The sequence below is a fragment of the Lepisosteus oculatus genome, chromosome 8 (genome assembly GCF_040954835.1).
Source record: "Lepisosteus oculatus isolate fLepOcu1 chromosome 8, fLepOcu1.hap2, whole genome shotgun sequence".
NCBI lineage: Eukaryota > Metazoa > Chordata > Actinopteri > Semionotiformes > Lepisosteidae > Lepisosteus > Lepisosteus oculatus.
In genome coordinates this window covers 371,898-443,986 of record NC_090703.1, presented here as the reverse complement: position 1 = coordinate 443,986, position 72,089 = coordinate 371,898, and the positions used below count along the sequence as shown (strand labels likewise).

Genomic DNA, 72,089 nt, shown 5'->3' with positions numbered 1-72,089 from the left:
AAACATGTAAGTGCCCAGAGCTGTCTTACTAGTGTAAAATTGCCAATACATAGGGTTTAACAATACTGTTGCAGACTCCTACAGTAGGTATCATTTCTATGACTGATATATAAATAAATGTTTCCATAAACACTATCATAGCATTGCTTTTTTCAATAATAAATAAGCATATTGCTGTGCATCGTCCTTATCATGAAGCTTTGCTCTTGTACAAAATATTTCTTTACAAAATACAAATGAAATATTCACACTTACACGCAGTTATAGTAGTAGAATTCAATAAAATCATAAATGGTTTTGTAATGCCAAATTTTGTAAAGCATAGTGGAACCAAAAAATGAGGGGCTAACAAAAACAAAACATTAAATTATTTCAAATACTGTTATCAATTAATTCTTATGAATATTATTTAAAGTTAAATAGAAGAGGTATACAATTGTTGCATCCATTGTTGAAGTGTAACTACAGTATGAAAAACCCTCAGTAAGTGGTGATTTGACAGTGGGCTGCACGTCAGACATATAAAACATTTTATGTCTCATTGAAGAGTAAGACGATAAATAGTAAAAATATTTTGGTTTTAACTATGATACCAGGAAATTGAATGAGACTACCAACTCAAAGCCTCCAAAAATATGATCTTGTTTAATTCTGTGCTTCATGTCTAATTCCTTATAGGCTCTGCGCAGACTGATGTGATTGTCTTTGTATGGCAGGTTCTCTGTGCTCCCTGCTCCTCCTCTCCTCCACCAGTGGCCCTGAGGCCTCGTCGCCATGCGCCCCGCCCGGCTTGCTCTGTGACAGGAGCTGCAGCTTCTCATCAGTAAGTTCCTCATCTTCTCATCATGGCATTGTTCGGGCTGCTGGCTAGAGCTGGCTACTGGCTGATCTAGTTGCTGTTTTCGTTACTTACAGTACATTTCCAATGCATTCACTCATGTAGAATAAACGTTTCTGGTCTACATTTATACATACAGTATATATCGCCTGTAGCGTGGCTCATTCTGCAGGGGCTCTGATCTGCAAACAGTGAGAGATTGGCTTCAAATCCTTTTTTAAGCACTTTGAGATGCTACTTTTAAATGCACAACATAAAATAATGTATTATTAATAATAATTTTGGAACAGAAATAGACATAGACAACTACTTCCATGACATTGAAGGAGCTTCCTGAAATGGGAGAGATTGCTTAAAAGCATCAACACCTCATTACCCCTAAGGCTACTTATGCAATCTTTGTTGGCATAACCAAACAAATGCAATAAAAGAGGGAAATTATGACGAACATTAAACTGCTCAGTTACAACCTAGCATTCCACTATTAAAGGTTGAAACCACAGCCAGCTCTGGCAGTATAGCAATTGGGCTAATGCTTTTAGTTGGGTTAATTTTGCTGCCCTTTACCTAAAAGGAAGCAACATGTGGATGAGGTCAACCGTCCTGTTTTCAGGATAGAACTCCTTCCTGGCAGAGAGCCTATATTGCACAGTCCTGCAATAGAGAATCTTCAGAGAACATCATGTCCATTGACTATCCAAGTCACAACAGATACATTATTTTGTGATTCTCCATTTCTGTATTGCAATGTGAGGTTTTACTCAATCTTTCACGAAAAGGTTCCCTGTTTAGATTGATGATCATGGGCATTGACCCCCTTCGTAGGGTCTTGGTAAATGTAGTAGGGTATCTTTCTTTGACCAAATCCATTTCCAAAACATATTCTGTGTGTGTTTCACACTTCAGACCTTGAAAGACACAGAGGTTAAACATGGAATCCTCTGCAATACTCGTATACCACCATTCATGTTTCTCTTTAGGAAGCATGACAGAGTTTCCAAAATCAAAAGGAGGAAGTGCCTTCTGTGTTGCCCACTGCATTAGACACTGTTTCAACATGTATTTAGAAATGGTATTGTAGGTCTTGCTTAACAAACATGTTAGAGCTCTTTGAATGAGCAACACCAGTATGTCATGATGTTTTTAGTAACCATGTCAGATTGGATTCTGAATAAATCTGGAGGGAACTGTAAGTAAATTCAGTATACTGATTAACATTTGATTTGAGGTACTGGTAAAATCTCAGGATTTTAGTAGTGTGTGTGGCAACCATTACAATTAGTACAAACTGTGCATCTGTCTTGTACGCTTTACAGTACATTGCAGATGCTGTCTTGCAGGATTATATCCCATTCTTTTTGTTGAGCATGCATAATCATGAGGCTATTCACAGGTCTCTGAGCCCTAGATGCCACATGTCATCCCACAAAGTTCAGTGGATATCAGGTCAAAGAGTGGATTGAAAAATCATAAACCATCTCCTTAATCACTGTGATACAACAAGAGCAAGATAATATTCATACCCATGATTCATATCGGCTACAAACTGATACAGTATGACAAAGGATATTCTGTGTACTATATACAGTTTATATATATAGTAACACAAGCAAGTATTATACTCAGTTGACTATGATTTTACAATATAGAAAGTATACTTTAGAAGAGACTATAACAACAGACATTTTCCTAGTTTCATTGAAGGTACAACTGCAAACCAAAGCATTTGCCTCAGGTGTGCATAAAAGTATAAGTATCAAAATATCATATGTATTTGCTTCAACAACACGACTGGGTAGCTTGATCCATCCTCCCTTTGGATTAAGAAGTACCTCCTGTTCTTAATTTTAAATGCAATAGTTTTTAGTAGTGCTCTCTAGTTTGTGTTTCACTCTATTGTGAAGAAATCTGCTGTTTTGACCAAATGGAAGTACTTTATATAGTACATTGTACACTGTACGAAAAATGTTGACTTATTCTGAACTATTGAAAATGTAATTCTAATAAAATCTCTTTTATAGCTACACAAAAATCTGAATACAAGTCATGTACAGTAGCTTAAGCAATATATACAGTATATACAGTAGTTCAGGTGGGTAGCTGTGTCAGCATGCGTAGTCTGCATAGGAACAAGTAATAGGTTTATTCCATGCTGAAAAGAGAAGAGAGAGAACAATATTTTGGCTGTAAAGCCCTTTTCAGGTATCTATACAGTATATATATATATGTGTTCAGGTGGGTAAGCTGCGTCAGTATGCGTAGGCTGCAAAGGAACAAGTAATAGGTTTATTCCATGCTGAAAAAAAGAAGAAAGAGAACACAACATTTCGGCCGTGAACGTTGTGTTCTCTTTCTTCTTTTTTTCAGCATGGAATAAACCTATTACTTGTATATATATATATGTATATTTATGTTCTATTTTTTTTCTATAACAAAAATTGTTGCTATTTTATTTTAAAAATTTTCATAAAGTCATAAAAAAGATAAGTATTTGTATCTTTTCTCTATGAGTCTAGTAAAGCTTCAGAAGACTCTGAATAGGATTGCTACCAATGAGTGAGAACTGCAAGAGGATAAAAACAGAATATCAGAATACTGTTTGGCATTGTTCTGTTGTAAGGTTTAATGAGGTTTAATCAGTAAGTGTTGACTCTTGAACAAACAATTGTATGAAACACAACCTGAATGCTAAGTTGCACCTCAGGTTCAACTTGCACCACCTTCAATTCAGAAATTAAAATGTGTTCCTACAATGCTACAGTGAGCTCTAACTTGGTTGCTTTATTATTAAAGTTAAAGCTTTTGTGGAACTGCTTGAGCTATTTTGGTAGATCATGATTTCTATATTGAGCATATATTTTGTCACAGGGCACAAGGTCTGGTGCCTGACCAGGAGTATTTGTTGAATCTAGGGTTTTAACCACCCATTGCTGCTATTATGTAGCAACTTCTGCAAAGCAGGCATACTGTATTCTTATAAGTCACAACAATTCCAGCAGTGGAGTCTAAACAGATTTTTGTCCAATGTTCAGTAGCGATGGTCTTGAAGCTTTTGCAGTATCTATTTTTATGTGAGATGATTGTATGATCTCTGATGCTGTATGTAGTCAGGATTTATTTTTTGTAAAAAAAAGAAAAATATGTTTTGGGGAGTAACCATTAGTGTAACGGTTACTCTCTATGTATTAGTATTAATACATGCTTATACTGTGCCTTTTGTACACTTGTTGCCTAATATCACACCATCATATCACTTCAATAACAGTTTATCCAATTCAGTGTCATGGCGGCCTGGAGCCTAATCCAGGAAAGCATTGGACACCAGGTGGGAAACACCTTGGATGGTCTATCCATTCACACACAGACACACACACTCATGTCTGGGAGCAGGTGTTTGGACTGTGGGGAGAAACGGGAATACCTGGAGAAAATCTGCATGTACACGGGGAGAACATGCAAACCCTGTTATCAAATACGAATGAACAAATGTAGAGATTTATGATTTTATACATGTAACATGTGCGATAAGCTTTATATTAAGAATACTGTTACACAATTGTTACCTGTGAAAGAAGTACACTTTGTATGCATGCACAAGACAGAAAAAAATCCCTCATAACAAACTAGGAAAACAAAACATTACATTGGCTTCTTTCGTTTTCACTTAGATAAATATCAAAGTAAAGATCAGATCTTTTATTTCTTTTTTATTTCTCACAGATTTACTTCAAGTATTTAATTGCTTAATACTATAAAATGTATTTTGTTTAGCCTGGCAAAGAAATTCTTAAGGCAGCCAATATTAAATTTGGTTAATTGTAAAATAGATTCTTGAGAAACTTTACACCACATTTAATGTTTCTCTGCTGTGACCTAGAAATTTAAGCACAATGACTCACTTTATAGCGAAAGTCATGTTCTATAAATATGATTATACATATCTGTTGTGACTTTATGTTCTGATATTTTAAGACTGATTGAACAAATTAGATGTAGAGGAAGTTTAGATATATATGTCCCAATGTTACAAATGTAGCCAGTGTATGACTCATTCAAGGACAGTTAAATTATTTTGGCATTATTTAAAAAAAAAACTATTCCTAGATGGAAGTATTTCTTTGTAAGAATTTCAGTCATTGCATGGAGAGATACAAATACAAATCTTACAATATTCTGAGCAGAATGTTTTCCAAAAAAGTAGTGAGCTGAAGTAATTATATTGGATGGTGAGCCACAAAATTCCAAAGATCAGCACAAGCCAGTGTGAGTATATATTTTAAAATTAATTAGAGGTTAATTAAAGCTTAGACAAGGACAAGTATCAGGCTGATAAAAAAGGTTTTGTTTGCCTTGTGTATGTGGTAGCAGAAGCAGAGGATTTAAACATGATGGATGTGACTGCCTGTGAAAATAGAGGAACAGTGTTTATAAAAAGTGGCCTGACACACCTCTGATCCTACAGTCCCAAAGTGTGTATCTTGTGTATCAAATACAATCATAAACACAGAAAAGTGCAGGCATATGTAACTGCAGCTACTGTATCTGAATATGAATAAAACATGTTTTTAGAAATATATCGGCATAATGCAAAGACAGCACTTTATGTTGTAAATGGAATACAAGGAGAAAAAAAAGTCAAATTACTTTAATAGAAAGAAAGAACAGCAAGTGACTGTGGTAAATGAATTTATTTAATGTGAAATGTAATGTGCTGGGAACAAATGTTTAAATATTTGTTTTAAAAGAAGTTGAAACAATGGTGAATAGCTCTACATGCTCACAGATCTTGGTTCCTGAGTTTGACTCCTGACTAGGGGTACATTGTGTGTTTAGTTTGCGTGCAAGACCAGCTGTTGGTCTGTAATTCTAATCATTTTGTTCTTTCTGTGTGGTAGAATAAAGGGAAATTGTTAAGCTGAAATGGTAATGCACTTGGACTGAAAACCCCCTCCTCAGCACAAATAAACATCCTACAATCACCTTTAAAGATATTACAGTATGTCACCGAAAGGACAGTATCAAAATGGACTTAACTGAATAAATGAAGAAAATACATGTACAAGTTTTGTAGTACAGCATTCAAGTAAATTTATTATAAACATTTTCTCTGTTGTGCTGCTTTCTGTATATACTGTATGCTCATTTTAACCGTAATCTTCCTCTTTCTGTGAATAATTCATAGGAAGGAAAGGCTCATTTGCACTTTATTATATTAGAAAAACTATTAGTGCAGACTAAGGTTTACAGGTTTTATATATGGTTTTAGGAAAACTGGTGTACATTAACATCATACAACTGGCTTTGGTCAGCCAGGTTCAAATGTCCTGCAAGGTGTAATACATTTTATTTTGGCTGGACAGACACAGTGGCCTCCTTTCATTTGTAACCTTTTTCTGTTCTTAATCACGTCTTTGATTACGTAACAACTGTGGCATTGCTACTAGCGCACATCCATCAGGTTGACTGCTGTGAATTGTTGTGGTTCATTGTCAGAGCACCATTTCCACCATTTTAGCTGATTGTTATTGAGAAATTGTTAACTGACTGACAGATTGATTTGGTTGGTGTTTTAATCTATAGTAACTTACATTTATATCCATTCATAAAGCTGGGCATTTCTCTAAAGTAATCTAAGTGAAATGCCATGTTAGGCATATCAAACAGGGATCCAACTAAGAAACCCACATTTGAGTCCAGAGCCCAAACAGCATTGCACGCGATGCACTTAGAAGACCAGTCTACAAGAGTGATTCAGCATTTACTGAAGTAATTAAATTATGATAAGTTGTCCAGAAATTAGATTTTAAAAGTTCTAAAAAGGTCCTACGGACGGCATTCATTGCCTATACCAAGACCAAAAGTCAGATTTTTTTATTGCTGCGATTGTTTGGGTTTTAAAATTGTCTTATTCCTTTCTTAAGCTGTACATTAAGGTTAAGTGCTTTCCAGCACCATACCTAAGACCAATGTTAAATTCAAGAGCATCAGTGTCACATTGAACATCATGCAAGTACCTATTTAATACTCCACTGTCATAATTATTTATAAGTGCAGTACTGTGATAACACACTAATTACTGTACATTAATAGTGCATTTTTTGTCTTTAAAATTAATAAAAAAATTTACATGGTGTACTAATAAATTGTTTTTGTAGCACAACAGAACACTAGTTTTGGCTATTTGTTCTGATCAGTATCTATAAGTACAAACCATGACTAGTATAACATATTTTGTTATATCTTTTCTGCATGTTGAATAAGGAAGTCAAGGAAATAAGACACGTTCATGCAAATTCTACCAGATTTCAGTCATCTGCATTTTTACCCATCAGTTTTCAATTAAATTTGAAATATTTCTTTCACCAACAGGCTAGTCTGAGAAGGAAGCTGCAGACGTTCACTGTGACAATGGTTAACACTGCAGTCAGTGATGAAGAAAAAGGAGCTCAAGAGAAGGAGAGCAAGGAGGAATCCATACTGGCCATGCTTGGTATAATTGGAACCATCCTTAATTTAATTGTAATCATTTTTGTGTACATCTACACAACACTATGAACTGGACAAAGTCAAGACATTACCAAGAGGACTGATGCTTAGATGGATACTAAATGGATACTAGGTTTTGTCTTCTTGCTTTATTAAAATTTACCAGGACTGTGTAATTACACCATAAAACATTACCTTGCCTATGGGCACAGTGGTGAGAAGCACAAAAGAGTTTTGAGACTTCATTTCTCAAAATGAAGAACTGGCCCCTTCAAAGCTTATTGCATTGTTCCTAAAAACACATAGCTCAATGGCTACAATACATTCTATTTCAGATGGAAAATATGTACCATCTTTTCAGTTATCAGTTTTGTTAATAATAAAGGATTCTGAGGTATAAAAATATATTTTTACACAAGAATATCAAATGATATTAATTGACTGAGAACGAAAGTTATAATGCCTTGACTCTTCTTGAAGTAAATCCCTGTATGAATATTATACTGTATATACTGTACTAAGCAAAATCTATGGACTAAATGGTACCCAAGAGGCACACATTAAATTATTTGAAGGAGTTTGATAAAATGTGCAATGAAATGATATGGTCTAAAATTGATTCAGGTGGAGAAATCAAACCATACTGTAAATACTAAAATTGTTCAGTGTTAAATGTTCTCTTTTTTAAAAGAAAATATCTAAATTCCACTTAAAAATATATAAAGATAATTTATGATATTTAAAATAACTGGGATCATTATAATGGTAAAGAGGAAATTTTTAACACTTTCTTTTTGGTGTTTTGTGTTACCGAAGACACACATTGAAACACAAATGGAAAGGATTTCAAGTATTTTGACTTTAATAAAAAATGTGAGGTTTATTTCTTAAATGATGGGACCCTCTTAATTTAAACAGAACATTTTGAAAACCACTGCGATAAAATTCTTCATTACGCAATTTAGGGAACTGCCAGTTGGAACTGATCATTATTCTGCCTTAAAATAGAAACTAACTGTATATCTTATCTGGAAGAAGACTTAGAAGACCAAACTTAAAAACCACAAAATAGTGTAACGCAGGATGGTATTTCCAACAGTTTTCCTTGAAATTTGTTCAAAGTTGGATAGTTTTTTAAATGTTTCATGTCTTTGTGTGAAATAGTCCACAAATTCTGAATTTATAGACTGAAAGAAGACACATTGAAAAAACAAAATTGTTAAAAAAATAAAATTCACAAGCTTTTGAATTAGGATCTGACACCTCAGCAGTGGTTCCTTCACAGAATAATCACTGAATAATCATATAATTCAGACCATGTATTAGCTTTTTAAATACTTCCACCAAATACTTTGAGGCAAGACAAGTTCTGAACAGGATTCACTGAAAATCATGACCAACATAAATAGTGCCAACATAATTAAACAGCTGACAGAATATTTTCAAAAATTCAGTAAATTATTGATCATCTTGGCTGTTTGGATTATGCAAACCAAATTGGTCATTTGAATATTAGTGTTATTTTCCCATGTTCTATAAATATGCTTAGTATTTAAAATGTGATCAATGTGGCAAAATACACCATTTTTGTTAAAGCCGAATTGGCCACAGTTTTGGGCCAGGTTTACATTTTGTCTTGTCTTAAAGTGTCCTTGAATAATTAGGCCTAGTGACTTAAATGCTCTTGTATGCAGATGTTGGGGTTTATTCCCATAATCCTTAGGCAGGCTGGTGACGTAATCTACTGTACTGGTGATAATCTACTGAGGACATTAAAGAGTTTTTAATTTTGCATGATTTAAATGCTTATTTGTGTTTATTTCCAACTATGGGAGGACAGTCATGATGGTCTTCAGAGTTTTCTAGAGAGATTAAGGGAAAAAAGGTAATCTGTAACATATAGACAATGTACTATTTACAGATGGCTAAATTAATTTATAGTTACATGCATATAGGCACATCTGATTCAGCGGAAGCCTTTTATTCTTCAGTAAAGTGCCTATGACATTGCTTCAGGTCTTCATGTTTTATGAGAGATAAATGGTTTGAAAATTACAGTTTTCTTTTCTATAATTCTATAGAAATCTGTAGGTCATTTATACAGGTCATTTTCATAATGGCACACCCATTAGTTACATAACATAGTGCTGAGAATGTACTTCTAAATATGGATTTGTTTTTTGTACTTGCTTTTTGTGTTTGGTTTCTGCATCTGAATTCAGGTTAAAAAATCAATCAATTAGAAATTGCAGGTCCACACATGAAATGCACTATTTAAAAAAAAAAACTGAGCTGAGTGCCTAAGGTCTCCAATCCTTTACTTACAGTAGTTTAACAATTTCTGTGGAAGGAATTCTGACCTTCACATGGGATTTTGCAGCACAAACTGAATTTTTGTACTCTTTTAGGTTACCATTTAGCATTATGTTGTTTAGATTGTGTCCCTGTGTGTCGGAACAAGAGCCTGCTGCTTCATTATTTTTATTTTGCAACTGTTTGCAGTTGCAAATTGCCAGTGTTTGAGAAATATCCAATGCTTCTTCCTGAAATGCACTTGATCAAGGTGGTTTAATTATGCTTAAATTGCAATATGATAATCTACTGTAAACATTAAAGCCTGCTTTTGCTAAAAAAGAAAAGAAAGAAAAATTAAAATAAAGGAGTAATTTTTTCAATAGCAAATCGGTCACTCAATATTTCTATGAGTCCAGTTTGCTGCTAAAAAAACTATAGATTTCTTCCGGGTACTGATCAGATCCAATATATTCACATTGTCATCAGTTTTTCTGCATATACTGTATATATTTAACTGATGGATCATTCTTTTTAAGCACAATTTAATCAAGTCAAAAGGCTATACGACATTATGTATAACAATTGTGATATGAATAGGAACATCATCACCTACTGTTTACCATCAAGAAACATTGCAAATAATACAGTAAATTGTTCTACTTTATTTCTTTGTCATAAGAACTCTCTATGTACAGAGCTGTTGAGAGCTTTAAAGAGTATCTGAATAATGAAACCAGCTTTTTAGTTGTCATTTTTTAAGTAATATGGAAGGACACAGAAACTGCAGTAATGTTAATACAGTTACTATATTACTAATTACAGTAATACTTTAGAATAAGGCTTGCAAATGCCTATGAATGCACGTAAAATATTCTATTAATACTCTAGTATACATGAGTAAAGTTTTCATAGAATGAATGAGAAATGACTATTGTTAATAAACATACAGTTAATCATTAGTAAATATTAGGTACTACAAGGAATATAAAACTGTTATTTTCTTTAAATGTGTTATAGGTTCCATAGAATTTATTAAAGGAAACTGTAGCCATTAATCTGAAAATGTATTGTAAGTGATTTTAGTAGTAGTGAGTAAATCTGTAATACAAGTAGTAGAACTATTAATGAACAGAGGAGTTACTGTCAATATACTTATATAGTAAGATCTAACTATTTAGTTGTATTTATATACTGGTACTTAAAAGTATCTTTTGTCAAGCAGCCAGTGTTTTATATAACAATAATAATAATGCAATCAAGTGCTTTGGTGTAATAGAAACATCATAGTTACCCATTGTTGCAGCTTGATAGCTTTACCTCAATTTACAAGTGTGAACTGATAACCTCTGTTCTGGTAAATTGCTCTCCAACGATTACAAAATTTGGAGACTGGAATTATATTCAACTTCTCAAATGCGCTCTAAACAAAATCAATAAGGAAAAAAATGAGGGCATTGTTCAGTTTTAGGACATTGATTATAGTTTAGTTTGATCTACAAATCACTAAATGGCTGTGAGTTAGAATGAGTAGTCAAAATACTTCATTAGGCCTATTTTTACATATGGTTATAGTGGTGGGATCCAGGCATCACAAAAAGTGGCTCATAGAAAGAAACACTTATCTTCCCGAGGAAAATGAATGATGTTGTAAAGGCTAGCTTATAAACCCATTTAAATGTTCATCGGGAAGCAGGAAGTGTCCAGCAGGAAGCAGTGATAAACCAAAAACATTTTCTGAATTTTGAGATTGAAACTACCCAAGACATTAATAAGTTTACATTTCTTCTGGAAAAGCACATTGTCACCTGAGAACTGGTGGTTACGAAGAAGGGATTTCTAATGAAAGGTAGTTAATTAAAATATTTAATTCCAAGGGTGCAACACAATGGCACAATCTGGGAGGGATTCTATGTTCAGAGTGTTTTTGACTACCTTACTGCAGTGAGAGCTGCATGTTTTTGCACATCCATTAATTCTATGATTGAAAACATATGATCTACAAGTCACTAAATTGCACAAAAGTCGACAGTTGAGATAATCCACACCTGCTACTTAGAGAAGTGAAAGGACTTTGCTACACTTTGTGTAAACTACTCAAACTTTACAGACAACCTAAGCAAATGAACTAACACAGACATATCAGGCTTGAGGAAATAATTATTGTGTCAGAGAAAAAATAGAAGATAAGCATATTACAAATATTTTCACAAGGAGGTGCAAAGAAGCCTCAGCCTCAGCTCCCACCATTTCATCTAATAAGACAGTTTATCTGCTAAAGTCTAAATCAATCTGAAGGGCAGAGAAGGAAATCTGAAAGTTCGGGGTACAAAGAGATTCCAACACACAATCTCTAATGTACCTATTTTTACTCAAGCTCTTTTGTTCATATTATTTAGGTCATATATGTGTCAAAACAATTTTACATCCAAATGAGAATCTCTGTGGATTTGTAGATGAAATAAGCCCCTTATAAAAATAAAAAAGCTGAACTGCACATTTTATAAATGTATTGGATTAGGCAATGAACCAAGTAAACAATGTTGTTTGAAAACTCACAGCTGCTTAAATTCACAAAAAGCCCAGAAGCCAATGCTGAGGTATTGTTTCACCTTTATAAAGAAGGCACAGTGACTGCAGATTGCCTTTAGGTTTATACTTTAATGTTATCTTAAACATGTATCCAGTTTAGTACAGCCATATTTAACTTTTTATGATAAAATGTTTAGGACTATTTCTGAAGCATTTTATTTCCAGTTTATCCTGAGCTTTCTTGATTAGCTTAGTGACTCGTAGTTTGTTTCAGCTTAAGATACTGTAGGCTCTGTGCCTAGGTTTCTTGCTGTGCAGCATTCAGAGTCACTTCATAGTAAGGAATGCCTAGAGTCTGAAAAGCATAAGCAAGATAACACATGAGAGGTAAAGGTAAGATGAAGCTATTGGCAGTAATAGATGATCTTAGGGGAATGTCACATGGAATCTATAGTACTGTACCACTGTTACATCATATATTCAGATCTAATTAATTGGGTTTGCAATTTTTTGCAATTTATCAATTTTATTTTAAACATACATCAAGTTTGGACACAGAAACTGTGTGTCACGATTAAAGCTCCCCCTCCTTAAGGGCGCTCCAGCCCTTTCACTTTAGACTTTATTCTGTGCACCTGCTCCCTATTCCCAGCCCACCTTAAAAGCCAGGCGCTGACGCTCAACCGGGCTCTGCATCTGGTTTCCGTGCCGTGCGAGTCCGGGATCTGGAAGCGCCTGGTCCCGTTAAGGTTTTAATCCCCGTTCCCGTTCCCGTTCCCATTCCCTGTCCGCCGGTTCCGACCCGGTTTCTGGTTTTATTCCTTGTCTTGATGGATCTCCTGGTTTTGGACTTACCATGTGTTTTGGATACTCTCTAAGGATTATTCTTTTGGATTGTTTGCCTCGGCCACACCTTCCCCATGACCAGTGCACTTTGGACACGCCCCCCTGTTTTCAGCCCCGTATTCCTGCATGACGTTTTCCTAGTATGTCCCCCACTTCTTCGGAATGTGTCGTCCGCATAGGGTCCGGAAAGAACTGTTCGTAACACTGTGTCTAATTGGATATTGTCTAATTTAGATTCACTATTCAATTTGTGTTCAAAAGTGTCTCCCTTATGAAGGTACTATGATTTTAAATGATGTTTACATATGACTGATCATACAGTATACTCTCTACAGTCTCTCCTGAAGTTCTAAGAGTCAATATGGATGAACAGTGATTGTTTAATAGCTTCTAAAATATTTAACACTTTGTGCTGTGTTCATTATCTGAACATCCCTCTAGCTCAAACAGATTAATAACAGGAAGTCAAATTTAAGCATGCCTGTGGCTTGAATCTTAGTATAAATATCATTTAAGTAGCTGTGTGTCATAAAATTTTATATATAAAGTAAATCTTTCATTATTCTCATAATTCCTTTCCCCACATCTTGAGATATAGTGCCAAGAAAAGAAAAAACTTGGTGAAATGTGTCTTTGTTCTCATATATTTTTTACCAAAACAAAATTAGGTCTCCATGAAAGTCTTCATGAAATATGATAACCTGATTAAATTGTGTTACACAAAGACATAAGAAATAAATAAAAAAATAAGCTTACACTTCTATACACTGTATATAGCGCTTTTCCGGACACTCCACTCAAAGCACTTTACAGATAATGGGGACTCCCCTCCACCACCACCAGTATGCAGCATCCACCTGGATGATGCAACGGCAGCCATAGTGCACCAGAACGCTCACCACACATCAGCTATCAGTGGGGAGGAGAGCAGAGTAATGAAGCCAATTCATAGACGGTGATTATGAGGAGGCCATGACTGGTGAAGACCAGGGTGAAATTTGACCAGGACGCCAGGGTAACACCCATACACTTTTTGAAAAATGCCCTGGGATTAAAGAGAATCAGGACCTTGGTTTTATGTCTCAGCTGAAGGACGGCACCTTTTTTATTTATAGTACAATGTCCCCATCACTATACTGGGGCATTAGGACCCACACAGACCACAGGGTGAGCGCCCACTGCTGGCTCCACTAACACCTCTTCCACCAGCAACCTTAGTTTTTCCCAGGAAGTTTCCAATTCCGGTACTGACCAGGCTCACACCTGCTGAGCTTTAGTGAGCTGCCGTTGTGAGTTGCAGGGTGATATGGTTGCTGAGTTTTTAGCATATATTGGGATAATTTAATTAAAATGTGTTTGGATAAGTAATATTTTTAATGATCACACATCAGTTGTTTGATTAATCACTTTATGTGTATGCTTAGATTCAGTATCTGGTGGCACCTCTTTTGCAGCAATGACTTCAACTAAACATTTCCTGTAACTGTTTAGCACTCTTCTGCATCGGCTTTTAGGATCTTTAGCCAATTCTTTTGCTTCAAGTTGGGGACATTTGAGGGTTTTGCTCTTAGCTTGCTTCAGGTCAAGCCATAACAATTCAATTAGGTTTATGTCCAGACTTTGATTTGCTAAATGTGACACAGCCATTCTGTTGTAGATCTGCTTCTGTATTTAGAATGTATTTCTGCCTAACCCACTTTAAGCTCATCTTCAGTATTTAGTTTTTGCCATAAAAAGGTGGTATTTGGTTTTTGCCACACAACACTTCTCACCGTGGCTAAAAAGTTCTACTTTTTACTCATCTGTCAAGATAGCATTTGTCACCACAGCCGAAATGTTGTGTTTCTTTCCTTCTCTTTTCAGCATGAATAAACCTTTACTTGTTGCTAGTTTCTCTTTGTTTGAAATTCAGATGGGCTGAAATGTTCTTTTTGGAGAGCAAAGTTTTTTCCCAGGCTATCCTTCCATGGAAACCATTCCTGTACAATCTTGATGTTTTAGACATGAATGCTAACATTAGCCACATTGAGAGAGGCTGCAGATCCTTAGATGTTATTATAATTTTTTGGATGAACTTGTATGTTGCTCTTGGGAGGTCTTGTGAGGACGACCAGTCCTGGCTAGGGCCACAGCTTTTTGAATATTTTATATATGTAGACTATCTATGTGACAATGGATGGATGATGCCCAAAGTGTTAAGAAATGGTTTTGTAACACTTTCCAGACTGATGAGCATCTACTGCTCCTTTTCATCTGAAAACCTGTATAGTTAATACCAAATTTTCAGTCATTATACAGAACAACGCTGTACATATTACATCTGAGATCTAATCTACATATACAGTATACAGTATCATGTTCAGGTGGGTAGCTGCGTCAGCATGCGTAGGCTGCAAAGGAACAAGTAATAGGTTTATTCCATGCTGAAAAAAAGAAGAGAGAAGACACCTGAAGAAGGCTCCACGGCCGAAACGTTGTGTTTTTTCTCTCTTCTTTTTTCAGTATGGAATAAACCTATTACTTGTTCCTATACAGTATCATGATAAATGCATAAACTTCCAGAACACAAGTATAACTTAAATCTACACTTTAAGCTGAAGAAAAGAGTTATAATTTAATGACCATTGCTGAGAACAAAATCCTCTCCCCCCTACAGGATTGTAATTTGTCTTTAAGCCAAGATCCTCAATATAAGAAACTCAATATCCACCTTCACGATTAAGCATTTAGTAGAGCATTCCACTGGGTTAATAGTTTCCATTTCTTTTATCTCCTCCAGCAAAGATTCATTGGGTGAATATTAAAATACCACTTCAAGGTTCTACATCATTTTACACCATCCAGGGTAGCTTGTGTATGCAGCCTTCATGGTTAACAGTGTCTTCACCAATACCTCATCTGTTATTTTTTAGGAAAATACATATTTTCCAGGTTTAGAAGCAAAATATTTAGGCATTTGTGTACATGTACAGTATGTATTGATTTGACTAAAATGAGTATTAAGTGAGTCAATGTTGTTATTTTCAGTTTCTAAAAGAAGGGAATATCATTTCCTGTTTTTTTTCTTATTTTTTCTCTAACATGACAAAATTACACATGCAATAGAAATGTAATTGTAGGGCCATAACGTTCTTCACAGATGGTATATCAGTAATTATCCACAGTGTGCTCTTTTAAACTCTAGATGCCTATTTCAAAGAATCTGGTATGATTAAAAAGCAGACTCCAGTAAAATAAAAACTACATTTTTTTCAGAAAGCATTATAACACAAATAGGACTGTCAAGTATGAAATGAACTCTCAGAGGTAATGCATTTATTGGAAAAGCAAATCCCAATCTTAATCTAAAATATTTTTTAAAAATGTTCTTTGATCAACCAACACCAGTATTTAATTAACAGTTTATGAACATTTAATGAATACACATTTGTAGAATTTCCTGAGGTCTTCAAAGCAACAACACCTGAAGAACTGAATAAAGTTCTTAAATTAATTCCATAATAGCATAAAAGCTAACAATGAGATGATTGAGGATATTAAGAGTTGAAAAGGAAAACCTGCAGAGACACTGACTCCTTAGGACCAGGATTGCCCCTGACCTAGACTCTAAAATGGTTAGAAAACTAGTTACTGTAAGTTTTCAGATGATACCTAATTAGGAAGATTAGCAGATACTGTGGAAGATGCACAGGAAATTCAAAATATTTTAGATAGAATTCAGCACTGGGTAAACACCTGGAAGACAACATACAGTATAATGTAAACAAATACAGAGCTCAATGCCATTCAAATAGCAAAAACATGAACAGCTACAAACAAATGATATGTGTCAATATGAACACTCAGGTTTGCAAACTTTTTCAGTCTACAATTCTAGCTTTAGGATAAACTAAAATTTAAATCAAAATCCCTGGCTTTATAGGAATGTTTACATTATTAATGGAGTTTTTAGCTGATGATCGAGGCTGTCCCTCAACCAAGCATGTAAAGACAGATGTCTCTCTAAGAAGATACCCAATAAATACCCTTAAAAGCATCTAACTCTTAAATGTCATTATTCTTTATTCTTATTCTTATGAACACTTCTTTATAATAGAATGCCGATTAGCTTAAAACTAATGTCTCTTTCTGTTTAGATGCCTGAATATTTGATAATGGTTTGTTAAATTATATTACATATTTTGTACATGCTATCCTAATGTTTTTTTCTTTACCTTAATAAATGCAGATGTAATGTTATGAAGTTCTGACAAACATCTTGGAGCTTAATGATGATATTTCAGAATGATGAACAGTGCCTGGATATTGTACACTTTAGGATCATATTTTAATTTCCATAATGTAATTTTACCATATGCCATCTATAGCAGACAATATTAATTTGTAAAAGATTGTGATGCTGTTATGAAATCAAGGGCATACCTGCAGAGTTTTTAGAAAAGTTGTCATCTGTTGAATGCAAATATTCACCAAAAGTTCACCAACTTATGTTCCCGATTTCTTATATCAGGTAAAAAAACAAATGTGCAGAAACCCTGTTGTGTCAATTAAAATTATTGCAAATTGAATATAATATTTAAAAAATAAATTACAGACATTTTATTAAGGCATTCAAAACATTTGCATTTTTTGCACCATAATAACAGAACTCTCTGATAAATTAAATAACAAGTCTGTTTAATCGGTATTTGAACTGTACAATGTTTTAAATCCCTTTTAACACAGAATTGGAGTACTGTTTTGAATATGGTTTTCTATAGTTCTTTTCTTTCTACAGTGTCTATTTGTTAAACTGATTATTTTTAGCAACTCAGTTGGGGAAAAAACAAACATCAATATTGAAAATGTTGGCCAAACAATTAAATAGCAAGACTTAATAAAAATATATTTCTGTTTAAATAAAGGGTGAATTCCACCATGTTCAATCTTGATCTATCTAGATGAAGTTTGTAATGTGGAATACATTATTCTAAAAGGCCTTTATTGAGAAACACAACTGTTTTGCATTATTTATACTCTAGGTATATAAAGGTTAACCATCCTATTGTCCTTAAACAGTTCAATTATGCCAAATCTTCCCAAAGATGTGACATTTGAGTTTCAGCTGATTGCCAAACAACAATACTATTTGTACTCCTAATATAAAATAAATATGATAATTACTATGTGGATGCTGTTCAGCTATCAAGTTTACTCAGCTTTTCAGAAGACTGAAAAAAATCATGTTGGCTGAGGCATATGTTTCTGTGAAAGTTTAATGCAAGTTTGTCATTCATTATTTAAAATATGTATAATTCATATTAATTTCAAGTTAAAGTTAAACTAACTCTGTAAGAAAAGTGATACAGACTTTTACAGGACAAGCCAATTAGTTCCTCCACAAATAAATCACATTCATATTTTATGCAGTACTTAGCAAGCCCAAGATTGTACTTTATTTCAGGGAAAAAAAACACATTCACATGAACACACATACATATGTATACACAAACAAACATGAATACACACTGAAGAGAATTTTTGTAAAAATGTTAGGAAGTCCTCTTATGGCTGGGAATGAGTTCCACTTTGTCTTTGACACATACCTACTTCAGCATGAACATACTGTATAGGAGCAAATCTGAGCAACTATGAAAGTACTTTTTTTTGTCATCAAGTATATCAATCTTAGTAAATCAAAATCATTTTCCACTGCAAACATAAAACCATAACCATACTAAGCAAGGGTTTTATACACATAATTTATTTCCAAAACACAATCATGCATTCCTGCATCCATTGTGTTTTAAAAAGTATACTAGAGAACTACAAGCATCAACAATAAGTTAAGGTACTATAGATCCTACAATTTTTACATAGTTTTGCATGCAATGACTACAGATCCATATTAATTCTGTCATCTCATTCATTTGCTGAATTTAACACAGCAGGAGCAAAGAAAGTGTGCAATTTTAAATGAAAATTTAATGTTTTTATAAAATAATATTTTTCCTGTTGGACCTGTCTGACACAGTACATAAATGTTTATACACAAAGATGTACTGTATACCGAGACTATTGCAAAAAATCAATAGTGGTAAAAAATGACTACTTAATTTTCTGATACTCCCTCACTCTATTAAGATGCATCGCAATAGAATATTAGAAAAGATAAAACTTTTTTCAACAACCTTTCAATGACAGCCACTCCCTGTTATTAATATAGTGTATATTGTATTATGATACAATATTTTAATACATTCAGTCTATCATGATAGTTGCAGCAAAGTTTACTCTTTAGAAAATTGTTTTCAGCCTTATGTTGAATACAACTACAGTTTAAGTGTTTGGGTTCATTATAAAAAATGAATATTCTTAGGCTACATTTCATTAGGTTGCTCTTTTGTAGACCTCTCTAACTCCGATTTCTCCCCATCCTCTTCTTCTCTGTTTGAGATTGACAGATTGCATTATAGATATTGTGGCTCTTTTAATGGATCCGACATGCTTACAAAAAGCTTTTGTTTTCTGTTTTAGGCCTCAAAGACTTTTGACCTGGATTTCTTTACTTCACCAACTAAATTGTTAGTGGGGCTTTCATAAGTCTTTTTTCATATCTCTTCTAGCTTAACATGTGCCATGTTATATTTATAGCTTAGTTATATTTTTACTACATGCATGTTCTTGTCTATTAAACAAACAAAATCACCTGCCAGGTGTTTTCTCAGTCTTTAATTTCATTTTAATATTTTTAAATTTCAATTGTTCCCTCTGCAGGGTTTGCAAATCCTCTAATTTGGTATCATCTGCAGAATTCAATAGTTTACTATTCGGGAATCTATATCATTTTTATATATTAAGAAGAGCTGTGGTCCTAGTACAAATCCCTGAGGTACTCCACATAAAGTATCTGTACTGTTTTCTATTTACTAAACAATTCTGAATCCAAACAGTGTCTCACTGAATGTCTTCCATTTGCCATTTGAGAATCAATCGTTTATGAGGAACTTTATCAAAATCTAAATACTGTAGCGAATATGCCCCTGCACATCTTTACACGTGTTCTCCCTTGTGTGGGTTCTCAGGGCCTGGAACGGGGACAGCACAAGGGACTTTGTTACATTATAGTTAGTAACCACTGCCAGATTTAATCAAAGACAAGATTATAATGGCTTATCTAAATCACAGTTACTGCATGGTAAACAATTTTTAGTTTACAGTAATCTAAATCTTAATATAATATTATTGGTGTAAACAAATAATGTGAATGCAAAATACTGTTATAACAAACACAGAGGACATAGCAATGTAGTATAAATCTGTTTCACATATCTGATGTTGTTTGGGTCAGTCCTTTCAAGAGCACTTTCTTTTTAAGTGCAGGTCAGAGATGTATTCTTTGCTTACATACAGTACATTTTAACATACAGTTTCTGTTTACCCTAAAGGAGCTTTATAATCTTCACTTGATCATACCAGCTTGTTTTCATTTGCATTTTATATGAAGATATCTGGATTCTGTAAGACTATAACCTACTGTGCCAAAAAAACAGTGGAAATTTCAGGATGCTGCCTGAGGCCTAGAGGGAAAAGATTTAAAAGCTTGAGACAAATCTGGCATCAGACTCCAATCTCTTGTGTAGAAATGACAGGATATCTTAACTTGAACGTCTGCCCGACTCATGTTGCTTCCTCCTGTCACAATAATTATAAGATTCTGCCAATTAAAAATAATGTCAGCTTAGCTGTGCCCTAGAAAGCATTAGCACTGATACCATGCATTCAGAATTCCGATAACGAGCTTCTGTTCCACAACATTTAGTCCCTCCAGCCTGTTTCCAATCCCATGTCCTTTAGTCTTAATTACAACTCATTGCTGTTAAAGGTTTAATTATCTTTAATATGCTTTTTTAAAATAAAAAAAATCAATCAAGCCAAGAGCACAAGTTGTCTCAAAAATGCCCTGTAGTCTGTCCTCTAATTTGTCAACAGGACACTTAACAACGGTTTCCAAGGTTTATCTACTTTTAGTTCACCTTAGGGTAATCATAAAATTAACTTAAATTAAGAATATAAATTCATAATCAACAGATTTAAGTATATTTCAAACTTCACAAAAAAGCACATCATTTCAATATTGGTAAATTGATATTCTGCTACAAATATATGTCTTCCTAAGAATATAAATGCACAGTACATATAGACAGCATGAGTGAATATGAGACTTTATGCAAAGATTTGATATCTGACTATTTTAAAAGAGTGGAATTTGTTCAAATAAACCCTAAACATTGTAACAACACTTAAATTGAATCAAAGAGAGAATGTGTTCTCAATTTAATTCTGTGTTCAACACTTTGAGAAAGTGTCCTGATTTAAATTAACTCTCCTTCAGGTGTGTTACGTGAAAAGTAAATTGAGCTCAACAGAAGAGGAAACAAATGATTGTAGGAAAGTCTATTTTATTGTCATACTCACCTGTTGCTGATCTTCATAAGTGCTGTTAAGTCAGAAATAAGGGTAGGGAAGTTGAAAACAGTCCTTGTCAAATATTTTATTTCTTGTTAATTTACCAAAACAAAATCAATCTGTAGTTTTGGAAATTGTCAATATTCAGTGAAAATAAAATGTCACTGTGAAATTCAAAACTGGGAATTTTTTTATAGAAAAAAAAACAATTTAGAAAGGATATTTAAAATTCTCTTCAATTACATTACTTTTTGGTTTTAAAACCCTAGAGATACCATAAAAAGTGTGAAACCTGAGAACATTTATTTTAATTAGATGCCTGTGTGTTTAGGAGTACTTATATTTAACATGAATTAAATTAACATAAATTGGCTTAACTGAATCACTTCACAGGAAACCTTTTTTTATTTTTCAACAAAGCTGCTTCTTGACTGACTAGAATTTTTTAATTAACTTTTTTTTATATATTATATTGATTTATATTCAATTTTTCCAATATATTATTCTTATGCCACAAACCTTTTCTATTGCTTGTACAGACAAATAAATATATGTCACGCATGGCAGCAGCTCTCAGTCCACAGTTTTCCCAGGACATGGCATCATTCTCATGAGTGATCGCTTTTGAACATGTTCAGGTCATTTGTCAGTAAGCCCCACAGCCTATTAATTATCGTATTTGTCCACTTAATTGTCCAGTTTGATTTTCCCTACTTAATACCATTTATGCCACTTGATTAGTGCTCTGACATTTGAGCTTCCTCAGGAAGTGCTGCACTCCACTCCACTCTGCTCTGTTCTGAGAGACATGTTGAGTGAAGACCTAGAGAACTGGAGACCCAGAACCTGGCATGTGGATTCTGCCTGAAGTCCTGAAAACTAGCATTGGTCTGGTGGCATCATCCCACTACCACCTGCCTGCAGACTTCACAATTCAATCCCTGTCTCCACCATAACCCAACTACAAGTCCATTCCTCTTCAGGTGTCCCCAGCAGGTCCAAAATACCTTCAGCCTCGGCTTTCTCTGACAGCAGCTGAGGATCACCGAGTCCCTGTTCGATTCCTGTTCGATTCCTGCCTGGCTGTAACTGCAGCTGTCTGCTTCACCTACTTAGGCTGTAACAATATTTTAGTTAGTTGGTCCATGTATATTCTGTGTATATAAAAAAGAAGTTAACATGTTTACAAGGTCATATTTTATACTTAAAAGGGAACAAATTTTTATATTTTTATATTTTACGGTAAAAACAATCAGCATTGATTAGTACCACAAACCAATTTAGATTACAAAATAAATTACATTTCTTTTAGCAGGAATATGAGCAATGCCAAATTCTGCAATTTAGACTGAAGCAACAAAACGTACAGTGATACGTTACATTTTAAGCAAGTAGGCTTGTGAATACATCTCTTTTAATCTCATAGAAATATTGCTCTCGACTTTGAGATGGTTTTGCTGACAAATAGTACTTCATTGTTAATAATAATAATCGCTTACACTTATATAGAGCTTTTCTGGACAATCCACTCAAACTGCTTTACAGGTAATGGGGACTCCCCTCCACCACCACCAATGTGCAGCCCCACCTGGATGATGCAACGGCAGTTATAGTGCACCAGACCGCTCACCACCCATCAGCTCTCAGTGGGGAGGATAACAGAGTAATGAAGCCAATTCATAGATGGGGATTATTAGGAGGGCATTATTGGTAAGGGCCAATGGGAAATTTGGTCAGGACACCAGGGTTACACCCCTACACTTTTTGAGAAACGTTCTGTGATTTTTAATGACCGCAGAGAGTCAGGACCTCGGTTTTATGTCTCATCTAAAGGAAGGCTCCTTTTTACAGTATAGTGTCCCTGTCACTATACGGGGGCATTAGGACCCACATAGACCGCAGGGTGAGTGCCCCCCGCTGGCCCCACTAACACCTCTTCCAGCAGCAACCTTAGTCTGTCAGGACCGCCAACTTGCCCAGATCAGCCCACAAGAGAGCTAACCAGTGCCAGCAGTGGGGCGATAATTACAAGCAGCAGTATTTAAGCAATTCTAACCCGCTTCTTGCTGCTCGGTATTGAGTCTTTTGATTGAGAGCTCTACCTCGCATTTACTGTGAACCTCATTTATTGGATACGGAACTCCCTTTCACCTCTCGACCTTGACCTCACCTTCTGTTTTGGATTGTTTACTTCTCTCAGTACTTCCTGGATTTTGATCCACCTTTCGCCTTTCGACTATGATCTCGCCTGACGTTCTGGTTTTTTCGCCTGTCTCAAAATCGACTTGCTCCTGCGTCTGCACAGGATCTGCATAGCTTCTCATTGGAGATTCCTTACATAGTCTTTCCCAGGAGGTCTTGCATCCAGGTACTGACCAGACTCACACCTGCTTAGCTTCAGTGTGTTGCCAGTTGTGAGTTGCAGGGTGATACGGCTGCTGGCATAGTTAGTGGTTAGGTTAGTGGTGTAAACGCTTTTTAAATCTGACCTCAGTAGATTTCAGATTTTTCTGAATAATTATTCATATATTAGAAAGCGTGAAATCTGAAAGCATTTTGAAAACAAAGCCACAGAAAGGTAAATGCTAAAATGACTTTCAGGGTTATATGAATTTCACAAAGCCCACTTAAATTTGTATTATATGTGCTTATATGTGCTTATAAGGTCACAGAAAAGATCAAGGACATGGCAATTGAGATTGGGTGTTCTCTCTGCTTCATGGCACACTATCTTGCTGTAGTGTTTCACCCTGACATCAGCTTCAGGGATGTTTATGAGAGCCTGTTTATAATATTTAGATGCTGATGTCTGTTGTATTGGAATAAACTGAATATAATAAAATAAACTGTCTTGAAGTCATAGTTTTAACCAACACTATATATTTCAATATATAACACATATTCACAACAAAAGGAAAATTTTTCATTGTTACATTATACTGTATATTTTTAGAACTTCATGTTTCAAATTAAATCTCATGGAAGTCATGCTATTAAGTTATTTAAGCTTGAAACATTTTCCAATTAGTATCAGTGTTTTCTGGAAGTTAAGGGGCTAAGGGGCATCTGGTCTCTCAAATCTTTATACCCAGAAGGTAAATTTGTGATGCTGAAAATTATTCCACTTTGGTATTTATTTATTTCAATGAGACAATAAGATGAATACTATACTTTTGTCATGGGTTGTCGAACTGTGTTCAAAATCTAACTCTCTCCCCATCGGTTCAAATTTTCGAGACCTGACGTGCTCAAGATCATCATGTGCTCCTGTGATATTGAACAATGGTCTTTCTGTTATTCAGGTTAAAGTTCAGCTTTGCACACATCAGCTGTGTAATTATCATAACCGGCTTTCCTTATTAAGATGTATAATCTAATCAATTGACAGCACAACGCACGTTATTTGAATCTTCTTCCTACTGAACATATAGTATAGTAAAATGAAAAGCACCTGCTTGACTCCCCAGAGTCTGGTAGTAGTATTCTGATATTAGTGTGCTGCTATGTAAGATAAAAGTATTCCCATCCCTTATATAGAATGGAGAATAAGGAATGCAAAGGTCTGGGAGAATCATCGTCCAAAGTACATCTATCCTTATAAAAAAAGCTATTTAATTTAACGTATTAGATTTAAGAAAAGTATGATTAAAAATATCAGCTCACTTGATTTAAATACATAACCCAGAAAGCACCAAATTGGTGTACAGTACATTAAAAATGATTTAGTCATATTCGGACATTAATATGTAAAAGGTTATTTGTTTGTATGTTCTCATACTGTACATTGCAACACGTTTTTTTCACTTGATAACAAATAGAAGTTATGACATTCCAACATAATCTGTCAGATTACATTAATCATAGATTTATTTTACAAAACCAAATATTATAGTCACAAGAAGGATCTGGAATATTATTCCCACAGAAAAAGAAACGATTCACTCTTAAAACATTTATGAAGAACACAATTTGAAATTCATACAGAATATAGTGGATCTCTATGTATAGTTTCATTAATATTTCTGAATGACTGGAAGGAAAATCACAATTGGAGAAAGGTTTACCTTAATTATTCAAATATATCCATCTCCTTCCCCAAAGGAAAATCTTGCATTGTCTTAAAAAGAAATTTGAGATACAGCTCTTTACATTCAGTGTCTATCCCACAGCATAATGAGAGAGACACTTTAGTCTGTACTAGACAGTGTTGCTACAGTTTTGCTTCAAACATTTACCAACAAGGAGACAATGTTGATGAATGCTTAATTTCAAACATCATGTTTTGCTGCTCAACAAAACAATCTGTCTTTATTTTTATTCTGATTACGGTTATCTCTAACCCATCATTTTTTCCATTTAGTAAACATAAAGACGGTATTTTTGTGACTTGACGTCTTGTGATAACATAACAGTTTAATTGCTTAATAAGACTCAGAACAATTACTGATTTATTGTCCAAAGTGATAAACATTGTTTTTGTTTAGTCAAGTGTAATTATGATATGCAATTAATTTACTATTTTTATGCAAGCCTTCACACTTTTTAAGGAATTACACAACACATTTAAAACAGAAACACTTTTTCTGACTATAGCTTAAAATTATAATTAAATTCAAACTGCCTTTAGAAAAGAAGATTCATATTAACATTACATGAAATACAACATCATAATAAACACCCTCACATTACACGTTTACTGCAGAAACAGTGTCATTGTCTTACAAAGGTTTACCATTGCTGCATGAAAACAAACTCAGAATTATAATTCCACTCTGGCAGGAAAGTTCTCTGGGAAAGTGCTTGTTCTTGTTCTTGCTAATGCACAATCAGGAGCTATGACATTTGTCATAATGTTGCCAATTTAGGGCTACCTGATGGATGTTCTCAGGTGTATATATTGTGATTAAATTCTTTAGTTACTATAAACTATAGTTACTGAAGGGTTCAACAATCTCTCAGCTGATCCATCTCACTTTGTCGATCCTTGTTATACTTGGTTGACTGGGACAACTGTTGAATCTGGTATTAGTGAATTGATGTACTGTACATTGAACTCTTTCCATCGCTAGAATTGACTAGCATGTTCTTTCGCTTGCAAGAAGCTATGACATTGCTGCAGTGTGATCAAAACTAGAAAATGGGTGAGACTTCCATGTTCATCGCTTATTTTTGATCATGTGCAAAGTCACAAAAGTGCACTTTGTATCAGGAATACAGTATGCTGTCACTTCCTCTCAGGAGCTAACAAACAAAAGAAGGAACGGAATGAGACTATAATCAAATAGGTTAATTGAGTTGTATAATCTACATTTCAAAAGTATTATGTTAAGATTTGTCACTTATTTCACTGGTGAAAGTGCTGTATTTTGGATAAACACTGTACTTAAGTACAGTACTTAAGAAATTAAATCCTTTTTAAACAGTATCTTTCTGATTAAATAAAAAGAACTCTGTAGGAAAGAAATAAAAAAAAACTTTGCTAATCTCTCTGAGACCATTCATATTTACAGCATTGACTAGATTAATTAATTTAATCCAATTTGCTCATAAAGCAAATTATATACTGGAATTTTCTAGAGACATCCATACAGAGCAATTAGCAAAGGTTGTTTAAAAGTCACTTTTAAAGACTTCCATTAAGATGTATAGATGGTTTTTAATTTCCTGATTATGATATTTTAACTAAGGGATGCAAATCCAGAAGGACACATCAGGCAACATGTATTCATTCACCAAGGGAAGAGTGTGCTAAATTGGAAAAAATGACCTTGACAGAATTAATTTTTGCCATGCCTTCAGAAATAAAGTCTAGAATGTTTACACAATTACAGGAAAGCTCTTTTAATATGAATGACAACTTGACAATGATTAATTATGTTAATATTTACTTGGAGCTGTGTGGTACATTATAGTGTGATTAAAGAGTTTCTCCTCTTCCACTGGTCTTGTTTGCATTTAATTCCCCGAATGTGAATTTGACAGTTGCTATAAATCAGGCATCTTCTCAAGAAAATTAAGAACAATAATTAGATTTAGATTTTGATATAGTTAGCTAAATTTTCAAGATCATAGATGATCCTCCATTCTTGAAGCTGAAAAAGTATTTAACAAGAGAACACCATGGTTGATTTGTTATGGCTGTCACTATTACAGTATGGTAGAAAAAAAGCTAAATAAAATATTACTTTAGTGTATTTATTACAGAAATTACTTGTTGTTGACAATATCTCTAAATTTAATTATAAACAACTAATGAAATATTTAACACTCTCAATACAATGTTACTAATTCAGAAATAAAAATCATTGACTAGTGGTTCCCATGGACTTTTTATGCAGCCCACTGTGGTATTATGTACAGTATATGTTACACATACGGTTCTTAGAACACATCCTATATATGGGCATATATTAAATAACATGGTTATGACATTTAGGAACTTGAAATATAATGACTTTTAAATGTTTAATCATTTTTAAAACCTAAAGTTTGGGGTTTTTTGCCAAATCCCACCTTCATTACAGTATAATTAGTTAGAGACTTACTGAATATAAACGATACACCAAAACAGTAATTAATGTGCCATTTTGTTATTATTTTTTATCAACAGATCATTAATAGTAACAGTCAAAATACAATGAAAGTTGTGTACATTTTCTTTATTGCCTGATAATTTTTCGTTCTGTAGTAATTCCCTCTAAATTGAATTGAATTAATGTTTAAGCAACTGGAAAGGACAGATCTCAGTATGTGGAGCAGTGCGGTGGCTCTGTGGCTAAGGATCGGTGCCTGTGGCTGGAAGGCTGCAGGTTTGTATCCCTCAGCCGGCAGAGGAATCGTACTCCGTTGAGCCCCTGAGCAAGGCTCAGCAACTGCTCCAGGTGTGCCTTATAAATGGCTGACCTTGCGCTCTGACCCCAAGCATCTCTCCCTGTCTCTGTGTCTCATGGAGAGCAAGTTGGGGTATGTGAAAAGACAAATTCCTAATACAAGAAATTGTATATGGCCAATAAGGTGATCTTAATGAACGATGCCAGTGGTAGTGCCAGACCCTGCAAAGCTTTCACAGTTTTCCTTTAAAGCTTGTAGTCATTACACTTTGAACTAGTAATTAATATTTGTCCTATACACCACCTACTCCAAACATTCAAAGCAAAAAAGAAAGTTATAAAAATGGAAAAGTCATGATTGCATTTGTATTCATACGTTTTCCTGTGGAGAACCTAAATTTAGATGTACAGCATTACCTTAACAAAACACACAACTAGTTAATTGGCCTCAATGTGCAATGACTCTTGATTTCAAAATAAATACATCTAAATAAATACACATCTAGGGAAGGTACATCAGTCTGGCTGCAAATTTCAAGCAAAGATTCAACAATGATAACAAGGGTATGAAACAGCAAAGATCTTTCAAAACAACTAAGGAATAGTTATATAAAGAAAAAGACCAAAAGAAGAGTTTAAAAACATTTCTAAGATATTTAATATCATTTTGGGTATGGTCAGGTCATTTATTAACAAGTGTAACATATCCAGATTCTGAAAGACCATGCTGTCCATGAAATTTTCCATTCTTATTTAGAATCTTAGAGAATGTGATTGGAAACCAACTACTTGATTTCTTTATGTCAAATACTATTTATGAAGGTGTTCAGCCTTGTTTTCACTATGCTCATTCTGTAGCACTGAAATGCTTCTGTTTTGGACACACATAATGTTACAATTCTTTCAGATACCTTATCTGGTCTCCAGCTGTATTCTTTCCTGGTTCAATTTGATTCCACTAAGAATATTCATATTTATCACTAGGCTACATCATGGGAAAACATAATATAAACTTTCAACTGTGTCAACAGCATGACAAACCAGAGCTATAAAAAGTCCATAATCCCACTTTAGAGATTTAAAAAAACATGACAAGCCATTAGCTTATGTTTAATTCAGGTAAAACTGAGGATTCACAATGAGGAAAAACTAACCTTTAACTGTCTAAATTAAACATAAATGGCTGTAGTCTAAGCCCCAATAACTCAAAATACTTAGATGAACAGTTTGGTGAAGAACGTGTTTGATTCACATGTAAACAATGTCTCGAGTAGCTTTTCTGTATCTTAGAAACATCTCAAATAAAAGATTTCTTTCAACACAGAAACATCTCAAATAAATATATCTCTCGAATACCATAGTTGTCTATTTCTGACATATTTGCATTAAATAGTTTCCTAAATTGACCAAAACCAGTATGTCTTCGAATTCTACACAAATGGACAATTTACAGTAAGAGTGACTAATTGTATAATACCTGCTGAATTATGGCAACCCAAGACCAGTAATGCCCACCTCTGCCCAATGGATTTGATCTCAGAAAACATAAATCCTAAATAAATCCTAAATTTGAAGGATGGCTAAAAAGTGTTTTCTGTAGGAGAAGAGTCAGCCTTGATCTATATTTAAAATACAGAAGGAGCCTATAGCTTATATCCTTCAGGGCATTTTAATTACTTATCTTAGTGTAGCTTTGTTCTTAGATGACAGAGTTTCCTAATTAAAGTATTGAGCACCAAATATAATTTATTATTTGGCTGCTGCCTTTGGACACTGAGAAAACTGATAATTTAATTTGCTCTAGGCATCAGGGCTTGGCTGTTGTCTGTACATTGTACTAGTAATGATATCACTATTCTGAAATAAATATAAAAGTAGAAATGGCTTTTTTATAACCACACACATCTCCCTGCAATTAATACAGATTTTTACATTTAAAGTGAAAACATAGTTGAAACAAATCTAAATAACATTTGAAAATCTGTAAAACTGCAAGTTATCTATTAGGTACACATCGTTATTTTGTGTTGTACATTAATATGGAGCACACTGCCATCTATGGGTTTAAATGGTTGTTTTTATTTCTTGTACAGTTTAACAATACAATACCTTTTCTGAACTGTGCTTTTTAAAGAAAGCAAAGCACAGTTTTGTTTGCAAATGCATACAGTATGTTGCTTATTTTACTGTAAATGATGGTAGGAGTCATAGTTGAGTCATTTTAGTGAGATAGCTGTGATTTCAATTGGTTTATAAAACTATTTTAACTATGCAGATATAAAAAAGATGTTTACAAAACCAGAAACCATAACCTGACACCTTACACACAGAAGAGTGCTGTTCTCATTAAAACAAGTAGCTATTAGTAGTAGATGGATCTGTGCTGTGTTCAGAAGTAATTACTCTGGGTGTAGCTTTCAGAGTACCTACAGTATCATGGCGTCTTTGAAAGGTGGGAGTACCTAGCAGAAGTCCTGAGCTGAGAGGGAGTATTGCTGACAACAATTCTATAGTGTAACCCAAGGATCACATCATCACCTAGATATCTTCTTCCGGATTATTCATCCAAGACACTTATTCCAAATGCACAAGTAATAGGGAGGAGTTCACATAAAATAGAGAAATGATCAAACCTTCCAGTCCCTTAAGGTTGTAATGCTAATGGTAACAAGATTTTCAAATCTAGAGAAATTACACATTGATGACAGAGTAACTGGGAGTGGAAGGAGTAAGACTGATTTAATACTTGAAGAAAGAAATTACAATTTCCATGCAGTGAAAGGTATGCTAACATCTTCAGTAATATAGTATTTGCACATGAGAAATGAAAAACTCTAAATTGGATTCACAAATTAATCTACTGGTGACACCTAGTGAAGCAGAGAAGTACAACAGATGCTTCTAGACAAATATAATTTAAGCACAACTGAATTACTGGGTAGGGAACATCAAGGTGAAATATAAGAATATAGTCAGTGTTTAACATGGATATACACGTCAAAAGTATACTAAAACACCCATTTGGAAACAGAGGGTATTTTCCTGGTCATTATAAATGAGACAGTAGAGGCTCACTGCAAGCTTTCTGTGATTCATCCATGCCTTTTCTCTGTAAATGACACCTTCTTGTTACAGTGTTCATTCAAGACACTGCGTAGTGCCTCAGCATGGTCTACTGGCCATAAGATTAATCACTGTAACATTTGTCTTGTGGTTCCAAATTTGACAATTAATATTTAAATGTATTTACAGTGTGAGCATTGTTGGTCATGTAAACAATCCACACTTTTCTGTTTTTCAAATATATAAACTAATGTAATGAGATGTATTCCTCTGGCCTGCATTATCACAATCCTCACACTGGGACAGCACAAAGAAATGTGACCAGGATGTTTTCCCTGCACTCCCATATGAGACATGCCATTTCTGGACAAAGTGAATAGCAGATGAGTCAGTGAAAGTAGGTCAGAATGTGCCATTAACACAGAGGCTTGTAGACAGCCATTTTACATATCTACAGGACATGAAAGCTAGATTGCCATAGGTATACGGACCAGATTGTAAATCATTCATAATGTGCAAGAGCCTGCATTGTACATTGTATCCACCACTGTTTGAGAAGGAAGATATACTCACAGCAATCATAGTATACTTAAAATTGTCTGTTGTATTAAGTATTTTTAACGTTATAGCTTACAACAAGTTACAGTAATATTTCTAAAAGTTTTCCTTTGATAGAATCCATATTTGGGAGTGGCAAAATAATGCTGTTTAGTACCATTCACTCAGATCCAATTAGGAAACCATTAGTAAAGTACATATAGAGAGGAAAACCCTTCTTTTAACTCTGGCAGAACAGGCCAATTTTTGTTTCTGTAGAAGTGAGTACAAGAGCGTGTATTCCACCTCCTTGTCTTTCCAGTTTGCACTGATCATTTTAAATAGTTTGCATTGATAATTTTAAATAGGTAATGTGCCTTTAAGAATTATCAGGTTTGATGCTACATTTTGATCTAATTCATTAATAGCTGTATAGAGTATTAGGTGATATGTAGAAAGCTTAGAAAAATCTAGCATTGATGGGCCATGGGGTGAATGCAGAGTAATGTGGATTTATTTATTGCATCCTTGAACCAATGATTTTGAATGATATAGGAAAAGTATGATGGCGTGCTATCTCTTAGCTTAATCAATCACCTGTTTAATTGATCTGCTGTGTTTGTACCCAATAATATGCATACCATTTAATCACTCTATGACACCTACTAACGGTAACAAATTCATACAGTTTATGATAAACAAGCCTTTGAGACTCATTTACTGAAAGAGAAATGTAGTTCAATAAGAAAATAAATATGTAATTGCTTTTCCTAATCTAGACTAGAAAACTGCTACTGTACATGTAGTGTCACAATTATTATACAATAGTCAGATTATTTACAGAGATATAATTAGAGGTTCTAGGGAAGTGAAGAGGACATTTCTCTCCGCCTACTTATCTATTTTTAATCTGACAAGATCCCAGGAGCTTTGGGCATGAAGGAATCCCACAGAAAATACCCTCTGTTTCGTCTGTAAGAAGAACTTGCCAGGCACATTTGAGACAGAACACATATACATCAAGCAGCTACTCTTTGCAATATTTGTTCCTACAAATTCAAATTAATTATTGTGTATGTTTGTGTATGTGTCTATTGTAGAAGTATAATAATATCCCATGACAAACATTAGTGTAGACAATGTCTGTTATCAACTCTTATTAAAAATTCAACAGCCCCCCTGGGAAAAATAAAGAGATGATTTGAACTATGTGTGCATGTATAATAATGATTATTTTTATTTACTTACAGCACGAACTTAACACCAGGTTCACCTCATCTGTATATTGCGCCCACTGCTCCTCTGTTCTTAAGAAAAATGAAATTCTTTGAATTTTCTAGAATACATGACAGGCTGCAAACTCCTATTATATCTTTCATTATAATGAAAAACAATGAACAAAACCTGTGTTATCACATCTCAGTTTTAGGATATTCTTTTACATCCATTCTGAAATATTAAAGAAAAAGTAGGTTTTGGATAACATTTTTTTTCACAATCAATATGACAACAGGTTTTCCCGAACACAGCAAGAAACTTTCTGACCAAGGGGTAACATTTAAATGCTGAGCAGTAAAGGTTCTGAGAACAAGCCTCTGGAAATACTGTACCACACACTACAGTAGTTACTGTATATCAGATTTGAAACCTTATATTCTAAAAGACTATAAGATACACATATATACAGTATGTTGCTTAGCTGGAAAAATAAAATCATGAAAACATTTTTTAAACATCCAAAATATCTGCCTGTATTTTCCAAAGCAATTAATCTCTTTAATCAACCTATTTTAAGCAACATTTCTGGCTATAACCAAATATACTGTACAACACTTTGACACTTTGGCATTAGTATCTATAGTAATGTATTCCTTATTTTTTCTAAGCAGCTTTCATTGATCTTTTAAAATCTATTAATTTTTAAGATCTCTAACCCCTTCAGTGAAAAGATATTATATATGTAGTAACAGGGTGCAACACCTTTAATTTCAAAATTTCAAAAGAGAAACAAGCACACAATCTGGCAATACTGAGTTGTTTGTGAACACCAAAAAAGCTATGCATTTTTCCTGGCAATAAACTCAAAACTTTCACATACTGTATTTCACATTGTTTCAATTTCTGTTTTTACATTCATTTTTCCAGCCTCTTTAAAAATCAGGAAAATGGTATTCTGTTATATTGATCAAGACAGAGAATGCAGTCCTTTGTATCTTATATTAGTATCCACCTAAATATCTGTACAATATTGATTTAATTGTGACGTGTGGTTATCTTATGCTAATACTACATGAGAAAAAGTTATAAAAGCCTGCTCATTAACATCAGATCTTCTTGTTATTTAATGTAGGGACATCATGAAATAAAGATTATCCTTATAAAGTTAACACAATTATTCTCTTAAAATATTTTATTAGAATATACTATAAAGTATATGAGAATATCTGAAATAGCAATATATGAAATATACTATTCAGTATATGAAAAAAGATAAGGGTGCAAAAATGTTAATGTAAAACCAGTATTTAAGATTACTATCAAGTATAATATATTCCTCTTGGGAAATTACCTTCAAATTTCCCTAAGACAACTTGACGTGGTTTGTTGTGTGCATGAAAATAATTAATTAGTGTATAAAAGAATATTTCGAGAAAGTTAGTAGATCTTAGGCACTCCTGTAACAAAGCATCACAAGAACAAACTCAGACAACAGCAGTCAAGACCTCTCTCAGTTTTGTTTGTCTGTAAAAAAAATGCAATCCTGAACAGCACATCTATAAAATGTTGTTGCATTATTAAGTTCAAAGGTACAGATGTTTTAAATCAAGAACAACTGCCATGATATAAAATGTAGGAATTAAATTATAAAATGTAAAATGTAGGCTTTCAGTGTCATTGTTTGAAGAAAACTACTGTTTTATGTTACATAATAAACCTTAAGAAAGAATATTGATTTTTTTCATTCTTTTCAGAATGTACCAGATAGCCAGCAACAAGATAAAGGTTTAAAACGTTTCAGTTAGATGTTTTTTTAGATGGCCCCTTTTAAATGATTAAACTTTACTCTAATTAAATTAATATCCCTATACAATTCATCCCTTTGTACTCAATTTCTTCACCTTAGTATACCTTTACATTAATTCAAGTGAAGGTCCAATGATAAGAACAGTGTGCAGCATCAGGTTATTGTAAATCATTTTACCACTTGGAGGCAAAGAATGATTAGAGAGAACACTAGTGTGATTGGACAAGTTCCAAAACATTCAGCTGTTCAAGTCATTGTGGCTGTTCAATAGAATCCTGTGATCTTGAGAGTTGTTAATGAAAAGCCTGATACTCACACAGTTCAATTCTTTGTGCAACACTACTTTGACAAATCATTTTGTTATTAGTACATTTTCTTGACATGAAATAATGATTGATTTTATTTCTAATAACTACAGTAAGTGCCTTACTGAATATTTCATGTAGTAGGGCAATCAATTAAAGCATCTGCAGATGGTAAAATGCAATGCTTTTTTATTAGGTATAGTAAGGTTAATAACAAGGCAGATGATCTGTATTAATTTAGACCTGGATGATGAACATAACAACTACCTTAAAAAAATTCTCATTCTCTGTCTTGGTCAAAACAAACCTCCAAACACATTGTTTAGAACAATGTAAGATATTAGATATTTTGCACAACTCATCAAGAAAGCATTCTTGCACTCATCTTATGCAGTGAATCAGCACCAGCGCTGCTCAAACGTAGGCAGATTGCAGCTGTTAACTGCAGCTGAGATCATGAAATGTGATTACCATGCGAACATGGGGTCATGGCAGTAACAGTTAGCCCTAGACATCTTTTTCCTGAAGAATAGATTCTAGCTAACGTGGGATTCCCAAGTGTTTTCAGGCCAGCCAAAATATACAGTTACTATATTATATACTAATTATATAACTTATATAACTAGTTACTATACTATACAGTTACTATATAGTACTGTAATTCCCTGGTCATCCATGCTAGGCGACTTAACCATGTAAACTGGCTGCTCTTAAAACAGGACCAGCTGCTCCTAATGGATAGCTGTGTTTTCAGCCTACAACAGAAAGTAAGCACATTTCTACCCCTTATGACCTTTACCTTGTCTATTACCCAGAATTCATGACCAAAGCTGAACATGGAGGCATAATTGTAAACCTGCAAACCAAAAACTTTGTCTCAGATCTCAGCTCCTGCTTTCCCACCACAGACCAGTGCGTCCAGACAAATCTCATCTGCCCCTTCTGCTGCATCACTAAGGCAACAGCGAGAGATCTGATCTCACCTAAGGTTTGAAGGATGTGTCTTCTGTGTTGAAAAGCTCCTTCATACTCTTGATATCCTTAGTCAAGGTCAGTGTTTCACCACCCCTGCTGGGAACATTCCAGGCAATAAACCACGACAGACAGCTGTTATTGTCCATTACTTGAATGCTTTTAAATGCATGTGTATATGTGTATAGTCCCAGGAATTAACTTGTAAATTATTAATGTTATATTTTGATGCTTCTTGGCAACAGCATTGATAAGTCCAAGGAAGAACAATCCCCGCTACTGTACATGCTAGAAATTTTTAATCAAAATTGTTCAACAATAACCAAAGAAAGAGCTCTGATAACACCTTTTCTCTTGCAATGGAATTTTATTTTCTGAATTTCTGAATATGTCATAAGGTGTTATGCAACAAAAAATATATTTCAGTTTTATTTTTGTAATTGTGCTCCTAAAGTTAATTTTAAATGTGCTTTCAAAACTAATTTTAAAAGGGGGATGATAATTAACAGTAATTTCCTATTTTGCCTCCATGATTGAAAACACCGCAGTGGGTTTTATTTCTGACTTCCTTATGTACCGCATCCAAAGACACATTCTCCAGCCCTCTAATTCTGCTCCCTTGTCTGTCCGCATGACAAGAGTACAAACAGTGGGAGCCTTTGTGGGAGCCAAACACCAGTCCATTTGAGGGCACACACAGACAAAAAGACACAACCTTTCACCGCCAGGGCCAGTTTTCCCAGAAGCCAATTAAGCTACAAGTAAGTCTTTGATGGTGGGAGGAAACCGAAGCCCACAGAGGAAACCCACACGAACACATGGAGAACAAACTGCACACAGACAGCATGCCGGGTCCAGAATCAAAGCTAAGGCCATGGAGCCGAGAGGCAGCAATGATAACCACTCTGCCACAGTTCTGCCTTCCATGTCCTTTTTCCCTCTTGAAATTATTTATTTTTTCTTGACTTCATTTACAATATCTCACAAAGAATGTCATTTTCTGTGATAAATGTGAACTATAGGGCCAACAGCAGTGAAGCAGTGAAGGTTTGTGAATATCTCTAAACACCTTCACAAAACTTTCCAGTCTGAAGCCACATTTAATTCCCTTGAACAAATATATATATATAGAAAATACATCCACATCATGACCTCTTATTTAAAATGTTGTATTTTAAGGTATTACAGTACCTTTATAAATATGACCTTTTCTAAAAATGTACAGTATAGACTTTATACTTTTTCTGTAGATTGTCAGAAAACAGGCTTTTATCTAAAGACTTATGTTATTATATACATTTTCAAGATAATCTGCTGAGCATGTAAGGGAAAATTTTCATTCCAAACAATGTCAACTCAGTGAAAACTGAAGGGTTTGTCCTCTGTCATCCCAGTAGTTTATATCTCTGTCAGAATGGATATAGTGTCTGGCAGGTAGAACAGGATTACTCATGCTTCTCAGTTACGTCTTGATGACCTGCCAAATTACTAGATCTCACTCTGGTTTGCACCCTAGGGATGTATTTGAGAGATAGAGAAGAATATCTCCCCAGCACAATTGAATACAACTGGAATGAACATATAAAGAAGGCTCCACAGCAAAACCGTTGTGTCTCTTTTCTTTTCCTTTCAGCGTGAAATAAACCCTTACCTGTTCCCTGAATTAATACATGCTTGTTACTTTATGGAATGGGCCAACCTAAAGGTGGAAGTTGAGTGGAGGGAAATTTATCAAAAGTAAATAACTTCCTATGGTGAAACAGCTAAATCAAATTCGGTTTCTTATATCCTACCATCTATTAAGAGATCTGTGCATCATGAAACCCTCATCAATTCCTCTTTCATTTAATGTATATTTTTTGGAAAATGTTTACATATTCATGCGCTGGACATGCTATATGATCAACAGAATTGGGAATAAAATTAAACTGAGGTGCACGACAGGGCAGTGGTTAGCACTGCTGCCTTGCAACACTGGGGCTCTTGGTTCCATTCCTAGGGTGCTGGGGAGTTTATATGTTCTCCAATGTTTGTGTGGGTTTCCATTGGGTGCTCCGGGTTCCCCTCACAGTCTCCCGGCTGAATTGACTACTACCAGCATGATTAGATAGGTAGTCAAAAATGCCTCCTCTCTTTTTAAAACATTGCATAAATTGGAATGATTATATTGTGATCCCTACAGTACAATATCTATGCTAGAAAAAGACTTCACCTCTCAGTCAGATTACGCTACAGTAAGATTAAGTTACAACCATCCCCTGCTCTCCGTTTCCTATTTTAAGACGTGTAGTGCAATGTAGTGAGATCTGTCTATACAGAGGTCATCACTCATAATTTATTTATATAATGTTATAAACAAATGGTAATAATTTTACATTTTAATTTTGTTTTTGTCAAATACATTTTATGTCTGTCTTCATTCTCCACTCAAATTTAAAAACGTACAAATAAATTATTTCAATAATAATATTTCACTGTGAATGTACAGTATGATTTGTAAAATGCTGGACTGGTGGGTAATGCTACTGTGTATGATTAATATCTGTGCCTCTGTAACCAAAACCATCAATCGTTTGTAATAAATGTACTATATACAATATAAAACATACTGTAGTCCACAGAATAGGACACAAGCTGCAAACATTACTGAAACTAGGCAATATTGCACCAGGTACAATTACATTCTTTCTCAATGTTATAATTAGAATGTTTTAAAGCTTCAGCACAAGCCTTCTTAACAGTGAATAGTGTTTTTATTGTCTTATAATAAACCATTATGGACAAGTAAAGAAATTCCAGGCATGAACGAAATCCTCACAAACTGACTGACCTTGGGATGTGCTATGCATGACATCATCATTAAACTAGGAAGTGCCCACTTGTTAATGCCCAGCCATTCTTTATACCCAGACACTTTTAATAATTTACCCAGGCCTTCAATGCATGATAGTGAGAAGAGACACATCCTTATGCTAGCCTTGTCTCAGATATACAGATTTATGGATCATAAATACCAAGAATCTTGCTATATTCATTATGGCTGCATAATGACAAAGCAGCATTAAAACAACATACAGGTATATTAATGTAGCAGTTATAAACTGTTTTTTTCACAAATTCTTTTTAAACTATATTAAATGTTGAATTCCGAATTCCCATTATGAGATACCTTATCCTGTTTAAAATTCAATAAAATCAGAATTTGGAGCAAGCCATGTATTCATCATAAACGGCTCACTGCTCTCATTTATCATAGGACAGATATAAAAAAGGAGAACAGACAAGACAATAAATAGAAAGACTTCACTTTTTTATCAGCAAAAATGATCAGAAGTGAACAGACAGACAAATATGTCCTCATACCAAAAAATAAGGTTCGTTAGTTCTGATGTTTTTAAATTCATTCTAATTTCCAATATCTGAATAGTAAAAATATGCATGCAACTCTTCTTGCACTGCTGTCTTGGACAAATTAGCACCAAATAGTCCTAGAAGATAAAAATGGTTTGACACTAGAGCCAGCCTGGCACCATGCAGACATACAGCACATCATTTCATGGTCTGTCAGCTTTTCTCTCTTTTGCAACTAAACAGTAGAAATGTGTCCAAGCACAAAAATATGTATATTTAATTTTACTTTCCCTCCATCCATTTTCTAATCACTTTATCCAATTCATGGTCATAGGGTTGCCAAAGCCTATCCCAAGCAAACAGAGACACAGGGCAGGATGCACCTAGATAGGATGCCAGTCCATCGCAGGGACAATTTTCACAGAAGCCAATTAATCCATCATTGTGCCTTTGGACTGTGAGAGGAAACCAGAACACCCAGAGGAAATCCACACACATGTGAGGAGAACATACAAACTCTAGGCAGACAGCACTCCAGGAGTTAAACACAGGTTCCCAGCTCTGTGAGGTAGCAATAATAACTACTGGGACACTAGCCCACCCTAAGTTTGCATAAAAAAAAATATTATAGAGATGCATATATACACTGTGTCACATTTAATGTCTTGTCATCTGAATATTTCATAGGCCTTATAAACAATCCGCTTTAACACAAACCAAGTGAAACTCAGCCTAATACTTTTGCCACATGCTTATCTCCATGAGGTGTATAAGCCCAGAAAGCAGAGTAACCCATTTTCCTATAATTGTATAACGCACAAAGGAAAAAAAGATCATACTATTTTATTGATTTAATTTTTTATAAAAATGTCAAAGGTTTTATTCTGAATTACATATCTTGTGCTTACCTTATACTGTATTTGCAACCATTAGCAAGAGAACCTGGAATAACTAAAGCATGGCATTGAGCCATTGTTTAGGTTCATGTGTCATATGGGGCCTTAATGGAATCTAAAGTACAGTATCATCTAGATACTCTGATAGATTTCAATTATAGACATACAGTATTTGTCAAATACCTTTGGCTAGTTCTCTAAGACACTTTCTGTAATAACATTATTGAAACAAATCAACACATACACTGTTCAATTAGATGTCTGTAGATGTCCAAATGGAAATTAGCCAGATAAGGAATCTTTTCATTTATGTACTGTATTGATGGTGGTATTATGTAAATGATAAATAACTGTATGTGAGACTGATAAAAAATCCAGTTTCCCAACCTATTTTCAAATTGTTCATACACACTTTAAGTTAATTACATTTTTTACATTTAAGTCACACCATTAGGTAGAAATCTAGTTAGGTTCATTCTATTTTTCTGTTAAAATAGATGTGCTTTAAAACCAGTTGAAGATTCACATTCACTTATATGCTATCAAAATATTAAAATCTATTTAGTTCATAATAAAGATACCTCTTGAATAAATAAGACTTTATTGATCCGGAAGGGAAATTGAGGTGTTACAGCAGCCGAGCCCAAGACGAGCAAAAACAGACGAAAAATTTAAATATGTACAGTAATACAAAATAAATATAAAATAAATACATAGTTAGGTGTGTGCAAAATATGCTCCAAGTCACTGTAAAAATATGTATATATGTGCAAAATGTGCATAGGTATATACAGATTGAGTGTCCAAAAAGTACAATAGTGCAACATGCTGTCCATAGATGAGCAGATCAAGGGCTAGCAGTCCTAGCCTAGGGCCTGACAGCCGTCGGGAGGAAGTACCTGCGGAAATGTTCCCTTGAACACTGTAGCTGTAACGAACAGTTCTTTCCAGACCCTATGCGGACGACACAGTCCGACGGAGTGGGGAAACACTGGGGAAACGTCATGCAGGAATACGGTGCAGAAGACGGGGGGCGTGTCCAAGGTGCGCTGGTGTACGAGGGAGGTGTGGCCGAGGCGAACAATCCGAGAGTAGTCCTTAGGGAATATCCAAAACCAGAAGATCCATCAGAACAAGATAAAAACCACGAAGGCCGGGTCGGAACCGGCGGACGGGGAACGGGAACAGAACTTAAAACCTTAACGGGACCAGGCGCTTCCAGGTCCCGGACTCGCACGATATGGAAATCAGATGCAGAGCCCGGAAGAGCGTCAGCGCCTGGCTTTTAAGGTGGGCTGAGAATAGGGAACAGGTGCAGAGAATAAAGTCTTAGTGAAAGGGCTGGAGCACCCTTAAGGAGGGGGGACTATAATCGTGACAGTAGCTGGGAGCAGTCTGTTGCTAAAAGTGCTCCACCGCCTAATAACAGATTTTGTCACAAATATTAATTTGCTATTTTGTTTTTCTAGAACTCCATAATTATATGTGAACTAAGTCTATGCTTGCACATATTGCACATCTATCTCTTTATATTATGTATTGATAATACATAAATACTGTAACTTGTCCTGTGGGTATACTCAAAATGTTCTATTTGTTCAGCTGAATGAATGGCTAAACTTTTAAATTGCAATTTTTAAATTAAACTGCTTATGTGCACATAAAAGAAAATAGGCTTGCTTTTGTTTTAATACAGTATGTTGGCAAAACTCATTATATAGCCAAATGAGTCAGACTCAGCATGGTAACTGCTCTGGAGACCAAGCTGGGGTATGCGAAAAGATAATTCCTAATGCAAGAAATTGTAAAGGGTTAATAAAGTGATGATATGTTAAATATATTGGATATGAAACCATTTGGATAATCAATTACACTATCTATTCCATAGAGTACTGCGCAGCACGATAAATGATATCACAGAACAGATGTCCTTATTATTAGTTGTGGTTTTCAAATTCCTTGCTTTGGATTTCTCGCGTCTGGAATCCAATTTAATGAACACACGACGGCGAATCTGCGTCTGGAGTATCCCGGAAACTCCAGACCAGGAGTAACCAGCTCGGTCCTCAACGTCAGGAATCGAGCACGTTTTCTACGTTTTCTTCCTTATATTATATACAGCTCTATACTAGTAAGAAATGTTTCATTGGCCCAATTAAGCTGAACGGGAGCATTTTATCCTTTCTCTATAGCATTAAGCTCTTGATAATTTATGGATTCTGGACCCACAGGTCTAATATTGTGGAACCCTGCACTGGACACACACCGACGACTCTAACTAGTGGCTGCTGATTTTCAAGCATAGCTTTGACAAAAACGTAAAATAAATAGTACTGTTAGAGCCCTTTTTATCACTTTAATTTTCTTTCCCATAAGCCAGGCTGTCGTCTTGTGGTTTGTAACAGGTATCGCTTTTGCGCAGGCAGAGCGGTCGACTGTCATCGAGCTGTTGTTCTCGACAGGCTTCTCACTGTGGATCTCGCCTCCCTCTCCATCCCTCTCTCTCTCATTCCCCGTCTCCCTTTCCAAGAGTGAAGAAGAGAGGAGAGGGCAGCACACTATTATGCTTTACTCATCGCGCGGTGAAAGTCATGAATGCAAGTTGGATCTGAAGACCTGTTTTTGAAGGAGCAACAACTAGCCAAATGCTGGGCTTGAAAAGTATCGCTGGTCGTTTCTGATTAATTTCTGGCTGTATTGGCCTGCATCGAAAACCATCATGGATCTTTCATTTATGGCTGCTCAGGTAGGGCACTGCCATTTTTTCACTTTTGTGTGCTTAGTTGCTGTGATCCGTGCTGCTTGACTGTGACTAGTGTGGCGTCAGTGAACTTTTGGCGTTATTAAGGGTGTGGCAGTGAATAAAAAGTTATTTCAAAACCCGGTAACAGATTTAGTTCACGAAACAAAATCTGACATCTTGCTTCTTATTATCACGAAATTAATGTTTCTGTTACGTATTTTCCAGCATGCATGCCGTGCTATTTTTAGGAACTAGGTGGAAAATTAGTACGAAGTACGAAGGTCTACGTTATTTGCTATTTCTTTACAATATGGTACATTACAGCGCCAAAACATATAGCCTTGCGTGATAAATATTATATCCCATCTCAGCCCTTTAAAGATTGGTGTTTTTTTGTTTTGTTCTATTGACGTCTTCATAACATCGAAGAAAATCGTCAATATATCTTAAGGGTGACTTAAAATTACTTACCGTTCCAGTTTGTACAGTATACAGTATATAAAGCGTGTTATTAGTCCCCTTTGTCATTTGTCCCTTTTTTCTCTTTGAAAAAGGGCCGTGGTAGTCTCATGTTATTGTAGTTAGTTTGTAGGTGGTGTTTTGCGTCGCTCTAGTGGGCAGTAGTGTTCTACTAATCCGACGTCAGGACACGGACCTTCACTCGCAGAATAGCTTGAAGCTAAAGGTACTGTAACCATGACAGCGATCCCTGAAGTCGAAGTGTCTGAAGTCTTCGGATCAGCATCTGGAATTCCAGGATCCTGGACGTTGTTGAAAGAGATACCCTCTATATTGTACTAGGGTGTATTAGAATACAATTATATTTATTAGCGATTATTATAGCCTCATGCAGTAGGTTGGAAAGATAACTGAACAGTCGAAATTAAGGTTGTGCGTAGTTTAATGTTGCTAGGTGACCTGTTTATCTGTAGATTTTGCTATTTACTTGTCATTCGATTATTATAATTAATTATTATAAGAATATTGGATGTTTTGGTACTAATGCGCTTCAAGAACTAAAATTACCTAAAGTACACTGAAGTGTTTGTAGAACGATATACAGGTGGAGAGAGAACTGTCAATCTACAGTCTAGCTCGTTTCCTTTCTGTCGTTGATAAAAACGAATAGCGAGATTGTACAGTAAGTACTACCGTATTGATATAGCATACTTAACGCAAAACTAATCCCTTTTATTGTAACAGTATTCCGATTTACCCACGATTAATATATATATACAGTGCGTTACTTGATATTGTGATGAGTGTTTAATTTTTAAAATGTGTTATCAAACTTTTAAGATTATTGGCATTGATTATTTTAGGAAAAGTCCCTTATTTAATTAAATGTTCTTTTCAGCAGTTATAGATTTGTTTCTATTAGGGATCAATATATTTTACATATTTGTTTTCTCTATTATGTGTATTTGTAATTTTGTGAAATTGCAAAAAATAATTAAAATGTTACCCTTTAGTCTTTTGTGTAATGAGGTTTCTAATTAACAAAACAAAACGAAAATAGTTTTAAATGCATTCAGTTAATTTGATAGTAAATTTAGTTTGCTGATGAATAAATACAATTATGAAATGTACTTGCTTTCATAAAGTTTTTTAAACAGTTATTTTTAAATTTATCTTCTGCCTTTAATGCATAACTGTCCAGTTCTGCAGCTGGACAGTGTTTGGTCCAGTTGTCATTGCAGCCTAGCTTTCACCTGCTTAACTATACCAGTCACTGGTCCAGTTGTTTTAGATAAATATGATATTTCACCACTGTATGACACATACTGTATGAAATGAATGCTACTGGAACCCAAGGACAGTGAAGTCTGCATGTAAAATGCACCTAATTGCACATAAGGTAAAAAGGTACTTTGTAGCACCAGTCAACAGATATATTGTATTACAGTATATCAATTATTCTAATGAATAAAGATTGGAGCTGTTGGGAGAAAAAAAAGTATTTTTAATGCACAGCATTAATCTGCAGTATAGTTTTTCACTACGTCATTCTCAGTTTAGGATTTTTATACAGTGTCAGATAAATCCCCTTTACTTATAGACAGAGGTAGAATATATTTAGGAATCCATCTGTTTCCTTGGATGGCTGGGGCTGCAGAAGACAATTGTAATTAAATTACCCTAAATTATTACAGTGCTGCTCCAAGGGGAAATGGAGATGAGCAGCATCACCTGAATTCTGTATTAAATGTTGCTGCTGTCCCTCTGAATTTTTTCTGTCATAAATCTTTAAGGGTGTGTTCCGAAGCTAGTGTGGAAGCTCCCAGACAGGACATTCTTCTGTGCCTTGTGTATTCATTAGATTAAGTAATATGTAACTGACATTTGGGGTATTGTGTTTGTATATCTATTTAAATAATTGTCTTTTTAGACTTAAACATACTGTTTTTTTTCTTGACACATTCCCCTTTGTTGGTTATTCGTTAAGTGGTGTGAAGTATAAGATAGAAGTGTGGTATCATGTACACTAGTAGTAGACAATGTACAACAGTAATTACGTGAGGCAAAATACATGCTTCTAATGCCATCAGACGTCAGATACTGTATAAATGTGTCTTCCAACAGAGTGTAATAAACATGACACATGAAAGGAACCCATTCAACCCATATGTATTTTTTCACATAAATATCTTGTCTAGCTGTTTCTTGAAGGAAACCACCTTCAAGCATTAACAACATTGCTGGGCAGCTTTTTTTCTGTACTCCCACAGCTCTTTGTATGAAGAAGTGCCCCTTATCTCAGTGTGAAATATACATTCTAATGGTTTCCACTTCTTTCCTCTGGGTTTTATTTCACTGTGAATGACCAGCACCTTTGATTACTTAAGTCAGGTCAATTTGTAATCTTCTCTACAAGGAAGTTCAAGTATAAAAATATTCCGTTGTTTAATCTTGTAACTGTAGAATCTTCTTTTGAGCCTGTAAGTTATCTGGTTTCTTTTCTTTCTGGACCAGCAATAAGCTTCTAGTATCTTGGAAACTAAAATTTTGCACAGTATTCTAAATGAGCTGTTACTGGTACTGTACATTGTACAATTTTAATATAGAATTCTACACTTTTAATTTTATATTGTAATATTCTCTTTACATTTGTATTGCTTCCCCACATTGAAAGTTTAAAATGATTTCCATGTAGACTTTAAAATCCTCATGCTCACCTATGAGGCTCTGCATGGCTTCGCACCTCAGTACCTGTCTGAACTATTATCGCCGTACTCCCCACCTCGCAACCTTCGCTCTTCTAATTCTGCTCTCCTTACTGTCCCCCAAGCCCGTCTACATTGTATGGGTGACAGGGCCTTCTCCTGTTATGCCCCCAAGCTCTGGAACTCTCTCCCCAAGGATATCAGAGAGTCACCTTCTCTAAACTCCTTCAAATCCAGACTCAAAACCCTCTTCTTCAGAAAAGCCATTACTTAACTGGTTCCATTCTTCACCCCTCTGCTTTTCTTAGTACCACCATCCATGGTCTCCTCTGTATATTGTAATTGTGTTTTATCTTGTGTATTCTTTTTATTTATTGTTGTCATCCTGTAAAGCGCTTTGAGAAGCCACCTTTAAAGGCGCTATTAAAAATATAGTTTATTATTATATTTGTCTACATAAACACTTTAGTGTTTTGATGGTTTGAATTTAATGAAACTCAGGAAGTACCTTACTGCTGTACAGAATCAATTTGAAATATATCAGGTGGGTAGCTGCATCAGCATGTTTAGTCTGCAAAGGAACAAGTAATAGGTTTATTCCATGCTGAAAAGAGAAGAGAAAAAACACAACGTTTAGGCTGTGAAGCCTTCTTCAGGTGTGAGAAAGACAGGGCAGACAGCAAAGATTAAATAGCACAAAAGAACAAAAGCCAAAGTGCAGAAAGGTGAAGAAAGGTGTGAAGTAAAAACCTGCATGAGAATAGAGAAGATTACACAAAAAGTCGGTCATTGAGAGAAGGGAGATGGTGTTAACCTAGTTTCAGGATGAGTGTTGTTTTTATTGTTTTTCTGCTGTGGAAGTTGAGAAACCCTTCTTTGAGAACAGGGACAGAGAGATCAGTGTGATCATGGCCGTCTGAGGTGAAATGAGAAAGTATGGGCTTGGAGAAATAGTTTCATAGTTTCTCATTTCACCTGAGACGGCCATGATCACACTGATCTCTCTGTTACTGCTCTCAAAAAATGGTCTAGCCCTGTCAGTGGGATAATGAGCTCCAATTCAGTGTTCAAGTCCACATCTGTTCCTTAAGGAGAGGAGACAAAGAGACATCAAAGTGATGGCACTTCATCACTGGAGGTGTCGTGATGAGTCCAATTTATTTGTGTTAACAATCTCATCCAGTCTGCCAGTGTCCAATCTCCACAGTTTTTCTAAGAAACTGGCTCAAAGCATACCATCGCATCGATGTCTAAGCATAATTATAACCTTGCTAATACACCACCTAAGTCAGTATCATAAATAGCCTCTTCAAGCTCTGTATTCTCCATGTTATATTTGTATAGTAGTTTGTTTTTGCTGCATGCATGTGTATCAATGTGGGAGGAGCTGCGGCGAACACCGATGAAAGTCGACGCCCCTTCTGAGGGGGAAGAGGCACTGGTGTGAGGTTAGCAAAAAAAAATCAAAAAACCCCCCAAAAAAGAAAAAAAAATGAAAAGGAAAAAGAAAAATGCACAGCTTTAAACAGCGGCTTCCAGGCTGGACTGTCTCTATTCAGTGAGGTCCAGCCTGGGAAAAAAATAACCTAATAGGACAGTAGTATCCAGTCTGGACTATCCTTATTTAGGGGGATTCAGACTGCAAGAAAAGGAGAAAGAGACCAAAACAAAAACAGAACTCAACCTGTCCCAGTGGAGATACACGGCAGGACAAGAGAAAAGAAAAGAAAATGAAAAGAAAATGAAGAAAAAAGATTACCTTAGGCTTGGTCACAATCCCCTCTGGGACTGTCATGGGAAGGTTCTCCCCTTGCGGGGTCTGTTCGTCCCACTGGGAGGTGCTCAGTGTATCTTAAAGGGCCCCACAGCTGCAGCGCATCCTTAAGCAGCCAGCTTTGGTTGCTAAGGCAACATGCCGCCCTTAATCCAGGGCTCCGCCTCCACATTGAACACGCCCCTGTGTAATGCTAATGTAAACAAGCCTCTATTTCTGCTACACCAAACATCTATCAGGTGCAAATCAGCTGCAAGGTATTTGGTCAGTTCTGAATTTTATCTGTGTCATTTTGAATTTAAATTGACATCTTCTAGAAAGAAGAAAGAAGACTAATCCTCTTAATTTGGTATTAAAGACACTGACTACTCCGTAGTCACATTAATCAAAGTTACCATACTTTTATCATGACAAATTGATCTGTTATGGCTGGTTATCAAAAAAACTAAAGTAGGCTATTTTTTAAAATGTATTCCTTAGAAAATTGGAAATATTTTTTTTTGCACCTCATTTATTAAAATATTTGTCAGTGGTGAATGCAGAGATATAAATTGCATTTGCTTCAGGAACAGGTGTGTGAGAGCCTTGTCTGCTACAAACAAGACAATAAGGTAACCATTTCATTAAAAATTAAATTGCTTGCAGCCTTCTTGTTTTAAATGTTTCCATAATGGACATTGAGCAGAAGTTAAATCTGTTTTAAATCAGAAAAGCATGGATCATTCTATTAATTTCTCCATACTGGCAAGCTCTCATATGTTTAACTATTTTCCAAGGTTTCCAAAGTGATTAATTGCACTGGAATTCTATTTTTGCAGTATCAAGGATACAAAAGGCCAGAGGCTTAGTTAGTCACAGTAGCTAGTATTTTATATTTTGAAATAAAAAATATGTTCTCCATGGTGGTTGAATAATGTTCTAAAATCAAAGGAGCTATTAGATAACACTTACTTAAGGAAAATGTCTTAAATGACATCTTGACAGTTTTATTTAATATCTTTAGAAAAATAATTGATTTATTCATGCATTAAAAGAGACGAAGAAATATATGAAAATGCTTTTCATAGCCATTGACAGCAGTGTGACAGTGACAAGCTTTCAGAGGCCATTTTCAAGACCTATTTTGCAGATCTGCCATAAGCTGTAAGAAATAGTTAAGTTAATACCTATCAGGAATATTACAGCAGGTTTCTTCCTTGTGTCACTGAAAGCAGACAGTAAGGAAAAATTTACTTTAATAGTAATGCATGATGATTGTGTTTTTAACTACAGTTTTTTGTTGGCATTTTGGCAGCATCTAAAAATGGTAAATTTGTATTTGATTAATTTCCAAGTTCTTTCAATCATGTAAAGATAATTATGCACAGCAGGGAGTTTTAGAGCCTGTTACTGTTGTACATAATTATTGCATTTGCCTTCAGTGGAGATCTTAGCTTGCTGTGAGCCAATGTCTATTTTATAGCTCATTTAGAACTTCACCTTGTACGACATATATCAGAACTTAGCCTGAATAATGATTTGGAAAGTTTACGTAAGAATGTTAGCAGTTGAGTTAGAAAGAATAGTTATGTGATGTAGTATTATGAATTACAATTTGCACAAGAGACCTCAGGCTGTCTTTGTGACTAGTTTTTGTACTTTAGCATTGATACTTTAGAACTGAACATACAGTGTATTTAAGGAACGGGAATAATGTAGTGAGCATTGTTAAGGCAAGGAATCACTCTTCTAAAGCAGCTTAGTGAAAAGGATATCTCTGAATCTCTGGATATCTAACATGATGAGTGAGCATTTGGTGTGAAAATTCATCTCATATAAATTGTCTCACAGAAGAAATATATACAGGGTGGAGTTGTTTCATAAAAAGAATCCTTCCTCTGTAAATGCGTTACACCAAATATATACAAATTTATATAAAGTCACAATATTTGTGTGTTTGTTTTTTATGCATTAGAAGACCTATTATCAGATTGACTTCAATGTGGCACACAGATGCAGATAGAAGGAAAGCATCTGGGCATGTACAGTATAGGTTACAATTCTCACATTTATGACCAGAACATTTTATGACTCATACAGTCTTTACCAGATTTAGTAAATAGGTGCATGGTGAATTCTTGGATCCTTATAATCTTTATTAATATAAGTAAACAAATTTTCCTTTTCATTCATATAATTTTCTTTGCTTTCAGCTTCAGTACATTTACATAATCATTTTCCCTTTCATTAATCACCTTACCAAAGATATATTCCTCAGGGAGTTGGGATTACATCACCAAAAAAATTATATTATTCAATGCTAAACATGCCTCCCAAGGAAGAAACAGTGTCTAACAAGAAAACCAAGAATATGAGTCCAAAAATAGCTGCAAGGACAACTCAGCCCCAAAAAGACAGGAAGATTTCCTTTCCTTGGCAACACCGTGTACTTCAACCGTGTACTTCAGCTGGTCCTTAAGTGAAACTGGATTTTACCTGTACTGCAAAAAGACTCATCCCCCACAGTGCACAGTATCAGAAAAGTGTTGAGATCACGTGCCTCCTGCTGTCTACAATCCTGTTTGCTGTTTTAAATGTTTCTACATCTTTTTTGCTTTATCTTTATTTTAGTTAATGATTTAAGCTGTACTTGAAAGAATTCCACTCTCCACAAGCTAGCTTAAAATGGCTGCTCTCTTGGAGCAGTCAAAACAGCCAGAGGAGCTTTTTGCTAGAACTGAGATGACTGTGGCAAGCACTTTAACTCAGTGGCCAATAATTTTCAAATGACCGGTTTTAATTCTTAATATCAAATATATTAGCAAATATAATTTAGTTATTTACTGTATATTAAAGAAAAATAAATAACCATAGACCTCTATAAATTGTAAATTGTTGAAATAATGAGTACTTTTTATATTAATCCACTTCAACAATGAGCACCTAAAACCATGAGTATCCTGTGAGTCTTGAGGGTGCAGATGTGCTGCTCTAGAAATCATGTCTTCCTGCTTACTGAGCTTCGGCATAGTGAGACAGAATCAGAACATCACTTGTGTCCTTCAAGAGCCCTGATGCTTTATTGCCATGGCAACACTAGATGAACATTCCCTGTGCTTAGATAGAAACTTACCCATGTTTGACATTTTAACTACAACAAAGAAAGGGGGCCTTTGGATTGGCATTTCTACTGGCAACTGATTTCTAATCTCGAGCTTTTAGTGTCAGCTTTTCAAAGTTTAACGGAAAAAAAAAGTTATCCACAAACCAATGGCAGATCAATTGGCATTCTGAGCATAAAAACACTAGAATTTAAAGAAATAATTTAAAATAAAGCTTGAAAGTCATGACTAAGAAAGTATTTGCATGTCGAGATGCATTTACTGTAGTTTGTTGATGAGCATGTGAATGAACATTAATGTCAATTCAACTAAAATAACGTAATATTTTGAACTGCAGGCTGTCCCACCTAATTTGGCTTTTTCCAATGTTGAGCATTTTACTGTGGCTAACATCCTACTTCCATTGGTGAGAATACAATTTTCAGCTGTCACCAGTACTCAGATTTCCCTTTTGTGATTATAAACAGTGTCAGTTTGCTCTGTAGGCCTGTCTCCTCAAGAGGGTGGCTCATGATGAAATGACAGTCACAATTCAGATCAGCTGTTTGGTTGCTAAGCTACAGCACAAAGCAGCATAGGTAATGAGAACATAGTGTTCTCCTTACCTCAAGACAGAGCCCTAATATCAATGTTTATTTATAAAGAGAAATTGCACAATGTTATGTATGATGTAGAATTATGATATGTGTTTCCTGTTAATATATCATTGCATTTTCCTTAAACCATCTGACTGGAATCAGTTCATCATGTTTCTGAGTCTAATACGAAAGCTTATTAGCATCACAAAGAAAAAATCTTGTTCATATGAGATAGTATTGTGTTTACACGAGAACATTTATGGCATTTAAAAAAGATGATTATTGGATTTAAATGAGAAGAATATTGTGAGAATATGCAAATATATTATCATAAGATAATAATTTATAATGTCCTATAAATGCAATATTTGTATTCTATGGATCACTAATAAGCTTCCATTGTCTAAGCTTTATGTATATTGTAACAACACTTGAGAAGACATCTAAAGGTGACTATAGCAGAATCACATTTTGATAATGTCTGCAATTAAAAAAACAGTACTGGCTATTGGGATTTGAAAATCAACAGTGTTGATTATATCTTATCGGAATATATTTAACTTATTAAACGTATTTAACATATTAAATTTGTATTACGATTTTTCATGTGAAATTTGTACTTCTATGAAATATCAACAATTATGGACATCAATTAATCAACCAATTAGTTAATCAATATATTGATATATACAACCAGAATATTAATATATATAGACTATAATGAGAACTAAATGACATTTATATTCACCACATTCTTAATGATACATAACATAGATTTATGAACCTTTATGTCACTCTTAACAAGAGCATCTGCCACTTATTTTTGCTTTGCTTTGAATTGCAGTATGTTCTTATTGTTGTTAGAGTAGAGTTTTCTATACAAGTTGTCTTAATGAACCAAATAACAATTGAAGATAAAGCTGAAATTTTCAGTTATACAGTGTTATGAGTCAGCTGTTTTAGTCACAGGCGTCCATGACAAGCGGCTTAGTTCTCCCTCTTCTTCAAGTTATATTGATGAAATCAACAAGCTTCTTCAAGTTATATTGATGAAATCTTGAGGTCCTGTATGAAGTATCAAGAAATGTATTTTAAAAAACCTGTGCTACAGTTGAACTGGCATGGTGTACATTAGAAATGGCTTGAAAGTGCCATTCAGCTCTGACTTTCCTTAAGTGACTTTTTACAATAAGAATTGGACACTTACCAGAGACCCAGAGCTTCCTCTCCAAGGTGCTTTGAGTGCTTCCTATTGGCTCTCAAATTCTGATCGGTGATATAGACAAATGGGTGATGCAGTTCTACAATATTAAATGATTTAAAATCAAGAAATATGATGACAGGTTCTGTCACAGAGTGAAACAGATAGTTTTCTCAAAACAGAGCTCAAATTTCAATGTTGAAATTGTGGTTCTTTAAAGATCCTTTGTGGTTTTGGTCGCTTGGAGACATTTTTGTACATCATAATTTAAAACAATCATCTGAAAATACGGTAAAGACAATAGTAAAACTGCAGGCATGTCTATATTTTAATTCTACAAGGCTTTGCAGTGTTTTATATTTTTTGGTGTGTAATTTCTTTTATCTGTGTGTTGTGTTCTGCTGAAGATCCACATGGATTTGTTTTGAATTTTTAAACAATCAATTTTTTTTTCTGAACCTACTGGACTAGTTATTGTTTTCTATTCTTGATTTTTTGGATTCTATGTATTGTTTTGAGATTATTCTGTTTCAGCAAATGCATGCCAAAGAGTTCAAGATATATGACTTCTTATAATATCAAAAGACAGAATACTGTATATTAGACATGTTAACCCTGGTCAATTGTCCATTTTGTAGATTTAAAGGTGATTCAGTATTTTCTTAGCTACCCTTTATCTGTGAATCTCCTTAAACTCACAAAAAATGAAACTGCAAATTAATTTAAAATCCAAAAAGGCTGTTTTTTTTCTTGGCCTTCTAACATTTTCATTTTCTTCTAAAATGTATCATTTGAGATGTTTAAGGACTAGCTGGTGTTGCTAATATCAGGGTTGTTGAAGAAGTCGGCTTTTCTCTAGAATCATTTGTATCTGTTGTCAGATATCTGTATCACTTCTATTAAAATCTTGATATTATTACTAATTATATTCATCTGTTGATGCATATTAATCAATCTTTAACAATAATCATTGAAAGTTATTTTAAATATCCTTTTATCTTCTTTTTATATGTTGAACTCAGTCATGCATATTAAACTATATAATTTTTTTCAAAATCAGTTTATGTTCCCTCCATTTACACATTACAGATTTTTCCCAAATCTTAATTAAAGCATTACAGTTTCAGTATTAATAACCAATAAGTGAATGTATTACCTTAAATGCTAATCATTACAAAATACCCAGTGTAAATTTATCTTTCTGATTATGTAGTTTGCATAGGGTATTGGAAATAATCAAACTCGAGCTGAAGCAGTTATTATCAAATTAATAATATAATGAAGTAGTTCAAGTAAGGGCCTGTGTCAGCATCCATGTGCTGTATAGGAACAGGTAACGGGTTTATTCCATGCCGAAAAGAAAAGAAAGGAAACACAATGTTTCAGCTCTGTAGCTTTCTTCAGGTGTGAGAAAGACAGGGTAGACAGCAAAGATTAAAAAGCAGAGAAGAACAAAGCTGGAAAAGTGGTGGAGTAGGGAGAAGGGAGAGGGGAGGGGTAGAGAGGCACTTTTTCTGTTTATCAATTTTGGCATTAGTGTTATACACAGAGCCCAGATTAAAATCTGTGCCTTTGCAGTAATTACCTATGTGTCCGTAGAGTAGTTTATTGTATATCTCTGCCAATATGTGGTGTGTTTAAACTAGAGGGATTAACTTCCCTGAAAGTATTAATTTAAAAATAAAACATTGGCAAAAGGCACTGTAAGCAAACTAGATTTGCCAATTTGAGGACAGTGTTAAAATAACTCTGTCAAAAATTGAATGTGTTTAATTATCTGTTTGTTACATTGGAATATGAAAATCAATATAATGTGTTTCTCTGGTCATAAAATCCAAAAAGATTTTGGATACTTATTCTTGAAATAAGACAATTTGAAAATTTGTCCATAATCTTTATTAAAAAAATAATTTTCTCATCTTGATGTCTATTGTACTTTATGAAATATTTACAGATGGGTTATTGATAATACCTTGAGGGGGTAGTGATTTTCAGTTGAATTGCTTCATGTGGGTTTAAATGTGTGAGGTTCACTGATGCAAGAATGAAGATAACACCGGATTTAAAGTGCTTTACTTACACTGTAATTCATTCCCACTGGAGCTGCTGGCATGAGAGAATTAGAGTAACATCTTCATCTTCTCTCCTAGGAGAATCTGCTATGTGTATTACAGAATTGAAGAAAAAAACAAAGCCTGCATGAAAGTAAAACAAAATGTGATCCTGATTAAAAAAGATCACCAGGGCAAACACACAGTAATCAATCTACATTTACAGTAATGACAAGATATTACTGTACTGTTCTGCAGCAGTATAACATTATGTACAGTAACATAAACTGAGATTTAGCATGAAAACCAGTCTTCCTTACTGGTATAGTAAAGAAATTCGATTGGGAATTTTCCTACTGGATAAATTAGGCCAATGGTATGTTTAGGCCAACAGTGATTTCTAATTGTGAATTTGAGCATGTACTCTAAAACTGTTAATTCAAGAATTGGAAGAATAAAAGATAATTTTCTAATTAGAAACTGATTGTAATGTAATGACCCTGTCTAGATTCTCTTTAAGTCACTTTATAGCCTTTATGAAAGTTCATACCACCTGAAAAGCTAAATACACAGTAATATTTTTATCCAGAAAGATTAAAACTTTATTGTATTTCATTTTCTAGTCATATGTACAACACAGATTCAAACTGTTAAGTTTGTCACAAAAAGGTTCTGAATTGTGGGAGAATTATGATTATCATATTGTAGATTTGTTTTCGTAAAGGGGGTGAAGCAAAGATGTTACTTTCCTCTGGAAAGAAATGGAGATGACTACAAAATTAGTGAATACTTATAGTGATGCTGAGAGAACTGTTTGATATTTGTATTGATTATGGTATAAGATTACTTTATTGGCCATATACAATTTGTTGTATTAGAAATTTGCCTTTTCAGATACCCCAACTTGCTCTCCATGAGACACCCAGACAGGGAGAGAAGCTGGGGGTCAGAGCGCAGGGTCAGCCATTTATACGGTGCCCCTGGAGCAGTTGGGATTAAGGGCCTTGATCAGGGACCCAACGGAGTAGGATTCCTCTGCCAGCTGTGGGATACAAACCGGAAATCTTCCAGCCACAGGCATAGATCCTTAGCCTCCGCACCGTATATAATGAAAATAGCGTGAAACCTTAAGTCAAACTAGAGGTGGTGATATCTGGTGATATCCAGTAAAAATCAGTTAAATATTAATAGTTGTTAAGAAAAAAATATTTTGGGGAAGAGTGTGTGCATCCTGTTTATTTTGCCACTTCTTCCAATAATATGGATAATATGTATTATTAACTTTTGAAAGAAGAGATTTAGAAGACACATTGCTGCTATGACTACAAATCTGAAATTTATTTTATACTATGCTTACAAACATCACCACAAAAACACAGTACAAGAAATAAAGAAATACTGTAATGTGTTTCACCCAGGTTTGGTATATTATGATTATTGTATATTCCCCTACTGTAGCAACTCATGCAAAAAATTACTACACCTGAAAAATAATTTCCCTTTTCGCTGCTGTCTCTTCTTCACATTTTTATTTAACTTAATTAAGTATTATTTTTATAAATTTTAAGTTTGCTTTAAGTTTGAGTTTTCTTCTCAGATAGCAAGTTTGATCATTAGCATTAGACATGTGGATTTTATTACTTAACTTTTACATATCTGTACTTTTTTCTTACAACAACATATTGTAAGAAATATGTATCGTGTCATATTCTGTATACTTCAGCTCTGCATTATCTGGACTTTTACTTGATATTCTAACTTAGTAAAAATCTGATTTGAGAAATATTAAGTATTAAAAAAATGTGGAGCTCTTACAGTATATCACTTTTGGATTGGTAATGTTTAAGTGCAGATAATTTTATTAATTTCTACATGTCATTTTTACATTTCCATTATAAATTTATACTAACCTGATTGCAAATATTAAAACACTCTGTGCTGGGCCAGATGGGAAGGCTCTAAATAGGTTTTCATGACAGAATATAGTTTCATTTGAAAAAGTATGTTTAGGGAAAATTTCAATTACAAGTTGTTACCAGTGAGGGGAGATGAAGAAGAATCATTTTCTCTAAGCTATTTTTTTTTCATACAAAAGAAAATAACATTTTCATTTCTCATTTCTCATCATGATTCATGAAAAAAAACATTTTAGTTAGGGTTAGGGTTAACCCTGCATGTCAGCAGCCATATCAACCTTCAACTCACAGCTGGCAACCCACTGAAGTTAAGGAGATGTGAGTCTGGTCAGTACCTGGATGGGAGGCTCCTGGGAAAAACTAAGGCTGCTGCTAGAAGAGGTGTTAGTGGGGCCAGCAGGGGGTGCTCACCCTGCAGTCTGTGTGGTTCCTAATACACCAGTATAGTGATGGGGACACTATGTGAGTAAAAAAAAACCTTCACTTTTGTGTACAACCCTGGTACACCTAATAGCTGGGTTTGCTATTGGCTTCTTTTCTAAAGTCCGGACTACATGGTTCCCTTTTCTCTAACTATGATGGAATTCCTTCAGCCTAACCCAGAAGTTATAAGTAGAACCATGATTCTGAGAGACTAATTTTAACCAGCTGATTAAATGGGCAATCACCGAACCCTCAGTCTCATCACACATGTATCTGGTCCTAATTTATCGGATTTTCTAGCCGTATATGAGAATCCTTCTCCTGCATTTTTCTTTTTTTTAAAAATGTAATGTGCTATTATAATCAGAATTAATTCTGTATGCAGGCACTTGGAAATGACTGTATGAAGTCCAGAAACATCTAATCCCAAATTACATGCACTGAAACAAACATTATTTATGTTGATAATTTAGAAGCAGCTCTCCTGCACACAAAGGGAAATTAACATTTGTAAGTATCCCCTGGGACTACTTAGGACACAGTTGGCTGTGATGCTCAGATCAATAAGATAGAAACAACAAAATTGGCCTTATGGATCAAATGGCCTTCTCCTATTTGTAGTCATTCATATATGTTTTACGTTCTTTAATAGCTCTGAAGCACTGTTAAAGACCTTGTCCCTGAAAATATATGTAACAAATGTAACACTGATTTAATTGTTTTCCTTTATATATTTATACAGAGCACATTTTAAAACACATTCATTCTGTATAGCGGAAAATTTGAAAACAAAAATACGCTACTTGTTTTGCATTTACCTCGCATTTGTATCTCTTTTATTCTGTACATGGACTGTGCTTCTAACCACAGGCAGGAAAGCGTAAACAGAAAACAAACAAAAGAGAAAAATTATGCTATTTTTTTAAATGTTAAAACATTTCTTTCAAAGTTACACTATTCCCTAGAGGAGCAGAAACCCCAGCTGTATGTTCGTATCTACTTAATTCTACATACTGTGAATCTGAAAGGCTTAGAGGGCTTATATATGATTTTATAAAAGCAAGGTCAGCCAGCCATGTAGAGATCCAGACCACAGAGCCAGTGCTTCTGCTGGATTCAGTTTTCATTTACGATGAAAAAAAAATATTTTACATGTTACATTTGATCCAGAGCTGACAAATGTACCATTAATTCACAGCTAAAGTACACAAATATACAGATAAATGATTCAGCAAAAAATATTAAAGAATGTTGATATCAAGTTAAATGATGCTGGTTATATTTGTAACCTTCACCACATTTTCATAATTAATCTTCCTACTTAGAAAAGGTTATTTAAAAAAATTAACTTGAATTTGAAAATATTAACGTAATATAATATGTTTTATATATATATGAATTTGAAAATATTCATGTTATATGAAAATATAGAATACATACTGCAAATCTCAGTTCCATGTGGTATAATTCCACATGGCTGTGTCACAAAAGAAAAAAACATCCAACCGCTTGATCCAGTACAAGGTCGCAGGGGATTCAGAGCCTAACCTAGCAAGCAACAGGCAACAGACAAGATACACCTTGGAAGGGACGCTTGTCCATCACAGGGCACACACAGATACACACATACACACACTCACACACTGTCATGGGGCCAATTTTCCCAGACACCAGTTAACCTACTAGTATGTTTTTGGACTGTGGGAGGAAACTCAAGTATCCGGTGAAAACCCACATGAGCACGAGGAGAACATACAGTACAAAATCCACGGAAATAGCACCCCTGGTCCGGAATTGAACCCAGGCAGCAACACTAACCAGTGAGCCACCTTGCCGCAAAAAGTTTGGATGCACAAAGATGGTTTCATAATCTAAAGAATTCTGCAAGTAATAAAGAAAAGATTTTAAGAATTATTTTATGTTTCCCTAAGGTCTGCTCTGTTGTAAGGCTGTGAATTGCTTGTGGGAGGTCCTGAAACTTGCTGCATGGAGGGGTGTGAAACCTCACACTGGAGCAGACATTCTTGCACTAGATTAAAGATGTTGATCAATAGCTGATGAACACTAGCAATAGTCTAACATGTTGAAAGCAGCACAGTTCAGAGAAACTACCAAACAAAAACAAAAGTACAACTACAAATGGTGCACAGACCCAGTGCTGATACATTTACTGTCCATTTTTAGAAATAGTACCAGTAAAAGCAGATCTATGTCAGCCTCTTCCTGGCTGACAGCACTTTAACAGAACAGATACTTGGTCTAAAATCCTAGCTCTTAACGATCAGGTTTTACTGAATTACTTGTGACATTCTTACAGTTAGAACTAAGAACCGGATGGTGTGGTTCAATTATGTAACAGTGATAAAGTAAAAAAGGAAAATTATTTTTTCAGAATAACATTGCCACAGTATTTCAATAATAATGATTACCGATAGATGACTTTTATTTTCAGAAAAAATACTTTTTAATATGCCTTATGATTTTAGATTTTGAATAAATAAACGTTAGGAGGTTTTGTGATCAATATCTTGTTTTATCACACTTTATTTTTTAATTTTTAAAAGAAATGCTGGCTTATTTCAGCTTCCTGAGATGTTCTGAATTCACAGTTGCTTCTGCAACCTTTGATCCTTCTTGTCAACCCTACCTATCTGATATCAACATCTTGTGTCGTGTCTTTTCCATCTCTTAATGGAAATTAACCCTCCATGTCAAGAAATGCAAAACTGACCAGTTCAATTCCACATCTTCATATAATACTTCAAAATTCAATCCTACATAATCCTGTATGAATCAAAAGAACACAAAAGTTGAACATGTAACACGTTAGGGCAAGGTAATGGCAAAACAAGGATGAACACACAAACGAAAGTACAAAGAAACTAACAGAAAAACAACAAAACAACAAAGCCAAAGCTATACGAAAATACACACACACAAAAAGCAAAACAAAACAAACCGACGAAGCCGAAGCAATAACCAGAAGCGAAGCGAAGCGATAACCAAAACCAAACAGGACCGAAGTCAAACCAAAGGCGACTCCTTGCTGAAAACTTCCATGTTATATGCTGAATAAGATGTGTTCTGATTGGCTGAGAGCTAATTGATGATGACGTCATACCGAAAGTATGATGTAATGGTGGGCCAATGGGGAGGGGAGAACAATCAAGCGTCAGCAGTGTGGACATAACAGAAAAAAAACACGCAGAACACACACTGGGACGTAACACCTGGTTTCTTTCTCACCTTCATAAAGTACTCTTAAACACTGGTTTTCCTCCAGAACAATTCTCAGGCCATTCTTTCAGGATAGGGCCTGCTATCTCTGCCACTCGCCCAAACCTCCCAGACTATTTTGTTCAACAGCCCAGCCACTGCTCCTCGGAGGCGTATCATGCCCACATTAAAACCAATCCTGTCATTCTTCAACGAGCATTCATTTACTCCAGATGAACTAAAGGTGATAATTGCACTTTGTTTTTCTGCATTGGTTGTTGGGGTCCCACTTGGTTCTTTTGGGGGGTTCTAGACTCCCCATCCTATTGCGGGAAGATTGGCCTTCAGCCAAGTTTTCCCAATGATTCTGCTTTCAAACAGTCTTCGGTAGTCTTTCTCATTCCTCATGAAAAAAACTTTTGTGGTCTCAAGGCTGTTGCGGGCTGGTGACGGATAGAAACTGAACATGTTTAGGAGCTTTTATATAAACAGGATATAATTTATTTTCACATGTGATGTACTAAACAGTATATAATGTTGTTGCTCCTTGTTTTTTACCAGTGGTTTGTTTCCTTTACAGATCCCTGTCATGGGAGGAGCTTTCATGGACTCACCCAATGATGACTACAGTGCAGATCACTCGCTGTTCAACTCCTCGGCTAGTGTCCATGCTGCAGCTAGCACGGCCCACAGCCAGCAGGAGGAACCACAGTCAGTGTCCAGTGATGCTATCTGGCTGTGGATCGCCATCATCGCCACAATAGGGAACATTGTGGTTGTAGGGGTTGTGTATGCTTTTACCTTCTGAAAACAAGGCATTTTAGTTAAGCAGGATGTTTTAAACTGAATCCAAAGTATTGCAAAATTGCAAGGCAGGGTAAACTATAGGCCGCTGTTGTGGCCGCTCGCCATTCTATAGAAGGATATAGTTTTGTTGTTATGTTTGAGATTTCTTCTGTTCACATACCTATAGCACTCAAAACCAATAAATTGAAAAAAGGTTTTCCATTTTTTATCATTACGTTATTGTAGGATACGTTTTTCATTAAATTATTTTTATACCAAAATCAAGACACTTGAGATATGTCACTTAATTATAACTTAGATAAACAAAGCAGTTTCTCCTAAAGTGGGTGTGTGATGTGAATTTACGTCAGAATAATGAGATACCAGGTGTTAAATAAAAAAATAATCCAGAAATCTGTTTTTCGTCTCGTAGTACAGTATTTCACACTTCATAAAGAATAATGGTTAATAATTACTGCCACAGAGTGCAAATGAAAATGAATGTTTTAACATATTTATTCTATAACAAATGTACAGTACATAATCTAGAAATGTCTAACACTATCTTAAGTAAATGCTACTAAAAATTAACTACAAAATAAACAGTAACGTAATAATATTTTGTCTGTTTTTCAAAATCACATCCACATCCCTGTCAAATATTGTTTAAAATCATCACCGTGCAGAAGTTAAGGTTACTTTGCTTGCCAAAAAGACAGTCCTGTATATTCTTATATATTTTCAGTTTGGATTTTAAAAACTCTAAGACAGTATTGCAGCTACAGGTCCTCTGTAACATCTCCTTGTTGTGTTTTTTTTTTTCCACAGGATATTTGTTTTCTTTAGAATAAAGGTCCACCAGGAAAGGCAGCAGACTCAATTAGTCTTACAGACAGAATTTACAGTAAACTTTTCTAGGGACATAAAATTACTATAGTGGTTAAAGTAACCTTAGTACTCCAGGGTGCTATAGTTCATGTTGGGCTGACCTGTGCTGTTCCCGGGTTTGGCAAATCTGATAATGAGTGAATTTGTACAGCAATGTGCCCAGTCTGCATCAGATACAATAACAATTAAACCATCCTTGTAAATATGACAGTAGGCTTTTTCCAAATTGGGGAAGGCAAACAATATTTTAGTACACATACTTCCCTTGCCATTAGTAAGGTCTATGAATATTTGTATTTTAAATAACAGGGAAAAGAAAAGTGTCCCTAGTACATTACACTGGAATATACTTTTTTTCTGTTCATTCATTTGAAAGCGTGGGTGAGCAAAGTTGGTGTATGTTCACATACATCCCTACACCTCACCCTTGTCCTCTAAGAATTGGTGTGCTCTGAATTTATTAACAGGTGCAAAAGCCTTTAGATATTAGTATTTATGAACTCCTTACCAATGGCTATTGTTATACAGAGGTTACCAGCACTCATGTTTTCATCTACATTGATTAAGACCCATTGTTACAGGACTAACAGATGTGTAATAAAGATAACTTTACAAAGCAGATACTGTGCATGAATATTCTAACATATTTTATCACCTTTGTTGATTTAAGTACTATTATAATGTAGGGACTGAAGCTAACTGTTGTCTCTTAAAGTGAAATATATACAGACTGATTTGCAACATTTAATTCATTGCATGTGATTTTTTATGCATTATTAAATATATCATTATTAATTGTTCTCAAGTAATCCGTCCCTTCTGATGTTAAATGCAGGTGTAATGTTGCAACTAAGATAATCACTGTTGATTTTAATGTTATTGTATGTTGATCGATTAATATTACATATTAAGCTTAAACATAACCTTTTGCCAAAAATAGATAAGATTGTTTAAATTCAATTGGCAGGTGCCATGGGTTTGTTACATCTACTTAAATGTTGGAGTTGAAGTTTTCACTGTGTATTTTTCTTCATATTAAAACTATAGGCTTTATTAATCTTTTCAAAGAAAACAATGTGAGTTTTGTTTTAAAATGTTTATGTTTTGAAATATTACTTCTGAATAAAAAAAGTTTATATCTTTTCTTTGGTGACTATGTAAATAACCATATTTTTGAGGACAAAAATGTGTGAAGATATATAGGTTGTTTCTATTGTAAACAATATATTTACTAATAAAATAAAATTGGTGGAAATCAACTTACATTTTAGAGTATTTGTATAATATTTTAAATGAACATAATGATTTGTACAAGAAAGCTTTGAGTAAGATGTACATAACTTGAGAAAGTTTATTATATCATTGCACTTATTAAGGTTGCAAAAACCTAATATTTTTAATACAAATGAAGTATTAAAATGCATTGTCTTCACTTATATTGGTTTGTTTTTGTATCTAAAGCACTTAATAAACATTCTTTGTTAAATGTTTCACGGTGGAAATTTTGTTTTCGGAGCAGGAAAAGAAAATTAAAAGTTTACATTCAATATTCAGAACTAAGGAAATATCTGTATAACAAACATTTATTGAAACATTTATTTTTTACACCATTTTAGTTTGTATGCTATAGTTGAATTTCTCTAAAACATGTACAACATATAATTAAAAAGTACATGATTAATGATGGAAAATAAAGAAAGAAGAAAAAGTAACATAACTGATGTGATTCAAGTAGGTACTGTAGCTGTGTCAACTTGCTTAGGCTGCAAAGGAACAAGTTAAAGGGTTATTCCATGCTGAAAAGAGAAGAAAGGAAACTTTCGGCTGTGGAGCCTTCTTCGGGTGTACGAGATGTGATATCTTCATATGTAATATACAAACTAGAAACAAACTTCGTAGTTTATTTATTACAATAAGATAATAAATCACAAACAACTTCTAGTTTTATAATTATACATTAGCATTTCAGCAGAAGTTTGATTAAAGTATTTGCCATAAGCATATTATTTCTTGAAAACCTTAATATTTTATGGTAACTGCACTTTAGATATTTGTTATAAAAAAGAAGCTAAAGCTACAACTCATACAGCAGATTAAAGTATAGGGGCCTGAACTGGTCCAGTGACATGATATTATGTTATTGTAAATCCACTTTCTGACAACATGCATTCAGACAGCATTTCAGGAAAAAAATCAAACTGATGCAATCACTCTTTGTAGAAAGCCTTAATAGAATTACTAAACTAAAACCATACACTTTGGATATCATCTTGTTTTGCAGGTAAGCACAAAGCAATGTGTGTTTACAAAAGATACAGGGGTGGGGCCGCTTGGAGCTCTGTAATAATAATTATAATAATAAATAATAATAAAAATAATGATGCAACGGCAGCCATAGCGTGCCAGAATGCTCACCACACATCAGCTCTCAGTAGGGTGGAGAACAGAGTGATGAAGTCAATTCACAGATGGGGATTATTAGGAGGCCACGATTGGTAAGGGCCAATGGGAAATTTGGCTAGAACGCCAGGGTTACACCCCTACTCTTTTCAAGAAACGCCCTGGGATTTTTATTGACCATAGTCAGGACCTCGGTTTTGTCTTATCTAAAGGAAGGCTCCTTTTTACAGTATAATGTCCCTGTCACTATACGGGGGCATTAGGACCCACACAGGCCACAGGGTGAGCGCCCCCTGCTGGCCCCACTAACACCTCTTCCAGCAGCAACATCAGCTTTCCCAGGAGGTCTCCCATCCAGGTACTGACCAGGCTCACACTGCTGAGCTCCAGTGGGCTGCTATTTGTGAGTTGGAGGGGGATATAGCTGCTGGCCTGAGAGTCCGGGTGTCTTACTATACTACAGATGCAGCCATTCAAAGTGCGCGGTACAGACACGTACCGCAGGTAATTGGCTACAGTGTCGCGTATCATGACGCAAGATGACGCTGGGTACCGCGGTACGTGATTGGTTGACCAACAGCGGCACTCGTGGTCCGTTGGTCTGTCGTAGAAAGACTTACTGTAAACGTCTTTACTGTGCCCGTTGTAGATATTGAATTTTACCACTGAAGGGAAATCTTAGTAGCTGAGCATAAAAAGAATAGGAGCAAACTGTAACGCGTGTGAAGGCCATAAACGATATTAATTTTGGAACATAAACATACAGTATATGGCTGGTCTTGGTACTTTAAAGAAAAAAATACACATCAGTATTCCATTTCTCCCTAAACATTTTAAGCTTCGAAGTCTTTAACTAACGTGATACCGGAGTCAACAAGCATACTTTTAGAATTTGATTAATAGGGAATATAATATGGAATCGCGTATCTAAAGAATTTAATAACGGTATGATTATATTCGTGTACTGCGACAGGGCTGTGTAAGGCTGTTTCGCCTCCCTGTTCATGTGAGTTGTCTTGTAGCCTACTAGTCTACGTGCCTGACTAACAACTGGCAGGTTGTGTGTTCGAATCCAGCTGGTGCTGGACTTTCCTTTTAACAAACATTTCTTCGAAAAAATAGAATAGCGATATTATGGACAATCAATTGACTTTTATATTTCAAAATATCGCAACATGATCAATTCTAAGTCATTTTTGATAACAATGAATAGTCACCTTCTTCCCTTCTGACAACGGTCCCTACTTCTGCTTCCTGCTTCTATTGTATGTGTGTGTGCAACAGAGTAAATTTTTATAGAGAAATGGAGGCTGGACAGTATGCGTTACAATATAAACATTTATATTGATTTAAATCGTGTTCTGATTTAAATCGCAAACGCGTGTTTAATTATATGTGTTTTTTAATCATAATCAGGCTAATGCAACATAAATTGATACAGTATCTTTGTCTTCTAAGTAAGGTTTATATTTCTTGGGATTTTGGGATCAAACGTGGAAGGATTAGATTGTAATCGTTTTTATTTGTCAAATACGTGATTGTATTTCTGAATGTTATGTGACACCTACAGTAGTTCACTGCTTTAAATACATCAAATTAAGAAAGTTATGTGTAGCACTTTAGATCTTTTTTCTGAACCAGGGAAAATCTGATCATGTTTCTCTATAACAATAATAAAAAAACTTTATTTTACATATCGTCTTTAAAAGTGGCATCTCAAAGCAATACAGTAGATCGAAAAACAGTTAAAAGGGACCAAATTTAATACCAGACAATCGCAAACGCGTTTTCAATAAAATTATTTTATTCATTCAGCAGAGAGTGAGAGGGACATCCAGCAGAGAGAGACACACACACCGGTTTTCATTGACAAAATTGTTTTTTTTCAATTCCTCTTGTCTAACAGGAATGTTTTGTTTGTGGACAGACTGTTAGACTAGAGGAAAAGAGCGCCTCCTCCTACGAAGCATTTCGTTGATCCGATCACGAATTCTTTTCCAGTCACATGCAGCAAGGGTTGAGAATCTCCGATTCACCATCGTACTAATGGTTTCCCGGAGATTGCAAGGCAAGGCACTTTTGCCTCTGGACCCATCGAAATTTACAGACGTGGTCCACCCCCAGTAAATTTCAAAAGTCACAAGATTTCGAAACACGAGGGTGGCGTAGCGGTCGGCTCTTGCTTTCCCGTCTATGCCGATGCACTGCAAGTACAACCCCCCCTCCATCTCCTGGGTGATGGGTAGCAGTTGGACATCTGGGAGAATTATTCGTCCCACTGGAGTCTGTGAATTCCGCTGTGCTTCCTGGGGGGAGATAGACGGCGGGGACGGCATCAACAGATTCCTGCGTGGTGGTGAACGGAGAGGCCTCGATGGAGTGTCCTGAGGCGGTGTGTGCTCTGCGGGGGGCAGAGCTTCCGCCAGGCATTGCAACCTGCGCGGCGCGGAGAGGTTCCATATTATATTGGCAGAAAAGCTTAAAACTACCACTTTTTCACACGCTATTTCACATGCTAGTTAAATACTTCGATGCTTAAAATCGTTAGGGAGAAATGGAATGTGTATTTTTCCTTTAAAGTACCGATTCCTGGAATCTGACTGGCTGACACCCTTCCGAAGTGGTTCCATAAAATCTGGTATACGGAAAAGAAAGCGTTGATAAATACAAGTGTATTTTAATACACTCTTTGCTGTGCTCTTGAGGATCCTTGTGATATTTTGAGCTCTAGTTGAATGATAAGTGTCGCATTTTAAACCATTTTCGTAGTTAGAAATTATGAAATGCCCTGTTAAAAGCAAGGAAGTTTTTATGCCCGTTGAAGTAAAACAAAATGCCTGACAAAGTATGGCTTGGACAGATTCCAAGTGCTTGTACAAATGTGCTAAAGAAATTATACTTTGAGTATACAGCTTGTCCAAAGTCATCCATTATTAATACTATTAGTAATATCTTCAGTAAAGGCTTTGATGCATAAATATTTCTGATAAAGGTAGGTTGTGTACTTTTGTCCAACTGAGCAATCTTGCTTTCATAAAATATACCAACATTTTAATGACTGATGATTAACATGCTGTAATACACAGTTCAAAATTAAAGGCTCAAATGCTGTACATGAGAGGTTAAGCTCCCCCTGGCGGTTTTACAAGGTGACGCCGGATAGTTTCCGGCAGAGCGTCAAATGACGCGCGATTAACCACGTGACACTGCGTGACACTGCGTGATACCGCGACACGCCCACCGGGGTATGCCGCGAAATACCTCACCCATTTTGAATGGCTGCATCTGTATACATTGTGACTTGAAGAGAAAACAAGAAGGCTTGAAGAAAATGAAAGGAAGCATTACAACCATCTCACTCATCACGTTTCTAATACAGTAGCTCATGACTTCTGTTAACTTTAAGTTACAGTATATAAAGAACTTAAAGTTCATAAGAAGTTCAAAAGGCTGCATTGTTTTAGCAAGTCTTAATTCTCCATGAGCCTTTGTCAACATTAATTTAAAACAATAAACTAAGTGCATGTCTTGATGGAACTGCTAAATGTTTCTTCTTAAGTTGTATTTACAACTCAGCAGACAGGGTGAGGAGCTCGGCAATCCAGGACAGCCTCAGAGTAGAGTCGCTGCTCCTCTAGATCAAGAGGAGCCGGTTGAGGTGGTTTGGGCGTCTTATAAGGATGCATGTCCCACTGGGTGGAGACCCTGTGGCAGACTAAGGACACACTGGAGGGATTATATCTCTCAGCTGGCTTGGGAGCACCTGGGGATCCCCCAGGAGGACCTGGAGTCTGTTGCTGGGGACAGGGAAGTCTGAGCAGATCTACTTGGCCTGCTGCAACCGTGACCCTCACCAGGAAAAGCAGAGTGAAAATGGATGGATGGACAGACACTCACTTCCAGATCTTTCTTTCTTCAAATCAATAGATGAAGCTTTAATTAAGATAGTTAACATATTTGATTTTCAATTTACAAGGAAAAGACAAGTAAATCAACTGTTAAGCAAGGTTATGGCCATAGTATAAATGAGAAATTGTATCTGTTTTTAAATTGAGAAATCTCTGTATGAGGGGATTAATTGGAATTCATTAACAAAGGGTGTGAAGGGTGATCTACTGTAGGTTGAAATGTGTTTTACGTAAAGCTCGTAACTGATAGACACATGATAGGGTTGAAAGATCAGCTTCAATACTTTCTGACATAGTTTAACAACACTGCCCAGGTTGTTCTTACTCCTTAGATTCAGATTCCCAATCCAGAAAATCAAGTAATAGTTAAATTGAATGCTCAATTCTTACACCAACATCACTCAATGGAAAATATTGGCAGCTCCCTGAATGTTAATAAGCTTTCACCTGTTTCAAAACAATGTATCCTCTTCATGGGTTATGAGTCCTATATCTGCCCAGGCTGGTATACAAGAAATGTTATACTCCTGATGACAATCTGATGCACACCTTTTTAGGATCTGTGGGACACTTATTCCCCGCCAGGTTTTAATGTTTTTATCTTTGACTTTCCACAGCCTGTGGTGTGCAATGTGACACTCTTTTACCCTTTGACCCATTAGCTGATCTGGCTGTTTCCACAGTCACTTTTATTTTTGCTTCTAAAATTAGTTCCCTTAAGTTATTTTCACATAGTATCTGGAAATATTACAATCTGGAACTATACTTTTCATTCTTCTAAACAATTAACACACTAGTTAATCCATTTCAAAGATAGACATGGAATGAATGCAATAATGTAACTATACTTCCAGATGAAGATCTCAAACCTCTCTGTCATAGATGAGCGAGATATTATCCCCAAGGAACAAATTGTTTTACAGCAGCAGACAATACAAAAAAACCCACATAAACAAACAATAAATATGAATTCCTAAGCAAGAGAATAAACTGTTAAGCAAGGTTATGGCCATAGGTATAAATGAGAACTTGTATCTGTTTTTAAATGGGGAAATCTCTGTATGAAGGATACTGTATTTACGTAATGCTCATAACTGATAGACACATGATAGGGTTGAAAGATCAGCTTCAATGACTTTCTGACATACTGTAGTTTGACGACACTGCCCAGTTTGTTCTTACTCCTTAGATTCAAATTCCCAAACCAGAAAATCAGGGTAAAAGTTCAAGCAGATTCAATTAAAGACTGATAAAACATGATCAACAATGAATTATTAACCTTAAAATGCTTAAGCTTTCTTAAGACAAATAGTAGCAATTGCCCTTTTTTGAAAACAAAATCCATGTTTACCTTAAAAATTTACTGTAACTTGCAATCCAGGGCAGTCCTTGTATTTACCAACCAACTCCACTGATTGTGGACTGATAGAGGTTTGAGTTGGGGGTGAGAGGGCTCTTCCTGAAATCACTTGCCATGTCTTTGGTCTGAGTGAGATTCAGCTTTATATATTTTTGTTCACACCAAGTGGAGGCTCATCTACAACTGGCCCATGGACCCCATCAGCTGCATGCAGCAAACTGGCAATGACAGAGTAGTCTGCAGATTTCATCATGTGTCTGAAGTGGTGGCCTACTCTTACAGTCGTTTCTGTACAGGACAAAGGGACAAGACGTGCTCATTCTGGGAACACAGTATGTTTTGGGTGCTTGGGACTGAAATACAGCTCTAATTTGGATGATGCAGTTAGAAAAGGCATGGATTGATTTTTTGTTTGCACTTCTTTACTTCAGTTTATCAATAGTTGCCACTAGGGGGTGATAATTTTTTTTCCCAATCTTGACAGGGTTACAGTAACTGCAGTTAAAAAATATTTAATGGTTGGTTGAAGATGGGGATACCCATAAATTGACCTTTACTTCGTTCATTTATAGAAGTTGTTGAAGTGTAAAGAAGCACAGGTAGATTATATGTTGCTTGTTCTGAAAAAGAAAGATAAAATGTTCAAAAAGACAGTATTATCTGTTTCATAGGATAACCCATGGTGTTATCATATAATGTAATGAAGATTTTTATTTATATATACATTTGTTTTGACCTGCATCCTTTCAGATCATCTCACTGTGGATTATTCTTTATTTCAAAGTCTTCATTATACACACTGTATCATCAAAAAGACAAAAAATGTTTTAAATTTCTTTCATTCTCTAAATAGTTTATTAGAAAGCACTGTTTTTCATCTGAAATGTCAAACATTTTCTGACTAGATAGGAAACCACCTCTATCAATACATAAAATAATTGTTTATTCATTTTTTATCAGAAGAGGGCAGTAAATACAATGAAACATTTTGAGAAACAAAAAAATGCTGGTGATTACAATAACTGCATGCCAAAACAATTTAATTGTATACTCTAAAATCCCTAAAATTGAAATCCACAATTTCCCTTACACTTATGTCATTTGTACTTGTAGTGTCATGCGGTTTTGTATTTGTAGTGTCATGCTGTTCCATTAATCTGCTTATTTGAGAAATCATATCAGTGACTCATTTAACATTTAAGAGTAGAGCTTCTGAAGCCACTATTATCTTTTTTAACACTGGACGCACCAACTAAAAGAGCTTTTTTAAAATTGTTTCTACAGAAGCTTCTTCAAAAGCTTCTGTAACAAACAGAAGTATAATAATATATCAAATTACTTTTAATGATGAGTGATTTACACACTGTTTCTCTAAGTCTGATTCAGGAATACCATTGATCTATAATTATTCATTCACTAAACATTCACTGTTTCTTACAGTCATGTTACAAATGCAGAACCTAATTAAAATTTTGGGATTTGGCTCCCTGTTACTGAGGGCCCAGTCTGTTTCAAGAGATAGAAAATGGCAAGCCAGATCCTGAGCTGAAGCTTTTCCAACCAACAATGGCTAAAGCCACACACAGCTGCCCCAGGGAGAATAGCAGTGGTCCCACCCAGCAAGTGCTAACAGAGAGTAGGTGACAGTGGTCCCAGGCAGAAAGGGCTATAGAGAGGCTCAGATATTAAAAAAATATATAATTGGGTTTAAAACTCTAGTGTCAGGCAAGTACCGAGATGAGAGGGAGATAGAGAGCCACTGCTGTGCCATTGAACGTGTGTTGGTTACAGAGAGACATCCCTGGATAAACAGGTTTGGCCGGGAAAGTTAGTGATCTGGTCCTTGGTGAAGAGCTGAGTTGAAGTGAAGATCGAGACTTTGTCGATATGGCATTAATCAGACTGACTGGTAGTGAAAATCTAGTGAGCGTTAAGAGCATGTGTGTGAGCACAGCCAAGGGAAGACCGGTGTAGAAGGAAGAGGTATGTGCAGTATTCCGTAAAATAGAAAGAATATGGAAGAGCTTGCATCACAAAGGTGTTTGAAAGAATAGGACAGACCATTTAAAATGAGAAAAAAACAGATGGTACAGGATTGTGGTGGTGTTTGTGCCAGTGTTTGTTACAGTTGGACTTTGAAGAGTCTACCCTTTAAAGCA

At 35.2% G+C, this 72,089-nt stretch overlaps 2 protein-coding genes and 1 long non-coding RNA gene across 3 annotated transcripts in view; 2 read left to right on the top strand and 1 right to left on the bottom strand.

Moving 5' to 3' along the window:
- tunar (TCL1 upstream neural differentiation-associated RNA) overlaps positions 1-9,121 on the top strand; it is a 12,820-nt gene extending 3,699 nt beyond the window's left edge. The window contains exons 2-3 of the mRNA XM_069192967.1: positions 679-823; positions 7,208-9,121. Coding sequence (XP_069049068.1) covers positions 710-823; positions 7,208-7,393 — 300 coding nt within the window. The 5' untranslated portion in view covers positions 679-709 and the 3' untranslated portion in view covers positions 7,394-9,121. The remainder of the gene's footprint in view (positions 1-678; positions 824-7,207) is intronic.
- A 31,884-nt stretch (positions 9,122-41,005) lies between these two features.
- On the bottom strand, positions 41,006-43,772 carry LOC138241000 (uncharacterized). Its single transcript, XR_011190176.1, has 2 exons — positions 43,636-43,772; positions 41,006-41,518 (listed from the first exon to the last, which is right to left on the bottom strand). It is a non-coding gene; the product is annotated as an uncharacterized lncRNA (long non-coding RNA).
- Positions 42,716-63,752, top strand: LOC107077724 (uncharacterized protein C14orf132). The gene is made up of 2 exons (XM_015350062.2): positions 42,716-43,167; positions 61,169-63,752. Exons 1-2 carry the CDS (start codon positions 43,141-43,143, stop codon positions 61,394-61,396), a joined length of 255 nt encoding a protein of 84 aa, XP_015205548.1. The 5' UTR covers positions 42,716-43,140; the 3' UTR covers positions 61,397-63,752.
- Positions 63,753-72,089: the final 8,337 nt, after the last annotated feature.

Coding starts and splice junctions, on each gene's coding strand:
- LOC107077724 (XM_015350062.2), top strand. CDS start 43,141: ATGGATCTTTCATTTATGGCTGCTCAG. Junction 43,168..61,168: donor TTTCATTTATGGCTGCTCAG/GTAGGGCACTGC, acceptor TTTCCTTTACAG/ATCCCTGTCATGGGAGGAGC.